At 34.0% G+C, this 70,938-nt stretch overlaps 7 protein-coding genes across 16 annotated transcripts; 3 read left to right on the top strand and 4 right to left on the bottom strand.

Annotated features, from left to right (window-relative positions):
• Positions 1–4,651: 4,651 nt before the first annotated feature.
• On the top strand, positions 4,652–6,269 carry LOC137807238 (putative xyloglucan endotransglucosylase/hydrolase protein 23). The gene is made up of 3 exons (XM_068607749.2): positions 4,652–5,135; positions 5,338–5,531; positions 5,666–6,269. The coding sequence occupies exons 1-3, from the start codon at positions 4,875–4,877 to the stop codon at positions 6,060–6,062; spliced, it is 852 nt and encodes a 283-aa protein (XP_068463850.1). The 5' UTR covers positions 4,652–4,874; the 3' UTR covers positions 6,063–6,269.
• Positions 6,270–14,095: 7,826 nt separating this feature from the next.
• Positions 14,096–16,024, bottom strand: LOC137807237 (ribosomal RNA processing-like protein). The gene has a single exon (XM_068607747.2). It carries the CDS (start codon positions 15,885–15,887, stop codon positions 14,247–14,249), a length of 1,641 nt encoding a protein of 546 aa, XP_068463848.1. The 5' UTR covers positions 15,888–16,024; the 3' UTR covers positions 14,096–14,246.
• A 5,412-nt stretch (positions 16,025–21,436) lies between these two features.
• LOC137807236 (uncharacterized) lies at positions 21,437–24,100 on the bottom strand. 8 transcript variants are annotated; one of them, XR_016519730.1, is made up of 8 exons: positions 23,869–24,097; positions 23,512–23,773; positions 23,355–23,419; positions 23,187–23,288; positions 22,866–22,952; positions 22,666–22,796; positions 22,049–22,154; positions 21,437–21,959 (listed from the first exon to the last, which is right to left on the bottom strand). XR_016519730.1 is itself a non-coding variant. In XM_068607746.2 (8 exons), exons 1-8 carry the CDS (start codon positions 24,084–24,086, stop codon positions 21,796–21,798), a joined length of 1,092 nt encoding a protein of 363 aa, XP_068463847.1. In that variant the 5' UTR covers positions 24,087–24,100; the 3' UTR covers positions 21,437–21,795. The 8 variants fall into 8 exon arrangements, 6 of the variants coding, with proteins under 6 accessions (XP_068463847.1, XP_068463846.1, XP_090156859.1 ...); XM_068607746.2 differs by having other exon boundaries at positions 23,224–23,288; positions 23,518–23,773; positions 23,869–24,100; XM_068607745.2 differs by having other exon boundaries at positions 23,224–23,288; positions 23,869–24,091.
• Positions 24,101–26,826: 2,726 nt separating this feature from the next.
• Positions 26,827–27,506, top strand: LOC137805881 (uncharacterized). The gene is made up of 2 exons (XM_090300446.1): positions 26,827–27,079; positions 27,163–27,506. The coding sequence occupies exons 1-2, from the start codon at positions 27,010–27,012 to the stop codon at positions 27,396–27,398; spliced, it is 306 nt and encodes a 101-aa protein (XP_090156572.1). The 5' UTR covers positions 26,827–27,009; the 3' UTR covers positions 27,399–27,506.
• Positions 27,507–28,864: 1,358 nt separating this feature from the next.
• EER5 (proteasome family protein) lies at positions 28,865–34,395 on the top strand. 3 transcript variants are annotated; one of them, XR_011080487.2, is made up of 13 exons: positions 28,871–29,649; positions 29,761–29,854; positions 29,942–30,031; positions 30,739–30,804; positions 31,033–31,122; positions 31,372–31,428; positions 31,939–32,000; positions 32,399–32,486; positions 33,336–33,412; positions 33,499–33,573; positions 33,693–33,798; positions 33,908–34,127; positions 34,265–34,395. XR_011080487.2 is itself a non-coding variant. In XM_068607744.2 (12 exons), exons 1-12 carry the CDS (start codon positions 29,345–29,347, stop codon positions 34,037–34,039), a joined length of 1,242 nt encoding a protein of 413 aa, XP_068463845.1. In that variant the 5' UTR covers positions 28,865–29,344; the 3' UTR covers positions 34,040–34,395. The 3 variants fall into 3 exon arrangements, 1 of the variants encoding a protein (XP_068463845.1); XM_068607744.2 differs by having other exon boundaries at positions 28,865–29,649; positions 33,908–34,395; XR_016519729.1 differs by having other exon boundaries at positions 31,939–32,011; positions 33,908–34,395.
• A 24,326-nt stretch (positions 34,396–58,721) lies between these two features.
• Positions 58,722–61,465, bottom strand: LOC150028817 (uncharacterized). Its single transcript, XM_090300732.1, has 2 exons — positions 61,152–61,465; positions 58,722–59,469 (listed from the first exon to the last, which is right to left on the bottom strand). Exons 1-2 carry the CDS (start codon positions 61,255–61,257, stop codon positions 59,135–59,137), a joined length of 441 nt encoding a protein of 146 aa, XP_090156858.1. The 5' UTR covers positions 61,258–61,465; the 3' UTR covers positions 58,722–59,134.
• A 2,171-nt stretch (positions 61,466–63,636) lies between these two features.
• Positions 63,637–65,537, bottom strand: GNC (GATA type zinc finger transcription factor family protein). The gene is made up of 3 exons (XM_068607743.1): positions 65,038–65,537; positions 64,544–64,918; positions 63,637–64,315 (listed from the first exon to the last, which is right to left on the bottom strand). Exons 1-3 carry the CDS (start codon positions 65,245–65,247, stop codon positions 63,971–63,973), a joined length of 930 nt encoding a protein of 309 aa, XP_068463844.1. The 5' UTR covers positions 65,248–65,537; the 3' UTR covers positions 63,637–63,970.
• Positions 65,538–70,938: the final 5,401 nt, after the last annotated feature.

Raw genomic sequence — 70,938 nt, 5'->3', positions numbered from 1 at the left:
TAAAAAAATTAATCTGGATACAAGAAAAAATTATTCAAATTTAAAAGACTAAAAATGTATTTAAGCTAAAAATAAAAATAAAAAAGATTTTTGGTTAAACTATAAATTAATTGGAGATTTCTAAAATCTTAAATTAAAATTTACTTGTACAATAATACTGGTGTAATTTTTTAAAAGTCACTATTTGAGTCTCTTCTCATTGTTCATTTAACATTTCGTTATCTAGAATGTTTCACCAATAATAATACAACAAAAAATACTAGCGTTCAAATAATTGGTCTTACGCATTTTGAGAATCTTATATACTTTGGATATTGACTTAAAATTGTTAGATTAATGGATTGAATTAAAATTGTATCATCTAAATAAATAAATTTTTATTCTTTCAACTTTAAGGACATTTCTATTACATAATCATAACATAAAATTTTAAATTTTTTTAAATCATATTATGTGATATTACTTTTAAGATCTCATATGTATTATTTTTCTTTTCATGCAAGAGTATTATAAGACTTGGTTTAATAATATATTATTTACATTTTAACATAACAATATTTATTGTTATAACATATTTATTTGAAACAAAAGTTGTTTTTAATATAAAATACTTTTTTATTCTTATAACTTAAATTTAAATTTACTCTAATATAAGAGTCTTGTTTGACTCAAATCTTAAACTTAATTATAATTCTAGATACTCATACAATAGAAAAATACTCTTATTTAAGTTTGAATTTGGAGATCAATGTACTAATAATACTGTGAAAGAACCTGAATCATACATGCCCTCCATATCTTAATACTCCTAGCACCTATATCAAGTGATACTTAAGTTAGTAATCCAATGATTATAGAATAATCAGGTATTAAGATTTGTTTTGGCACACAACCAAATTTAAGAGAATTTAATAAAATATTATAAATAGAAAAAGATATTAAAGTATGCATTAATAACCTCACGTACATCCATCTACCTTCGGCATCATGATAACTTCAGAAACACTCGTTGATCAGAAAAATGTGTACACAAGAAGATAAACTCAAGTTCTTAGGAAGGAGATATCTAAATTATGAAAACAGAGAATTCTCACTCTTAAATATTTATTATATCACATATATCACGTATTTTAAATTAGGAATTAAGTATTTATTACCTCAATAATCTCTTCTTATTTTTTTAATGGGCCAGTTTATTCTTTGTCCCAAAAATATTTGAAAATTATAATCTTAAATATTGATTTTAAAAATTAAAATTTGAAATATAGTTTATATTAGCGTATGGAACTCTGAGAAATGTGGTACGGTACCGGAATCATTAGAAAGATAGTTATAAGAGATTATGAGATGTGAAAAAGGCTGAAAGAGGCAAATGATGATGCAAGAGAAAGGAGTAAATGAAAAGCAAAACAAATTAGGCACTTTGCAAAATGATTGGTATTTACAATAATAAGTTGGGAGCAGGGATGAAGAAGGAAACCAGCTTTGAGAAGCATGAAGAATGTGGTGCATAAGATTATAATGGAACAACTGTTTCCTTGTGGTCCTCTATTCTCCATAGTCCATGCCATTAGTGTCCCAAAACCTAATATTGTCCATTTTTTCTCTGAATATATTCTATGCATATGAAATTACCCACCAATATTTTGTATAATATATTCGATGCATTTAAAATCATAACACCAATCTCTTTTTATGTGAGATTCACGTGCACTAAACTAATATATATATATATATATATATATATATATATATATATATATATATTATAATATAAAAATAGTATAAATTTTATTTGATGAATTGTTTTATAAGATTTAGTTAAAATTTAAATTTATAAATTTATTGAAGTTAAAGTTTGTTGAGTTTATTAGATCACAAATAATATGTTGGAGAATTCATATAGATAAAAGTTTTCATATTACTTGGTTGAATTATAGTTTTATATTATCATAATATTTATGTCCAAATTTATTAAAATTGAATAATTACAAATTAATTAATTGGTTTATATTTGATCTTATTATAAACTACTTAAAAATAATTATAAAGTTCACTTAATCGTTATTGAGATATTATTGGTTTTAAATTTATTTTTTATATATAAGTAACATGTGGGTTTACAAAAGAATTATTGCATTTATTCATAATTTTTTTTTAGAAAAGAGAATGTGTGTGTTGATAAGTTGAGTAATTTATGATTTATTCATAAAGAATCATTTTATTGGTATAATAGTCTTTCATCTAGTCTGTTGTTAAAATTCTTTATGAATAGATATAGTCTAACCATGTATTGTTTTTGTTAATATATGAGTTTTAGTTTAGTTTTTCAATATTTTTATTTTTTATTTTATTTTATTTTTTTAATAATATTTTTTTCATGACAGATTGTTATTACTTGAGGTGAGGTATCAGTGTTAAGTTTTATAATAATACCTAAAAATATTATAATTTAATCAAATTTAATAATATTATATTACATGATCAACTAAATATCAAGTAATGAATAACCCCTAACAAAACACCTAAATATCAAGTAATGGATAAACAAGAAAAATAAGAGAGAGGAATCCTTCACTATAAATATTATTAATTAATTAGTATTTTTTAAATATTATAATAAAAAACTTTGAAGGCCTTATTCATTTGAAGGTATAATTTCTCCCTGGATCGGCCCTTACATTATCTTATTTATTACTATAGATTTATTGTTGAAGAAATTAGTTTTGGTATACTGTAAGGGTAAATTTAATATGATGGTTTACAATTTTTTCCTTAAAATTTAAATATAACTTTTAAAGTAATTATTTCAAAATTAGCAATCTTATTATATATAATAATTCATAATTATTTAAAAAAAAAACCTTTTTAACATAAAAAGACCAATCTCGCTTCAAAGTAGATTTTATAAATATTAAGATACAGTACAAGACAAATATCTAAATTACAAGATAACTTTTTGAGAAGGTTTGTTTGTTCTATTTTTTAATAAACTAAGTAAATTTATGTTTTTTTGTTTGTTTATCTAATATATTTATTTTAAAAATAAGGTTTTTGTTTTTGTTTTTAAAGAAGTAAATCTCGGGTGGATTTGTTTGTACTTAATTCTAAAAAAAACTATTTTTAACAAACATAAGTGGATTTATGTTTTTTTAATGTGTTTGTCTGATTTGTTTATTTTATTTAAAATAATTATTTTTTTTATTTTAGTAAAAATCTTTTGTTTTTTAAATAATTTTTTATTTTGAGTTTAAACAAATGAATCTCTTATTGGCTTCTTAAATAAGTGTTTTTTAATTGTTTATTTTAAAAAAAAGTAACTATACATAAATATTCATTAATCAAACCTAACATGTTTTCAATTTCTCTTCACATCACATTATATCATCTATCTATCTGTAATATCTATATATATGCTCTAAGTGTCATCTAGCATTTTCGGTGTTTATTACAATTTTTTTAAAATATTGTTTTAAATTTAAAAAAACTTTATTTTGTTTCTATACATTATATGATTGATATTTTAAAACAAAAATAATATAATAAATTTATTAGAATTTTTAATTTTAATCATGTCAATATAATTTATGTTAATTATTTTAATGATGGTAATAAGAATAAGATAAATGATAATGAAATGAGTATGAGCATTTTTTAAACAAGTTTTCTTGATTGGCATGGCAAAAGAAAAGGGAAAACAGAACCTTGATTAAGTCACAATTTGACAAGAGCATTGGGGAGGAAGGAAATGGTCTTTGTCTAAGAAAGTGTATGCCATATTCCACTTCTCATAAATACATATTACTGCCTTCATAACCAGCTTAGCATGAAAGCAACATTTGACCCAAGAAAGATCCATTTTTGGCAGAAAGCTTGCATGATTAAACAAGTTACAACTCATCTCTCTACCTTCTCCAGCCTCTTAAATAATATTAACTCCAAAGTCCATAATACACCAGTGATTCCTTTTATACCCTAATCAATATCCACCACTCAACAACTCTCTCCATCCAAAAAAATAACCCTCTTCACACTTCCCATAATTTCAAACTTTCCCATATCACCACTTATTCTAAAACTTTATCACATCATGTAAATAACAACCTTCAAAATCCATTGTTTTCTTAGTTACCTACCTGTGAAATCTTAGCTAGTGGCCTAACTATTCCATTCTAAATTTCACTTTGATTAATTGACAATAACAGCAAAATCATCTCCCAAAAGCTTTGTGTATCTCAAATCATGTATGTTCCGGTTTTAGGATAAAGTTATTAGTCTCACCAAATCCAAACAAATTTGATATGTTGGATAAAAAGGTGTTAATTAAGGCAGCACCACTTCTTCCAACTGGCAGAAAAGGAACCATTATTTAATATGAGCACCAAGTAATTAGTAGATTCTGTGGAACTATTACTAAAACACTACTTGCACCATAACCTAGACAGCTGCCATTTGATTTGATGTTTGAAAACCAAAGTTTTCAAGTGCAATTATGTATACATTTAATTAATAGTTGTAATAAAAAGAACTGTGGGTTTAGAACTCACATATTTGGAGAACATTTGGATATACATGTCACCCCTTATTAGCTGTCATGGTCCCACACGAAGCTAGCCCCCATAAAAGATAAGTCAACCCTATTGCACTCCACACGTTTGTAATTTTCTCCCAACCACTTCCACCACCTCCAAAACCCAATTACCCTGTATATTCATTATTGCCTCTTCATAAAGCAGTCCCTATATATAGTTTCAAAACTTTGCATGCACTACCACCCTCACCAAATACTTCTATTGGCGTTTAGTGCCCCTTTCTCTTGCTCAATATTTTCCAACCAAATTAATTAAAACCAAACTTAGGCACCACTTCTTGGAATGGCAAGTAAGATATTTCTTGCCCTTCTTTTCGTAAGCTATGTGATTGCGGTCTCTGCTGGTAACTTGAACCAAGACTTTGAGATAACATGGGGTGATGGTCGTGCCAAAATCCTCAACAATGGAGAACTTCTCACTTTGTCCCTAGACAAGGCCTCTGGCTCTGGATTTCGTTCTAGAAATGAATACTTGTTTGGAAAAATTGACATGCAGCTAAAGCTCGTGCCTGGTAACTCTGCAGGCACAGTCACAGCTTATTATGTAAGTGTCTTACCCTTCATGTTGTTCTTCACCAATTAATATAACTCTTTATTGGTTTTGCCACATCAAATGTTTTAACAAGAAAAGTTAATCAAATAATGTTAGTTACATATTTTGAATACTTTGCATGAGATCAATACAAACTAGGTAATATACATACAAAGAAAGATATTAACTATACAATTTCTTGTAATTGCTGCAGCTATCTTCTCTTGGAAATGTTCATGATGAAATTGATTTTGAATTTCTGGGCAACTTGAGTGGTGATCCTTATATTCTTCATACAAACATATTCACACAAGGGAAAGGTAACAGGGAACAACAGTTCTATCTGTGGTTCGACCCCACCAAGGACTTCCACACATATTCCATTCTTTGGAATCCTCAGAGCATCATGTAAATACATGCATACCTCTTTTCTCTCTTTATGCCTGCTTCATTAAAGCTTAATTGAGAAGCTAAATAAACAATGGAAAAAAGATGTCTGTATCAACTTTATGATTAACCTTTTCTTCTTATTCTTATCTTAGATTCTCTGTGGATGGGACACCCATAAGGGAGTTCAAGAATCTTGAATCAAAAGGGGTTTCTTTTCCCAAAAACCAAGCCATGAGGATATATTCAAGCCTTTGGAATGCTGATGACTGGGCCACAAGGGGAGGCCTAGTGAAGACTGATTGGAGCCAAGCTCCATTCACAGCCTCTTACAGGAATTTCAATGCTCAAGCATGTGTTTGGACTCCTTCTTCAGGCTCATCTTGTTCATCTAACAATCCATCATCAAACCAATCATGGATGAAGCAATCAATGGATGCAACAGGGCAAGCCAGAATTCAGTGGGTGCAAAAGAACTACATGATATACAACTACTGCACTGATACTAAGCGTTTTCCACAAGGCCTTCCTCCTGAATGCACAATCGCATGAAAACAAAACTATTTCATATTATAAACCTCTCACACCTAGCGAGTTGATTTTTTTTCACCTCTTGTGTAAATTAGTGTCCTCTGGTCTATACTTTAATGCATTCTATTGTCTGTTGAATAGTGTGCAAATGAGAATCATTGTAATTTTGGTTACAATAAATTTGTTGGAGAGTTATACAATAAACAATAAATTAAGGTTGCGTTTTCATCATCTTGTTCCTCCAATGGTCAGAGGTCAAATAAAAATCTAAGAGAAACCAGAATGTTCCATAGAATGATATAAAAGAATAATAAAACTCGGATGAATTCAAATAGAAAAGCTATCTTCACTTGGTCATACTTTAAAAAATGAGAATAAATTTTATGTTTGTTTTGGGTCAATAAAAATCTAGATTAATGTTGATTTAGTAAAAGCCTTCCCTGGTGGGTTTTCTTTTCTCGGCCCTCCTTGTTTGGTTTTTTAACCATACATATTACCAATTTAGTAAATGTTATAAACATAGATCATTGGAGATTTTGATTTCATAAAATTAACTTTGAATGAAAATGCATTTGAAATTATGTAATTATAATAGAAATAGTTTTGTATCTATGTTGATGGAAAAAAAAAACTTTTAAATGTGTAAGTGTCCATAAAATATGTAAAAGAATATGAAATAAATAATAAATGTGCTGAATAATGTAAAGTGGAAAAACATACTGGTTTAAAAAGGTTAATAAAATAAGTATGTTTATATTAATCTTCTATTGACCAGCTTCTTCATTAAGTCATGTTCCTTTTGGTACCATAGATACTTGTACATTGTATTTGATTGGACATTTTGATTTTATAATTTTTTCGTGTGTCCCTTAAAAATTACGAAATGAATCTATTATAATATAATAATAATTTTAATTAAAAAATAAATTAAATATAATTAAAATATTAATTTATTGGATTATTCATCATCGTATCAACTTATTATCATCGTAAAAGTTATTATTTTTTCTTTTCTTAAAAGAGTGTTGATATATTAACAAATTAATATTATATTATAATTAAAAAAGTATTTTACTGAAATATAGATTTTATGTAAAGAAAGTGAATAATTTTAAAATTACATTATCTTACATCAAAATTATCAAAAGGAATGTGTCTTTTAGTATAAATATAAAGTGTCAAAAGTAACATTTTTTTCTTAAAATTATATTGCTCCAATAGTTTGGTTGAATGAGATTTTGAGAGGGAGTAGATTGAAGCTGCTAGCGATATTGCAGCAAAACATGAATATCTATAAATTAAATTTTAATTATTTATCATTAGAATTTAAAAGTAGTAAAAAATTTATTCTGCTGTGAGAGTCACAATTATGAATTTAACATACGAGTCTTATTGGACATCTTGTAAACGAAATGTAAATAAGATATAACTAAAAGACTCGCATAAAATATACATTTTATATACAAATTTAAGGACAAGATAAATTCAAATTTAACTATTTTTTCTGACTGTATCAAAAGCTCATGTTAAAATATAATTTAGTTTCATTAAAATACATCTTATACAAATTTAAATCAACTCCATGATTTACATATAAATGCGACCATATTTTAATGAAGAGAAAAAACCTGAGATAAGATAAGATAAGATAGTTTTGTAAGTAAAATTATGTAATTTAATTTGTATTATTGTTAATGTAAATGTTTATTTGATTGATGTGAGATGGTTTGCTTTTCTTCATGGGAGGGTCTTGTTCTCAATGAAATTTTGGATGAGATGAAAAAAAAAGAAGAAAATGTATGTTTTCTTCAGAGTCTATTTTCAGAAGGTGATTGATTCTGTAAGATGGTATGAAGCTCAGACATTTCTCTTAAATGGCGTGTCGGTGTCGGATACTCATATCGGACACCGACACTCCTATGACACGTATCTGTGAAGTGTCAAATTCAAAAAGTATTTGTTAGATTTCTGATAATTCTAGTATGATTCTAACACAATTTTAAAAAGAAAAAATACATTAGTTTTCTAAAAACTCAAACTTATTGTATAAATTTTTATTATGATTATAAAAATAAGAAACAAATCATTTTGAACCAGTCATGAAGAACATTTTTCTCCTCAAAAAAATAAATTGGAACATACTTGTGCACATAAACCTTTATTATCAATTTATATAATTCATAATTATATAATATATAGATCCGTGTCCCCGTATCCTACATTTTAGATATTATACGTATCTTCGTGTCTGTGTCGTATCAGTGTCCGTGTCAGTGTCTGTGCTACATAGGATGGGAGTTTATTTATTATATGTTAGAAATGGTTGGTTTTTGCGACAAATGGATTTGCTAGATAAAGGGATGTTTAGAGTCATCCTTTGTGTCATTTTTTGTGAACGGTAGCCCGACTAAGGAGTTCTTACCAAAGAGAGGACTTCGACAGGGCGACCCACTAAGTCCGTTTTTGTTTCTCATTACAACGGAAAGTTTGGCGGGAGTGTCTAGGATGACAGTCGAGAAGAACCTGATTGATAGTTTGGAGATTGATAGGGAGAAAGTGAAGTTAAACATGTTGCAGTATGTTGATGATACTTTATTTTTTTGTGAAGCAAATGTCAAAAGTGTTTTCAATATAAAGGCGGCTTTGAATTGCTTTAAACTCTCTTCCGGGCTCAAGGTGAACTTCATGAAGAGCAAGTTAGGTGGTTTGAGGGTTGAGCAGATAATGATCCAACGCTCACGGCGATTCTTAATTGCGAAGTGATGGTGACTCATTTTCTATATTTGGGTTTATTGGTAGGAGGGTGCCATAAGAGAAGTGATGGAAGAGGGTCAAGCATCACTACAAAGGAGAGCCAAACACCATGTCACATTGGGCCAATCACAAGGGCCATGGCTAGAAGACTAGAAGAGGATTGGAACACTGCTACTGATGGCAGATAGACTTATCTCTACATGCTCCAAGATGTCCACATTCAAGCGTAGTATAGCTTTTAATTCTTTTGTATTTGTGTTGAAACATGCAAAGTGGCACTTAGAAGGCTAACCTAAGTTTAATTAGAATTTCCTACTTCTAATTAAACTAAGGTCCAGCCCACATCTAGACCTAAATGAGCGTAAGTTCTAGACCATTTAACATATGGAAGGATTCTAGAACCTACCTCACATGTGCTGAAAATAGGCGCCACTTTCACATGTGCAAGCACTTTGAATTTCCCTCTTTTTTCCTCTTTGTAATCCGGCCTCCAAGTGTTATATAAGGAGTGCCTTGGCTCTTGGTTTCAAAAGATTAATACATGAGTGAATTGCTGCCAAAATTGTGTCAATATCACTCTTTGCCCAAAACCTCATAGAGGCTCTTAATCTTCCTAAACCGTCCCCTTCCAAGTAGAGTTGGCCTCACCACTCTCAAATCCTACCTATCATGCACCTTCAAGGTCACCACCATTCCTAGGAGGACCTTGTTTCATCTCCAATCCATGAAGCTTCCGCAAATCACCTTCAAAACCGAAAAGAGGAGGACACAAATCCATCAAGAAGGGCGTTTTGGGATGGAGTGGTGGTTAGAATGAAGAAAATATTAAGTAGGTGGAAAGTAGATTTTTGTTTTTAGCAAGGAGGATTTGCTTGATAAAGTCAGTGTTGTCTTCTATCCCATTGTTTTATCTATCTTTATTCAAAATGTCTAAGGCGGTGGCAAACGAGCTCGTGAAAATCCAAAGAAATTTTCTATGGGTGGGGTTCCGATGGAAGAAAGGTCGTTTGGGCCTCCTAGAAAAAGGTGTATGAAGTTAGCGAGGATGGTGGTCTTGGGATTATCGACTTAAGGACTTTTAATTTGGCGTTACTTGGTAAGTGGGTATGGTGTTTTGGGTCAGACTAGGGTGGTTTGTGGAAGGAGATTATTGATTCCAAGTACGAGGGGTGGAGAAGCCTGAGAGAGGGAGGGAAAGACAGTAAGGAATCTTTGTGGTGGAAAGATTTGAGGGAGGTTTGGAGTTTGGAGGGTTGAGGTCGGAACTTCGAAGAAGTGAAGGAAGTTTTGTCCTGGGAAGATAATTGGGTAGGGAGTGAGGCTTTGAAGATTGTCTTCCCGAGGTTGTTTTCCCTAAGTCTGTCAAAAGCTTCTGCGGTGGTAGCATTTGGTGGATGGAACCCTGAAAGTGGGATTGGAATTTTGTCTGAAGAAGGAATCTATTTGAATGGAAGAAGTAATTAGTGGGTCTACTTTCTCAGGTTGTCCAAGGTGTGAGTTTCGACCTGGATAAGGAGGATAGGTGGGTGTGGAAGGAAGGAGAGGAGTTCAGGTATACGGTTAAATTGGTTTACCTCCGTCTATGTGGGGACGGAGAATGGGATGGTGTTTAAAAAGTTTTGGATGGGAAAAGTTGTACCTACTGAACTAGTTACGGCTTAAAGGGTGTTGGAAAACAAGTTAGTTACTAAGGCTAACCTGGTAAGGCACGGGATTACATGTAGCCTTTGCAGGGTGGAGAGGAGACTAGTACCCATTTGTTCTTCGAGTGCAAATTTGCTTGGTTATTGTGGAACCATTGTTGTGTATGGTTGGCTGTGCAGGATGTGTTTCATAACTTCCCATTGCTAAACTTCTCCCAGTTTAGAATGAGCAACACGTCAGCTTCGGTGAATGAGGTTTGGGGAGGGATTTGAATCGCAATAGTTAACGAGGTTTGGAAGAACAAAAATATGGTAATCTTTAAAGGGGAAGTAGTAGACATACTGGAAGTTTTTGCTTTGGTCCAATTAAAGACTTGGTCTTGAGTTACATCCAAGTCACAGTCTGCGTATTTCTCCTTTTATGATTGGTGCATAGACCCGATGGTTTGTTTGTGGATGATCACATAATGTATTCATTTAAGACGTATGATTGTTTGTCTCAGGTGACTTTTTCTGGGTTAAACTATGAGTGTTTTGTATAGGCATACATGAGGGTATATCTATTGGGAGAGGTTAAGGTTGTGATTATGTATAAAAGTTGAAATACCTCTAAAGTTGTTCATATTTATTCATTTTTTATTGCTGATAAAAAAATGTAAATATTTATTATTAATGTTCAATTATTAAAAACATTATAAATGAGTATTAAATGATTATTAAAAATTATATACTAACTTATGATTGAAAGAGAATAAAAATATATAGTATTGACAACCTTTTATTAGGTACTATTAAATGTTCGGAAAATGACTCCAGTTTAATGTCAATTTGCTTGCGTCATTATCACTCATTTTCTGCACCGTAACAAAATCCATGAAACCACTTTGAGCTGTCATCAGAATCACTGGTCCAACCTTAAAACTGTAGGAAGTTTAATCAACCCTTAAGCATAATTGGAGAGGAATAGAGAGCGAAAACTAGTAAAGAAATAGAAAAACCAAGGAATATTACGTTTTCATTCCTCTCAAAAGTTTCAAAGATTCTTCTTCCAGCTATGGTGGTGCTCTGTTGTCGTCGTCAGCAGTGGTGGTGGTATGTGGTTGTCGGCGGTGGTATGTTCTTTAACCCAGGTACATAGTGAACTTTCAAGATTGATTTTCACACTCAAGAATCGATTCTGATTTTTATTAGATAATTGATGTTCCAATTATACAATAATCCGTTTTAGATTTTTTTTTGGGATAATAATTATCCGCATGCAAGTAATTTGTGTATTTTGTATTTTTAATATATGTTGTGATTTGATTTATGTATATATATATAATATTTTTATTTATTTATATATATATATATATATATAATATTTTTATTTATTTATGTATATATGAAATATTTTTAAATAGTTTAGAATTTTTTATTTATTTCTTATTTTTTAAAATATAATATTAAATAATTTAGAATTTGTATTTATTAATGATTTTAAATAATTTAAAAATTTATTTATTTTATATTTTTATTTAAATAGTACATTAAATAATTTAAATTTAAATTTATTTAAAAATAATAATAATTTATGAATTATATTTATTTTAGATTTTTATTTATATAGGACATAAATGATTTAAAATTTGTATTTATTTGTGATTTTGAATAGTATAGATATTTTATTCATTTCAGATTTTTATTTAAATATATATTAAATAATTTAGATTTGTATTTATTTTGAATTTTCAATAATTTAGGAATTTTATTATTTCAGATTTTTTTTAAATATGATATTAAATAATTTAGGATTTTTATTTATCTATAATTTTAAATCATTTAAATTTTTTTAATTTTTTTATATTTTTATTTAAATAAGACATTAAATAATTTAGATTTGTATTTATTTAAGATTTTAAATAATTTATATTTTTTCAAATTTTTATCAAAAAAGAACATTAAAAATTTAAGATTTGTATTTATTTATAATTTTGAATAATTTAGAAATTTTATTTATTTCATATTTTTATTTAAATAACACATTAAATTATTTAAGATTTGTAATTATTCATGATTTTAAATAATTTAAAATTTTTATTTATTTCAGATTTTTATTTAAATATGATATTAAATAATTTAAGATTTGTATTTATAATTGTTAATAATTTAGAATTTTTATTTATTTCAATTTTTTTAAATACGAAATTAACTAATTTAGATTTATATTTATATAAGATTTTAAATAATTTAAGAAATTTATTTCTTTTATATTTTATTTAAATATTGATATTAAATAATTTAGATTTGTATTTATATAAGATTTAAATACTTTTTAAAATTTTGAATAAGAATTTTGTTTATTATGTTTTTAATTTAGTATGATATTTAATAATTTATGATTTATATTTATTAAAAAAATTAATAATTTAAGAATTTATTTTTGCAAATATGTCAAAAAATTTAAAATAATTTAACATAAATTTTAATTTATTTATACATAAACAATTTAATCACATTTTATTTTAATATAGTTTTAACTACAATATTAAATTTATAATCTTACACTTTTATTTATTTTAAAAAAATAAACTCACTTACCCCACAAATCTACTCCCTCAAATTTATTTTTAAATCTATTTTCAAATAAAAAGAAAGCATTAACACAAATGCAATAGCTCATGAAAACATAACCTTAAGAAATCATATGTTTCGAAGGTGAACTGTATATTCGTTAGACCGTTAAATTAAATCGCAAACAAAATCAACAATCTTCACGGGAATGTAAAAGAATGGTTTCCTAGAGAACATATCCATACTCTTCGACGATGAAATCAAATATCATGCTTCAATAAAATGCAACTCTTCAAGAGGCCATACACCATAATCAAAATTACTAGTTTTATAAAAACGTAATCCTATGTTCATCCACCATAAAACCAACACAACGAACTTTAGGAGCAGTAAAGGGATTATTGAGTTCAAGATTGAGAATTTGATATAAAACAACTGCCCTAGAACAAGGAATCGAAAGTAATTAGTATAAGCTTTTCTTGGGTAAAAAAACTTCATTTTCTATTGCACCGAGAACCCAAAAGGCCCAAAAATTCTTCTTCCCCTATTTTCTTAACACATCATGCCAGGTGTGATCATCATCATGGCACCAGCGCACCGCCAATGTCAAAGAACCTATAGACTTGCCTGTTAATCACCAGAAGTGGGGTATCACTACCAACACAGTGCAAAGCAATGAATCATCGTACTCAATTTCTTATCCGCCTTAAAATATCAGCAAGTACAGCTACTGCTGATACAACTCACAAGCCTTGTTTCCATCCAAAGAAAGGCAAATCCTCTACTTGCTACCAATATCTCTTACAAATTGGCAGCAACAAAGCTTGAGTTCGAAAAGAAGCTTTGGGGATTCATCCCCAATAATTCATTGTGATGGTTTGAAAATGAATAAACCTATCACCCTTCTCGAATATACAGTGATATCTAAGTATTAGTTGAAAACTACTATGAAGACAGTCCGACAGGTCAAGTACGAGGAATTTGAGGAAATGTTTAAATCAAATCCTCTGTATTATCGTTTTCAGCCACTCTAAAGGCAATCATCAAGCATTTAAAAGTTGTTTCATCACATCATAGCAAGGAGGTGTGGATAAATATAGTCACTTAAGCTACAAATCAAAATGCTTTTCAATTGGCGCAGCAGAAATGAATTATCACAATAAACTTTGAAATTTTTCATAACAATAACTAAAACTGTATGACAAACAAGACATGGAAACCCAACACCCTAACAAGGTTCAGAAAATCAAATCATTCATGCAGCACGCAGTTTTAATTTCTTCAGGCGTTTGACAGATGGAGAAACACCTTTAATTGCCTTCCTGACCTTCTTCATTTTTTGCTTTTTGGTAGGAAGTGGCATCTCCCTGACGGGACCCGGAGGCACACCCTTTTTGAGTGCACTTCCTCTGGGTGTTGCAGAGGGAGGCAACCTCAAACTCTGAGGAGGTAAAGGACTGTGTGGCTTCCACACCAAGTTATTTTTCATCGAAAATCTTACCTTTTTTGCACTCTTATCCCCACTCTTTGCCCCGGCACTCTCCTTACCGACAAGGCCATTCAAATCAGCAGAATCCTGAGAGGCCTTCCCTTTCAAACTCTTTGTCCTCTTCCTCTTCTTAGACACGGTTTCTCCGGTAGCAGAGGCAACCTCGGGCGAATCAGACACACCCGCAGATTCTTCAACCAAACCCGTCTCCTCAGCAACCTTCTCAAACTGCCTCTGCAGGTTAGCAATCACAGTCTCACTGAACACCACAGCGCTTCCATCATTAGCATTCTCGCCATTATCACTAGCCACATTCTCCTTGCCACTCTGGGCAGCACTAGCCAGATCAGAGGCATCACCCTTCTTCTTCTTCCTCCTCCTCTTCGTGCTCTCGCCACCATTAACAGTCACCTCCTTGTCCTTCTCGCACTTCTTTAACACCTCACCATTACCAGCAACCTCTGCAGGCCCCAGTGGAACCAATTCCGGCACCTCCTCTTCATCAATAACATCAGGAATCAGGATCTCAACCCCCGAATTCACAGCCCCCTTCTCCAACTTCAAAAACTCAGAATGCAGCGCAAACAGCACCTTCCTATTTCCCTGCCAGCACTCAGCAGAAGAACCCATTTCATAAAACCTCCCGGAAAACCCCATCACCAAGGCAACAGTTCCAAGAACGACAACCTCGTCACCAGAATCAACATCCTCATCCCCTCTCTTCTTAACCTCCAACAACGCCTTCCCATTCTTAAGCAACAAATGAAACACCCCAGTCCTAATCTTCCCCACCAACACCTTATCGTGGACCCTCCCCATAGCAGAAATAAACGGCTTCAACAGCACTTCCAGAACCTGCTGTTTAAGCGGTAGAAAAGGGCGAAGCTCCTCAAGAAAAACAGTGGCAATGTGGTAATTAACACCGTTCCCGTGGGCCTTATTTTCCTGAGCGGAGAAAGTCCCCTCGTCGAAAATACCCATTAATCTCTGCACAAGTTGGAGATCCCAGGAATTGGTTTTCATGAGAGAGAAGAACTTGGAGACGAACCTGCGAATGAGAAGGTAGAACTTGTCGAGTCGCAGGGCATCTATTCCGGACCACTCGCGGCGCATGGTTAGGAGGAAGATGGAGAAGTACTGGATGGAGAGAGGGAGGTGGAGGGACAGGAGAAGAGATGACAAGCGATCGACGAGGTCGGATTGGACGAGGGGCTTGTCTGAGTGCCACATGCAGTAGAAAAGACCCTTCCAGAGCTTCTTGGCATCGTCGTCGGAGAGGGGTTGGGACTGCGAGGGAAGCCACGATTTGAGGAGGAGGCGAAGGGTTTTCTCTCTGGTGGTTTTGTTGCAGCACGCCAGCTGCTTGATCAGAGACCGACCCACCTGGGACGCCTGCTCCTCCTCCATTCCCAAACACAAACCCTAGTTGCTGCCGCGTTCACCGTCGTAACGCCTTTGGAGTTCTTTTAACAAAACCCTAATAGGTACGGTGGTACCAGCCCACTGCGGGTTTTAACAATCTCAATGTGGGACGCAATTCTTCGTTTTTAGAATATTTTCCTTAAATATTTTTTTTAAATTAAATAACTTACCTTATTAAACTCAAATCTACTTTATTTACAGCAGTAAACGGGGTTAAAATTCGGTTTATTATATCCCTATTCCCCAAACACAGGTAGAAATCCAGTTATCTTCCAACCGAATTCTGACCTGATTTTCTTTTTCCAAGAGTTTTATAAATAATTAATAAAAGATAAAAAAATATCTTAAAATTTTAAAATAATGAATTAGATTCAAAAACTTAAATAATTTAATATAAATGAATATTCATTTAAGTTATTTAATTCAATTTTTAATATAATTGTTATTATTGATAATGATTGATATAAACTTTGAATAAATATATATATGACATTTTAATTATTCATCGTAAAAGTTAAAAATATTTAAAAAATCATTAGAAGTACAAATATTTTTAAAAGTTAAAGCAATAGTTTCAAAATATATTAATTATAATTAATTTATTTATTAAGTAATTAGAAAATACATTTTTCAATCAAACTTGGAAAATTGTTATTGTAAGAGTAAAGTAAAAAATGTAGTTGGAAAAAATCATTTAAAATATTAAAAAAATTACATTTATCAAATAAATTAGATTTATAATTAATATAAATTTAATCGACGTAAATGATTTATTTAACGTAAATTTTTATTATATATTTATTAAAGTATAATAGATTGAAGTAATTATATTAAAATTTTAATTTAAAATATACCAAAAATTATTTAATGATGAATATTTAAATCTAGAAAAAATAAAAAAATTATATAACAGTAATTGATTTTTTCAAGTTAAAGGTATACCAAGTAGATTAAAGGTATTGAAATAAATATAATTATATATATATATTGATAGAAAATTAAAAAATATAATTGAGATTAATTTTTGTTATCGATGAAATATGAACCATTTTATATTGTCATTATTGTTGTGTAAGTTATGCATTATTTTTCTGAAGTGTTATTGTATATAAATTTATGATTTGAACAAAGAATTCAATATTCTCTTTTACATAGTGAGTAGAGTTTAAAAAAAAATGAATGTTTGATTTTTTTGTCATGTAAATATTAATTTTTTATTTTTATTAATTTGTGACAATCTTTTATTCACAATTTAACTTGAAAGATAATAATTAATTTTCATAAATTATTTATTATCATTATAATTTAATATTTTGGTGAGTTATCAAAGAACTAACTTGATACAAATTGTGTCGGAGTACCACTTTTCCAATGTTATAAAATATAATGCATATTCTATCCTTCAAATTATACAAAGAACACGAGATTCTAAAATAATTTAAAAGAAACACATTAAAAGACATCTTTATCCATTATATAATGTTGAAGATCCCACATCGACTAGAGATTAGAGTCTTTCATTATATATAAGTGGGTGCAAACCTCAACTCTATGAACCGGTTTTATAGGTTTGAGTTAAGCTTAAAATTCACTTTGTAATATATAATTTGATTATTTATAACACAACTACAAAATAAGATATTAAAATAATTCTCGTTATCTATAATTTGAAGTTGATTAAACAATATTATGCAGACAAGGATGAATTTATTTATAGAGAGGAAAAGTAATGGATTTTGATGCAATGATTTCAATTATTGATCTTTGTACCTTCTTAAAACAACGAGAATGGAAATTGTTAATGAAAAAACAAAAACTTAGATCAGTGTGCAATTGTTCATTATCAAATAATATTGCGTTATTTTGTTGCTTCATTCCATAAATGTGTACTTGTTTTTTAAAATGAAACTAAAGATGTTTGTCGCACACAAACTTGAAAATATTTTAAAAATATTTTTAAGGTTATTATTTCAAAGATATTATGCAAACAATATTGAATAGTTTTAAAAGTATTTTTACAAATTTCATAATATTAAGTTAAAAAAGTAAAATTGTTTCGCATTTATAAATTTAAATTTATTCTTAAAATATTTGCATAATATAAAATTTGTATTTTTAGTTAATAGTGATTGAAATACGAAATAATAATTATATGAAAGATATAAATGAAAATTTGTGAATAAGACTGATGTGGAGAGGTACATGGAAGAAAAATATTTTAAAACATTTGAAGTTAATATTATGAGCATAATTTTATTCACACTTAATAGTTTTATTTATACATTATTAGATTATAATAATAAATAATTTTATTGTGTTTAATTAATATTTCTATAATTGGATTTATTTGCACTTTAATTGTTATTTTTGTGTTTTAAGAGTAAATTGTCTAAAGGAAGTATCTACAATGAGTCAAATATACAAAAATTCAAGTTGTTTATTTGAATCAAAATAGAAAACAAAATCTGAGGAGAAAAATGAGAAAATAAAATCTACAATATATTAGAAACAAATCATAAGCAAATCTTTTGCAAAATACAAAAAACAAGGAAACAAAATCTAGATTATTCTAAAAACACAAAAATAATATCTAGATTATTCTAAAAACACAAAAATAATAGTTAAAACCCATATAAACTCAATTATATAAATATTAATTAAAATAATGAATTTATTTATTATTACAGTTCAATAAGTTACGAGTAAAACTATTAAGTATGAATAAAATTATGCTCATCAATATTAAAATAATGTCGGGATATGATTTTTTAGTGTAACCATGTGTGTGTTGGTAGGAACGTTTATTAAGAACAATTTTGTTTTTCCTAATGTCCATTTTGGTTTTGATGAGTGAATAAATAATGAGATTCTTAATTAGTTATAAATAAATAAAAATGCTTACATATTAGAATTCACTTTGAATGTAAAATTTTAGAATTTAGAAACTTACTTTCATTTTTTTCACTTGTTAAAAAAGGTACAAATAATAAGTTTTATATATGGACTTGTTAAACTCAATAATGTCATGGAGTGTCAATTTCAAAAAACAAGGAAACAAGTAGTAATTTGTAGTCAACAAAGCTTAATTAAAGCTCACATCATTCTCGAACAAACACAAGGAGAAGAAGACATGGAAAACATGTAACTAAAGATGCAAGAGATGCATGAAGCAAGTATGGTAAACATAACTAGAATTCGGCAAACCTCTTTGATGTCTATCTTTGTTTTTTAAATTTTGAAATTCAAATTTCCCTCCTTATATTAGTTTAAATGTTTTGTCATTAGATTAGGTATTATAGATTTGAATTTGCATTTGATTACAAGGCACATTTAAGTTGCATTTAAACCTAAAATTTTGGACTGAAAGGTTATAAATATGTCAATTTTTTTTGTAAAATTTTTTGACTATTAAATGAAATGATAGAGTTTTTAAAGTTATTTTGTGTGTGAGAGAGAGACTTTTCTTCTTCTTGATTGACTATTATTTTACATCATTGAATCAAGTAACCAATACATATCAACAAATATCTTGAAGTTTTTCCAAGTAGCATGACGACCTTCATTCTCTTATTAGTTATTTCTTTTTATTTTTTAATTATTTTTACATATTATTGAATTTATCTTATTCCTTATTTTGAGTTTGTCTTACTTTGTTTTTGTTTATCATACTTTCTTAAAGCAAACCTTCACACTTATATAATCCTCTTAAATAAAATTCATGCTAAGTGAGAAATTTTCTAAAGTTATTTTTTTATTTTTTCCTTTCTCTTGTTTTTGTTCTTATCTTATATTCATGTTCTTGTTCTTATCTTATATTCATGTTCTTGTTTTACTCTTTGATTCAAACTTTCACCTATATAATCTTATAGATCAAATTAGTGTTTAGTAGTTAATATCTTAAGTTTTTTTGTCTTTCTTAATTCTTAAAAGATAGAACCAGACAATTTCTTCAATTGTTAAATCTAATCATTGGATGATTCTCGAGGTTTTATTCTATTTTGGCTACCCCTTAGTTCTTTCCATTTGTGGATTTGGGCACAAAATTGACCCCGTGTAAGTTGGTTTGGCCAATAATCTTCATGTTTAGGTTCTCTAACTAGCTTTCCATGGACCTTAAATACTTATTTTAAAGTATAAGCATGAGCCATGTACATCGTGAAATTGTTATGTGTATTTGCATGTAGCAAGCATATACGAATATGACTAGTAAAGTTTTTTAAATTTGTGATAATCACACCACAATTCATCTAGCCTCGTTGAATTACTTTGTTGGTTGTACCTCCATCTAACTTTCTATCTCCTCCATAAGAAATTTTGTGTTCATTTTATCAAAGTTAACTAATTGAGTTTTGTTGTAGAGTTTGTAGGATAAATAACTCAATTATGACATTTGTATTATACATTCTTTTTAAATTAGTAAATTGTACCAGACTTGGAAATTTGGATAATTCATCTTGTAAGGTTATAAATTGATTGTTCAACAAGAACTTCACAGTCAACTCTTCGTATCTCTCTTTTTCATAGTTTTTTTAGCAAGTCTTTAATATCGGTTAAAAGTTCATTTAAGTGATTATTCTCCATTATGACTTAATGAAAGTAACAAATGTAAATGTAATGAATGATGAAAATATAATTTTATATAAACTCTGTAATATATGTTATTATTAAAGGATTTTCTTACAATGAAAGTAATGACTATTAACAAGATAACAAATTAAGAAATAAAATGCAGAAAAATTACTAAGGACATGTTTGTTTTTGTGAATGTACGGTTCACAGGTAAAGAAGTGAGAGGATATCTGTCATTTGAATATAGGGTTTTGTGGGGAAGAGAATTATAGGATATACCTGTGAACAATAAATATCCTCTCCGTGCAAAATGAAGAGATGTAAAGGGAAAATCACGTCAGCATGTATTATTTCCGAATTTACCCTTATTTATTCTACTGTTATAGTATTTTTTTTATTTTCCATTACTGCAAGGATTTTTAATATTAAAAAATAGTATTTTTTTTATATAAGATGTGATTTATTTTCCTCTTAATATTTTAAAAAAAGACTTGATGTTCTATTTTTATTTAATTTGTTGTTGTGTTTATATTAATATATTTTTGTGTATAATTATTATGTTTATAAGTTATAATTTATTTGATAATAATTTGTTATGAAATTCTTTTCTATTGTTAATTACATTTTATTTTTGTTGTTCTAGTATTTTTTTATTTTTAATTATAACATTGTTTTTAATATTAAAAAATAATATTTTTTTATTTATATAAGATCTGATTTATTTTTCAATTTTATAGTACATGTTTAATATTTTAATAAATTACTTAAATTTTTGTTTTTATTTAATTTATTGAATATATATTTTTTTAATTATAATTTTTAAATCTACGAATATGTGAAAGTTGTTTATTTTTTAAAAAATAACTCATTTTATTATTAATTTTTTTTAATAGACAAGAGTAAATTTGTAAACTAACATTTTACACTTTAAAAAAATTTAAAATTTTTTCACACCACTCATAAACTTTTCTCAAACATAACTGAATCGAAACAATCTATTTTTTTCAAATTTTAGTCACACATCCGCTATTTAAATAAGTGACATCGGCTCTTTAAATAAAATAAAATAAGTGACTAAAAGTATCCACGATTGAAAAATTAGAGAGATGATTAGAAGAACCATTCCTTCCTTGCATTCTCTCTCTTAGAATGAACTTTAATATTACTTGCCACACCAATTGTACTCCCTCAACCTCATGTTTGTTATTTTGGGTCTTGAGTTGTTTTCCTCCTTTCCCAATGCATTAGATCAACACCCATTTGTCCTTCTCCACTTTTCTAAATTTTCGCCTCATTTACCCTGCTTTGCATGTCTTCAATAACCTTACTTCCATATAAGATTGACATACTCAGGATGATCAATAAAAGGATTCCGATTATGCTGATAAAATTTGCAGATCCTCTCATTTCTTAGTTTTTCTTCCCTTGAAGGTGGATCAACCTCATTCCATTTTAATAAAATGGAAAGGAGTCCCATCTCCCTATTTTCTGTACATAATATTATTTTCATCAAGTTCTCATCATTTTTACCTTAAATAATATTAATGAAAGGACTAAAGTGTTCAAGTTCAACATACCAATGTTAGGGGTATCTGAGAGTCGAAGACTTGGACTTTGCCCTGGTTGCTGGAACCCATAACAGACTGCCATGTACATTAATGCCCTTGCTATATCCCCTCTAACCTGAGATTAGGTTAACTTCAACAAATTTTATCACTAACAATTGTCCAAATCAAGAAGCACAATATAAAGACTTTCTTCATCTATCTTGTTCCTTTAACTGTTGTTATTAGTTTGCAACATACAAGTTAGTTGTAAAAATTAGTGTATTTATACAACTTTCTTTTTAATTTAGAATTTAAAATATTTTATGAGAAAATATAATGTTTAGATAAAAATTTCAAGTTTGTTTCTAGATAAAAGAAGTAAGAATTTTAATAGCTACCCTTAATTGCTAATTCTAAAATTTAGACAGGTATCATACTCACAAGTCATAACCACTGAAGCAACACCTATCCTGAATTTCAAGTTCATAAAATAACTCATGGGAAACTTAGAATAACTTTTAAGAACTACTCTAGATTGGCCTCTCTAAGAACTACCGAGCATCATATTCATCAAATTTCAAGCAAGACATGGTATCAACTATAAAGGTTTGAAAATGATAATTTACAAAGATGACAGAAAATATGACCTGCATAGGTGGTGCCCACTTCTGCTTGTCTGTTTCAGTGTCGAAAGCAGCTTCTTTGTTAGCTGGCCTCAAACATTTGGTTGAGCTAGTAACACATTCACCATAGTACTTGTTCCCCCTTGATGCATTGACTGAGAGATACTTGGCACATCAGCAAGTGAAATTGACTAGTAAGTATATGGAGCAGTGACTTTCCTTACCATTTACATCAGCAGGGCGAATGTTATGTAAGTCAGTCAAAGATGGACCTTTAGTCAGCCCATAAGAACGAGGCCATAGATGTTCCCCTGTCAAACAAAATTATATAAATAAGTTTCTTATATTTGTATCATGACACATTGCATCTTTGCTGCTTGATTAATGGCCTAACTAGGAGTATCATGACAAAAAATACATGTATCTTTCCGTATTTAAACACATTGCATTTCACCCTTTATATACAAATATATGACCATGTTAGAAACTAGCAAAAAATCAAATGTAACAAAGTACATGATACTAAATGATAGCGAGAAACTAACATCATGGTAAGTCTAACAAATTGATTAGTTGACTCACTATTCCATCCCTCTGGTTTTCCTGATAACCGTTTTGGGACAACTCTCAAGGAGTAAATTTCAACTCTGCACATCTTGATAATTAGTTACATAAAAAGAAGCTAAGGATTCAAAGCCAAGACAAGTCCATACATTTCGGATGAAGCTTCTGGGTTATTAACATCAGCAGCATCAAGAACCTTAAGGGCATCCCACACCTGTTAGCTACACAAACATTTCTGTTCAGGAAAGGATACAAGTTACACAAGATTTGAATAAAAATAGACAAAGCATGTATATTTAAACCCACAGTGACCTCTCGGTAGGACAAGGAATGGTGTGGGGCAATGATGCTATTCAATTGTCTCTTCAGTGCTTCACCCGTCAATCCTAAATTCTTCACGGGAGTATAGTAATTGCTAATGTCCTCACAGGGATAAGAAGAGGGAGTTGGATAATCAGACGCTGCAGCAGCAGCGAGATTGAGAGATAGCAAGTATAAGGAGACAAATCTAGAAAGCCATTTCCACAAGATATCAAAACGTGTTGGCCAAATTCCTCTCCTTAAGGCCCTGAAGAAAAGGAAGTGCTACTTAGCTTCACAGATCACAACCATGACAACATGGACCATTAGCCGGCACTTTAAAACGTACACACAGACACACACCTCTCGATGACGCTGCTATAAATTGGAGTCGGCGGTTTCTGACGGCTTGAATAGACGACCCAATTACGGCGGCGGCGGCGCGACGTTGGTCCGGCGGGTATGTGAAGTTGAAGTGTTGGGAAGTGGCGGCGGCATGAAAAGAATGGGGTTGGGATCGGCTCCGTTGTGCCTAGCCTCATATTTGAATTGAGTGAATAAACTACACTACTACAATGCATTATCTATCCACATCACTGTAGATATGATATCAAATTTCTTTTTTAAGGGTGGAAATGAATGGAAAAATTAAGTAATTTTTATTATTATTTATATAGATAAGTCATGTTCACCCTTTTGAAATTATATGATTTATTTGATACGATTTTACTTAATCTAACATAACATATTTTTGTTATGTTAATTGAAGTCGTGTAAGTGTAAATAATGTTTGTTGTGGATGGTTATATTGAAATGGTGATACTATTATACCACTTCAATTTATCAAAATAAAGAAGTTGTTTCGAGATAGGATGTTTTACACAATGTCTATTTTGACACATTTCAACACATTAGGAATTTGGTGTAGTAGTTAAGAAGGTGGTTTAAATAAAAAATGTGTCTTCACAACACATGAATACGAATAGGTTGGAACCTTCTTTGAATCATTTGACTTAAACCAGTTAAACTAAGACACGAATATCCTTCGCAGCGCCCTGCCAATCAAGACCATTCATCAAATGTTGTGCTTGTACGACATCCAGCCCAACCTTTCCTCTGTACAATCTGGGGATAAAAGAAAAGAACTCTTAAAAAATATGAATCCAACATATGTTACTGCACAATACACAAAGATAAATAAATTTTAGGTGACAATAATTATCTTACTCTATAATAAGAGCTTTGAATCCCCGACCGAGTTGAGAAATCATCACAACATGAATTTTAATATTTTTAATTTTGAAATCTACATCCCACCACTCCTGAAACACAATGATTCTATATCATTGTTTTTTCCCAACAACACATGGATAAAATGCCTAATCATTGAAAACAGAAATTAAATAGCATACAACTTACAGGTAACAAATATAAAAATCTACATAGAAAATGACATAAAAAATCTATAATCGTCTTATGTTAGAATGATTTTTTCACTTTGGTAAATTGAAATCGTGTCATGACTTTGGTGTAACCATATACTTACCCTTAATACAACGTAAATTAATATTAAAAATAATTTTTTATTATACTAAGCAAAGTTGTGTAGGTCTAGGACGATTTCATTTTGAAAAATAGTCGTATAATTTACTATTTACGAAGACGAAAACGAGAGAATATCTTTAGTTTGGATTCAATAATTTGTTAAGAAATGTGAACAAGTGTATACATGAGATTACAGTAACAATTTACAAATATTTAATTAACAATTACATATAATAAAAAACAATAAAAATTATTTAAAAAAATTTCAAAATTTATGTTCTAACAATATAAAGAACTCATGTTTTTTTAAATAATTATTTAACTGTACTAAAAATAATTTAAAAAAAATAATTAAATTAAATCTACATAACATACTTCATATTTCATTATTCATCTATTTTTAAAGGCAATATTAAATTTCTAAACTTACATTTTACACATTTAAAAATAAAATAAAATTTCTCACAACCATCCAATCACTCACAAACTTCAACCAACTTTACTCACATACCCATCCTAATATACCTTAATCTAAACACACTAACTTTTTTCACATTTTTATTGCAAATCCTCACACATCCACTCTCTCAAATCCCTACACATCCACTCTCTCAAATTCCTACACATCTTTTTTCTAAATCAGAAAATGATAGTTTGACAATTCTTAGAATTGTATACAACTTTTGATGTGATGAGTTTAAAAATAAATATATATAATAAAAGACAAGTTTAGAATTAAATAATATGAAAAATATATTAAAATAATAATATTAAAAATTGTAATAGAATTGTATAAAAAATATGGGTCCTAATTTAAGCACACCCTAAATAAAATTGTATGAGCATCTGATAATTTTTTTAGAAGGGTGAACATCAACACCACTCATCTATATATGTAATAAAACAATATTTTACCCATTTCAATAATAAATCTGGTAGAATTACAGCTCTCACATAAATTTTCCAAAAATAAATTCTCCATAATATTAAAGAGACAAATAACTATTTAACTTTTTTAACTTTGTCGAAAAGTATCAAATATAGTATATGAAAATGATTAACCATGCGAACAAGTACATAAAATAGTTAAAATTTGATGAAAAAAAAAATTATGGTTTGAATTAGAAGAGTCATTGTTTTTGCGTGAGTCTGATAAGTCAAACCGTTTATAAATTTATAAGTTGTTACTTTTTACCGAATAATAATTATACTTAAAATAATATTTTTAAAAGAAATTACGTTTATATTTTCGAAAAGTAGTGACTTTATTTTTATTACGTAACACTCTGTGCAATTCATTTTTTAAGGTGACCTAATTAATATATTTGTTAAAAACATGTACACGTTGATTTCCAAGCAATATAATGTAAATAAAGAATCATAAAGAATGTTGACTAACACATTATTCCAACTTAACTGATTGATTTGAATTGAATAGGCGATAATTTCATTAATGCTATTTATAATTTATTAAGTTAAAATAAAATGAATTTTAAATACAATAGACTCTAAAAAGTAAAAAAATAAAGTGAGTAACTGCAATTAGACAGTAACTGGTTCAATAATTTGTAAAGTATTAAATAAGAAATTATTATTATTAAGGGGGGAAGAGTAAATAGAGAAGAAGAGGGTGGGGAGTGGTGAGAATGAATGAGTGAAAGTGACAAGAGGAGCCTAAGTGGAAGCATTATTAATATTTGGTAAAAAGAAAAGGAGAGGTAAATCCAGAACAAAACATACAAAACCAAACAAACCACATCATACATACGAACATAGTACTTCAAGTGTTATAGCAGCAACACCAGACGCTTGGCATTCCATCAACCAACGTGTTATGGGTTTCGGTGCCTTTCTCTTTTCAAATTAAATAAACCCCTTTTCTTCATATATATCCCTCTCTCTTACCTATTCTCTCAAATTAACCTTATTCTATGCCTTATTTCTCTGTTCACTTCTCACATGGGTTGGTGGCATAAGATCACAAAAACTTGGATTGCACTCTCTGCTCGTATCAAGCTTCGCAAATCAAGTGGGTCCTTTCTATCCTTCTATCTCTCTGTTTTAAATATTCATTATTGCTACTTGTAATCATGGGTGGGTTTACCTTAACAGGGATTTCTGGTGGCCGAGTTGGTGGAACCGGTGAATACTCCAATGATTGTGGGAGAATGAGTGGGGGGTTGTTGAAGCTTCGTGATGATGTGCGAATGTGTGGGTACAGAGATGTTGAGGTGATGTGGAACATGTTGAACATAAGTCTTCAGCATGACCAAATGGAAAGGGTGGGTGCAAGCAAAGATCTATTTCCAGGGTTTTGTTCTGGACTGGCCGTTCATAAAATTGAATGATCAAGTTTTGGGAAGGAATCAATTTCAATGTACTGTACATGCCAATGAATGAAACCTTATTTCATAATTATGTAAATAATAAAACAAGTTTGTGTTACTGATGATAAATGGGTGTCACAATTTTGAAGTATTTGATGGTGGTTTTCACTGATTTTTGTGAAGTGCGTGTTGTAGAAGTGGTTTGAGTAGCAGTGATTAGGAAAGCAGAGGGAATATATAGAGATTGCAGAGGTGGATTTAGAAGAAGTATTTTGCGGCTTTTCTTTAGAGTTGCCATAATAATTGAATCACAACTTAGCATAGTTGCACGCATTGCGGATCTAGCTAAAAGTAATCGGTTTCCTTTTGTCTGCATGTACGGAAGAAATTACAGATAGTGTGGTTGGAAATCCGTAGGACCACAAACACCAATAAATCTTAGGCTATAAAAACTATAATTATTAGATTCTTAATTTAGATGTGAAGTCAAACACGCTACCTATATTTTAGACTTATGTTTCAGTTAATTTACATCATTTCTTTTACCAGTTCACAAAATTTATCAGCTACTGTTCACAGATTGGCTGAATTCATCTATGATTATTTATATCCACATGGGAAGTACTCTACTAAAATGAGTACATCTACAATTCATCTTTCAAAAATTATTACGTTAGAGTAATCTCTGCCCGACCGACAGTTTGGAACCCGGTCATCACGGTTAGATAATGTATTTTTAAATGTGATTAAACTTTATAATCCGATCCAATAAAAAATACTCATCAAAATAATATAAATATCACAAATTCTAAGAATCAGATGCTTCATTACACAATACTCAAAATATCGAGTGCCGAATACTAAATCTGATTTCATCACCAAAGTGAATTCTGCAGGTACCATCCGAGTCTGTATACACGAAGATGATCGAAGAGTAAAGTGAGTAGAGAAAAGAAATGAGCTATTTTGAAGAGAAACAAAAATGCAAACTAACCAATCGGCTAGAGAGGTAGAAGAACAATTCTTATAATTCTCTTAGTCTCAAAACCCGTTTGAAAACAATTACCATTGTTCTAAGTAACCATGAATATGTTTATGGATTTTATATCTGTTTTTAACCAAAACATAACAATCAATTATTTACAAGGCCTTGTTTCTTCTATTATATATCAAAACGTATTAAGTGCAATTTCAAATTACTCTTTAAAAACAATTTAAATACATTTTCTTCGTTGAATTAATACTTTTTACACTACTATTAAATGGTATAATTTTAAATTTATTGAATTCAATAGCATTTTTTTTAAGTGATATCTAATATTATTTTTAATGAGTTGATAAAGTAAAATATTTACACTAATATAAACAACACAACTTTCAGATTATTTGAAAATTGTAGATGAAGGAGAACTTTTTGAAACATATAGTTAATGGCACCTAATAAGTAGGTAGTTTATAAACAATTATAAGCAGAACAAGAGTTTCTTAAAATCATTATTCAAACTACAATTAGGGTGTGTTTCTTCATGTACCTCATCAAAGTTCTTCCTGCAATCCATCAATATTCGAAAATACAATTACCTCTTATAAGTGTATTATGGAAAACGTTTTACAGAAATTCCAGAAAGTATTTTCCAGAAATGATTTCCCAAACGTGTATTATACGTTACAAAATTTGTTTTTTGGAATAAATTTTCTAAACTGTATTCCAAAAAGAAATTTATGGTCTTTTTACCCATTTGATGGAGTGCAGGAAGAACTTTGTAGGGTTGCAGGGAGAAACACCCCTGCAGTTAAGCTTAGTTTAATTTCTGGGGTCGTGGGCCGATCCGGAAATGGGCCAAATGAGTAAGGGAAAAGCCCAAAACTGGTTTGCCATGAAAGCATTTTTCAGTAACAGTTGGGAGCAAGTGTTGTAATTTGGAGGTGGAGGAAGAGTGTTGGGAAGCAAGTAGTAGCAAATAGCAATGGCGTACATGAGCATGGGGGAAGCTCACAGAAGGATCACAGAGTATCTGAATCGCTTTTCCGACGCCGTTTCGTCGCAAGATGGAGCTTCGTTCAAGTCTCTCTTCGCTCTCTCCTCCAATTCCCCTTACCTTCTCTCTCTCGCCGACGCTCTCAACCTCTTCCAAGATGCCAATAGACTCATCAAACAATCCGACAACTATTCTCAGTTCGCCGACATCCTCGTCCCCCTCTTCCGATCCTTCCAAAACTACCGCCAGAACAACTTGCTCGAAGCCTATAACGCTTTCGAAAAAACCGCCAAGTAACTTTGCTTTCCCCCTTTTTTCCTCTACTTCTTCTTCTTATTGTTATTTGAATTGTTTCAATTGTGTTTAATTCTTTCGTGTGTTTAAATTGGAACGTTGGAGTTCAGTGCGTTTATCCAGGAGTTTCGCAATTGGGAATCCGCGTGGGCTCTTGATGCTTTGTACGTCATTGTTTACGATATTAGGGTTCTTGCAGAGAAGGTGTTGTTTATACTTCGCCATGATATTTTCTCTTTTTTTGGAAGCATGGTTGGGTTGTGTCATATTTTTTTTTTTTTTTAATTTTAGGCTGATAAAGAATTGGCTTCCAGTGGGAAGTCTCCTGAGAAGTTGAAAGGCGCTGGTTCCGTCCTTATGAAAGTTTTTGGCACCCTTGCGGTATGTGATTGTTTCCGTTAACTCATTATCATTTGAAATCAAGTTATGTTTTCAAATTTATTTTGGTATCGCTAATTTGAAATCCAATTTTGTTATCATTCATCCCCCTATCAAACGCGCGCAAACGATTATTGTAGCTAGGATAAGTGTTCTACTCTCTCTCATTTAATTTGTTTATTAATGCTATTGATTTTATATCTTCCGGAAACTTAGATATAGAAGATAAACACTAACCATAGCCAATTTGTGTTTTCCTAAAAAAAATTAGTATGCTTGTGGCTGTTAATTTGTCATAATTCAGTTTCTTGTCCTTTAGAACTAGATGGAAGAGGAGATAATGGGATTAACACTCATCAAAGACGTGATGTTTAGCCGTTGAAGACATCCAAATTAAACATAAAAAATGTATATTATAATTTTCCCACTTTATTATAGTTTTATATCTGGCCATCGTAGAACCTAATTGTTCGTGTAGCACTCACAAAACGAATTGTTTCTTCTGTGTCTGCATATTCTTGTATTCTTCTACATACTTTGGAAGAAAGCAAAATTTCTACTTATATAAATTCCTTCCAAGGAAAAAAGTTTCCATGCTTTGTGTTTTCGTTGTGCAATACTTCAATGCTGATTGCTGACTGCTTCAAGTGATTGTATGGAATTTTGCTTTCAGAGGTAATATACTAAATCCTAACTCAATTGCATTCCAGGGAAAAGGCTCTAAGCGCGTTGGAGCGTTATATGTAACTTGTCAATTATTCAAGATTTACTTTAAGGTATTTGTTGCTGCTTTTTCTTCCGTTTTTAGTGGTTCATATTCTTTCGTAGTTTATGATCTATTTGTTGATATGCAATGGCACTAATCTGAACTTGTATATTGGCATAATATTATGTGTAACATGTCCAACGGGATCAGGGAAGGTTGGCTAGGACAGGGATGACATGACATTTGTGGTTGAAAATTTAAATTAGAGTTTGATTTTTATTCTGTGAATGTCTTGCAGCTTGGCACAGTTCACCTTTGCCGCAGCGTAATAAGAAGCATTGAAACTGCACGTATATTTGATTTTGAGGAATTTCCCAAAAGAGACAAGGTTAGAAATGGATTAATTTGTATGAGTTTAATTTTTATGCACTGTTAGTGTAAATTTTTTTATACTACCAACCAATTAAAAATTATTTTTAGGTACAAAATTTAAAATAATTGTGTAAAAGTCAAGTCAATAACTCTACCAAACACGACAACCTATGATTGGATGACATTATACAATGTTAGTGTATTTTGATTAAATTCAATTTGCATTTACACATAATTTCTATATTATCTTTGTGATGTATTTCAGGTTACTTACATGTACTATACAGGTCGTCTTGAAGTTTTCAATGAAAATTTTTCTGCAGTAAGTGATCTATATTTCTTTTAATTCAATTTATGACCTGCTTGTGTACTGTGTTTGGACACATTCAGTAATGTGTGCTCTGTAATTTTGGGTAATAGTTTGTTTATTGTATTAAGCTTAATATCATTACTATTATTTTGAAGGATATTACTCTAGTCTAGTATCAGCCATTTAAAGAAAAAAAAGGGGATAAAATAGTAAAGTAACCACCACAATGTCACTATTTTCAAATTATTAACTTTTGGAAAACTGAAAGTAACTCTTTAGGTAATTAAATAAAAAAGTTCAAGATCTAAGCACTATAATAAACACATTTTCTTTCATAAACAAAATTAGAAGTAAATGTGACTTGCTTGTATGCCGATTGTTGTTGTTATTCTCTGACGGTGTTTCATATCCAATTTTACCTGAATTGTTTTTATCCGACTGTGCAACAGCAAAGAACAATGAAGATATAACCTTTGATATTTTATTAAATCATTTATACAGTTTATATTTCTAATTTGACAGGCTGATTATAAATTATCGTATGCCTTGAAGTATTGCAATCCTCAAAGTACAGCCAATATAAGGTTTGGTTCAGGTGTGCCAATTGTGTACATTGCATTTGCATGGGATGGTTTATGAGTTGGTTGTATGTATATATTTTGATTGCAGTTATACTTATACATGCACTATAAATATGTGTACTTTTGTGGATGCGTCTAAGACCAAGCTTTAAAATTGCTTGTGCATTCTCTTAGAAATAGTTTATTTACTCAAACTTTTTGTATCTGTTAAATGATGTTGTTTTTACTAAGCCAATAAAAGAAATATCTAAGTTAAATGCATAGGTACCTGTCAGAGGTTGAATAGCTTTGGTCGGTAAAAAATTTCATCTTATAGTTAAAGGAATGTAATAAAAAAAAGCCATATATAAACTATCTTTTTGAGTATAAGGTGTGTGACTTAATGTTTTTGTTGGGCATAGGATGATACTTAAACATCTAATTCCGGTGAAGCTTTCGATAGGCATATTGCCTAAAAGCAGTCTCTTGGAGAAGTACAATTTACTTGAGGTATGTCTGGTGCTTTCTTGAGGATTTTTACTTTTCATCTTTCTCACCCTGTGTTACTATAAAACTTTGAATAAAACTTTTTCATAAACACTTGTAGTAGAAGAAAATAAGAAAGAAAAATGAAAATATTTTCTCCACAAGTTAAAATTAGTTTATACATAAATTAATTTGTAGTAGAAACTTTCTTATTTTAACTTTTCCAAAAGTTGTTTTTTAACTTATCCATAACCTAATTTGAGCTTATAGATTTTTTTTTCTTCATTTTCCTTATATTCTTTTATCTGTGCTTCTCGAGAAATTTATTCAAATAGACATTTAGTTTACTTAATGTAGTGACTAGCCTAGCTTGCTCAGACAAGTCAGAATGAAATAAATAAAACTGATTATGATTCAAGTCTAAGTTTGGTGGCCTTACACCCCTTCAAGTTCCTGATGGGAACTCATCTTTTATAGGATTTTTTTTAATAAACATGCTTTATAATAGAATAATTATATTCAAAATGTGATCATCCTGGTACAGATGATGGTTATCATGTTTATGCTTATGCCACAATCCGGAATGATATTGCAGTAAATACCCGATTGTCAGAATTTATGAATCATGACACCTATTTTCAGAATGGGTATTTTTCTAGCAAATTTGGTCATTTCATTCAAAGGGCTTTTTTTTAAAAACATTTCGTTATCATCTAGCACTGGGAGAAATGTATAGTGCCGTTTATATTGCAGAATAATTTTCCTGAGAAAACATGCATCAGCGTTATTGCATTTGGTAGTTGACATTTACAGTATTTACATCTTTATGTGCCTTGAAATGTTAATTTTAGTATTCCTTTTTACTTTGGGCAGTATATTAATATTGTACAAGCTCTAAGAAGGGGGGATCTTCGACTTCTTCGACGTGCACTCCAAGATCATGAAGACCGGTATAATTGCCCATCATTCTTTCATGAATAGGATCCGTTGTTCTATGTTTTAATCAAGAGAGCATAATAGAATGCACTTCTTGTAGGTTCTTGAGATCAGGTGTATATCTTGTCTTGGAGAAGTTAGAACTTCAAGTTTACCAGAGATTAGTAAAGAAGATGTAAGTATCCAGTATCACCTTTGCACCCTCTTATTCCGAAGTATATTTGGATTGATAAATGACTTGGCTATTTACTGAAATCACTCTTTTCATTTTACTGCTGGGTTGTAACATGGCAGTTACATCATTCAAAAGCAGAAGGACCCAATCAGAGCTCATCAGGTGAAGTTAGAAGTTATTGTTAAAGCATTGAAATGGCTTGAAATTGATATGGACGTGGATGAGGTAATTTTTTAAAATTTCCTCCTTTCTTTCTACTACTTACAGTTCTTTCAAAAATAAATGAAGATATGTTTTTAATGTATTTTGGTCATGATGTATGATACTTTTGCAGGTAGAGTGTATAATGGCCATACTGATATTTAAGAATCTTATGAAAGGTTACTTTGCCCACAAAAGCAAAGTCGTTGTATTGAGCAAGCAAGACCCTTTCCCTAAATTCAATGGAAAACCCGTCAATTCTTAGGGACAATGTCATTCATGACACTGAAATTCAGAGGGGTGGGGGAGGGAGCATGGTAATGAAAGGGTGACTTTGTGACAGTTTTTCAACCGTAAGTCATTGTACTGAATGTTTGAGAATTCTCCCAAACGTGTGGGGCATCAAAAATATCACAGCGGTGCTTCAGTTTTAAAAAAATTCATCATTATTTTGTTTAGACAATGCTAACTCCCACAAATTGGATTGTAGTTTAGCTTCCACTTGTATGCTGCAGAGATGTTATCGGTGGAAATAAACTGTAGAAGATACTGAGCTCATTGCAATAACCTAAATTTTTGGCCTGGGGCTATGGATCCTATGTCTATGCTGGACGTACAAAATTGTGATGTATCATGTGTTTTTGCTTTCTACTCTGCCAAATCACCACTAGTAATTCTTCGTTAGAGCTGCTGGCCCTTTTTATTTGTTTAAATCTCCCAATTTCTTCTCTCTTTTGTTAAAAGATGTTCCGGAGATATTTTTCTCAACTTGTCCTTTTCTTTCATCTCTAAAGGACATTCAGTATCCAGGTGTTGCAGTTGTATGTGTTGGATGATATTCCAAGTCATTATTCTTGTGATCCAATAAGATATTACTCTCATTATTTTTGGCAGTAACCATGTGAGTTGTTTTGTTTCGTTTTGGTTCACATTTCACTTACGGGTTAATAAATTTAATTTGATTTTGCGTAACTATGGGTTTGTGGGGCTGTAGGTGGTCCACATGAATTTAAAAAAAAATCAATATTTTTTTTGGAAGTTTTTAGTTTAAATTTAAGTATCTTATAAAAATAAGGATTTACTAGAAATTAAATAATTAAACAAAATATTTAAAGATTAATTATTTAATCTTTATTGTAAGTAAATAAGAAAGAATATAATGAAAGAAATAGGGCTAAGTAATAAAATCTAGACTAAATATATAAATATTAATGAAATGTTAAATCATTTTTTAAAAAGAAATTACATGACGGAAGAATCTGCATTATGATTCGTTCGAACTCAATAAGTTGAAGGTTGACTTTAGACTATCGATTAGTTCTTAATACTTCTTCACATGTTAAAATTTATGTTAATATTAAATTTAAAATTTGCTTTCTAAATAGTATTTCAATTTATTTTACTGAGATTTTTTGAATTTTGTATTGACTATAACCAAATTATAATATATAAATATAAATTATTTTAATTGTAAGATTGAATTATATAAATTATTTTAATTGTAAGATTGAATTAGATTTACTTTTTTAAGACAATGGGTTAACTTCAAATATAAATTATTTTATAAATGTTTACAGGCCTAATATTTTTTGCATGCGCAATTTTGATTTGAATTAAATTAATATTTTGTTAAATATAGTTAAGCTATATTATTAACTTGTTTGCAAAATAAAAACATTTTAAGAGTATAAAACACTTGAATGGGTCACTTTATTTGAATTTTAACTAAATTTAAGTTTTTTTTTTATACAATTTCATTCAAAATTATTTTTTTAAATAACTTTATGATGATTGCGCTCTACCGATAATAAAATGATGTTTTCCTTTTAAAGTTTAAGTAAAAAGTGATGAGTTGAGTTCACTTTTTTACGTGGAACTCCAGTAGAAACCGAGAGGGCAAAGAAAAGGAAAAAATAATAAAAAGTTTTCCCAAGCAACTTCCGGCCGCCACAGACATTTTGTTCAACGTTGGATCGGGCTGAAATTTTGTCAGCAGGTTCATACTTTGTGTGACTTCAATTTGACCGTCTGGATCGTTGTTTGAGCAGAGAGAAGTTCATCTCACATTGTTGCAGCGTTTTCAACATTTCTATTGAGGACAAATATTTTCGAATTGCTACTACCGCTTCGTCTATCGTTGGATCGGGCTGAAATTTTGTCAGTAGGTTCATACCTTGTGGTGCTTTAATTGGACTGTTCGGATTGTTCAAAAGTCACAGGAACAATGACATATAGGCCACGTACGGTAGCTGCATGTGAATTTTTCAGGTTTCTTGTTCTCTGTTTCATCTCTGTTGTATTGCTATTTAACTGGTTATTGAGCACAATTTGTGCTATGATTTGAGGACTCTCTTGTAACCATAACTTTGATCATAGTGGAGTTTGATTGACTGGCTTGTGCCCGTGGTTTTTACTTCTCACATTGAGAAGGTTTTCTATGTTAAAATTTTTGTGTCTTCCTGAAGTATGTTTTTGTTGCTGCCATTATTTGTTATTACTCCTCACAGATTCTTGCAAGTTGGAGAAATTATTATCCGCTGCTTATTGCTCTTGTTAAGATATTATTTTTATTGTGTTGAATTTTCCATCGGAGTAGTATCAGAGCTCCTTGGTTAGAGCTATTTGACTGCTTGAATGATGAAGGCAAATACAAATAAGATGGTCTGTTGAACGAAATTAACTATCACTTATGGAAGGGAAAAATGAAGGATATGTTATTTGTGAAGAAATTGCATCTTCTTGTGTTTGCTACTGAAGAAAAAACTGGTGAGGAATGGAAGTTTGAGCATCAACAGGTTTGTGGTTTTATTTGTCAGCATGTTGAAGACAATGTTTATAATCACATTGCTAATGAGGAAGATGCAAAATCATTATGGAAGCAGATCGAGACTTTGTATGCTTCTAGTACAGGAAACAATAAATTATATTTGTTGAATTCCCTGATGAATTTGAGGTAAAATGAGGAGATTTCTATTTTAGATCACTTAAATGATTTTCAGGGACTCTGAGATCATTTGTCACAAACGGACATCAAATTTGATGATGAAGTGTTGAGATTATGGCTACTAAATACTCTACCAAGTTCTTGGGAAACATTTTGGGTTTCAATTACAAACTCATCTCCTGATGGTGTTGTCTCCTTGGAAAATGTTAAGAGTAGTTCTTAATAAGGAGATGAGAAGGAATGCTCATGGTACTTCATCTCATTTCGAGGTACTTGTCACTGAAAATAGGGGGAGAAGTCAGAAAAAGGAACCGAAAGGGAGTAAACAATACAACAGAAGTAAGTCCAAGTCTAGAGAAACATGGTTCATTATTGTCACAAAACATGGCACATTCAGAGAAACTGTTTTCTTTGGAAAAAGGAGAACAAGGATAAGAAAAGGAAGCAGAAGGAGAAACATCATGACAATGATGATCGCGTTACTACTACTATTTGTGATGATGATCTTATTATTCTCCGTGACCATGATTCAGTTAATCTTGTATCAGATGAGAGCATGTGGATAATTGACAGTGGTGCTACATTGCGTGTTACACCAAGGAAGAAGTTCTTCACATCTTACACTTATGGTGATTTTGGAGTGTTGAAGATGGGTAATCATGGTATGTCTAAGGTAGTTGGTATTGGTGACGTTTGTTTGTAAACCAATATGGTAATGCAGTTGTTGCTTAGAGGAGTCAAACATGCTCCAAATATCCGCTTTAATTTGATCTGTGTGCAGATGCTTGATGATAATGGTTATGAAAATTACTTTGGTTCAGGAAAGTGAAAACTCTCCAGAGGTAATCTAATAGTGGCCAAAGGGGAGAGAATTAGTAAACTGTATTGGACAAAAGCATTGGTTGCTAATGACAGTGTGAACGCCATGGATATGAATGCTTCTTTGTGGCACTGAAGGCTTAGTCATATCAGTGAGAAGGGGCTGAATTGTTTAGCTAAAAAGGATGTGCTTCCGGGATTGAAGAGTGTAGAGTTGGAGAAATGTTCTCATTGCATGGCTGGTAAGCAGACCAGAGTATCCTTCAAGAAACATCCTCCCTCACAGAAGTCGGAGTTGCTTGAATTGGTGCTACTCATTTTAAATTGAGTGCAAAACAAAGTCCTTCTAATGAAACTGAAAAATCAGATATGCAACGGGTTCCTTATGCATATGTTGTGGGTAGTTTGATGCATGCAATGGTGTGTACAAGACCAGATATTGCACATGTTGTTAATACTGTTAGTAGATTTTTGTCTAATCTAGGTAGAGAGCATTGGAATGTTGTGAAATGGATTTTAAGGTATCTTCGTGGTACTACTTGTTTGAAGATTTGTTTTGGAGGTGATAAGCCTACCCTAGTGGGCTATACTGATTCTAATATGGGTGGAGACATAGATTCTAGAAGGTCTACCTCAGGCTACGTGATTAAATTTGCAAGGGGAGTTGTGGAAAGGCAATCTAGATTGTAGAAGTGTGTTGTGTTGTGCACTACTGAGACAAAGTTCATTACCATTACAAAAGCATGCAAGGAGTTGCTTTGGGTGAAGAAATTCCTGCAAGAGCTTAGCTTTGTTCAAGACAAGTACTTGCTATTTTGCTATAGTCAGAGTGTCATTCATCTTGGTAAGAATTCAACTTTCCACTCTAGGTCCAAGCATATTGATGTGAGGTATCATTGGATACATGATGGTTTGGAAGCTAGGTTACTGGAGTTGGAAAAAGTTCATATAAATGATAATTGTGCTGATATGATGACTAAGACGCTACTGAGAAGCAAGTTTGAAACTTGTTGTGAGATTGTCGATCATCTCCACATAGTTGTGAGAGGGAGATTTGTTGGGTTGGGCTCACTTCCTATGTGGAGGCCCAGTTCAATATTAACCTTTAGGTTTTTCCAAACAGAGTGACAATCGTCAGTAGAAACAAAGAGAGAAAAGAAAAGGAGAAATGAGTAAAGATAAAAAGTTTCTCCCGACAACTTCCGACCGCCACCGACGCTTTGTTCACCATTGGATCAGGCTGAAATTTTGTCAGCAGGTTCATACTTTGTTGACTTCGATTTGATCGTTCGGATCTTGCAGAAGTTGTTTGATCAGAGAGAAATTCATCTTACATTGCAGTAACGTTTTCAACGTTTCTATTGAGGACAAAAATTTTTGGATTGTTGCTTCTGTTTCGTTCACCGTTGCATCAGGCTGAAATTTTTTCAGCAGGTTCATACCTTGTGGTGCTTCAATTGGACCATTCGGATTGTTCAAAATTCACCGAAAAAGATACATACAGGCCACGTACGGTAGCTGGAGTTTTGTGAATTTTTCAGGTTTCTTGTTCTCGGTTTCATCTCTGTTGTATTGCTATTTGACTGATTATTGAGCACAATTTGTGCTGTGATTTGAGACTCTCTTGTAACCATAACTTTGATCATAGTGGAGTTTGATTGACTGACTTGTGCTCGTGATTTTTACTTCTCACATGGAGAAGGTTTTCCACGTTAAAAATTTTGTGTATTCCTGAAGTGTGTTTTTGTTGCTGCCATTATTTGTTATTGCTCCTCACAGATTCTTGCAAGTTGGGGAAAGTATTATCCGCTGCTTATTGCTCTTGTTGAGATATTATTTTTATTGTGTTGAATTTTCCATAAAAAGAAATATGAGATTATTTTTCTTAAAAAATTGCATTAGAAATTTAATCTCTTATGTTCTCGCATAAGGGTTGGGGCCTGGAGAACTATTGAGAGGATTTGCCTTCTGCCTTCCTGTCGGTCGGTCGTACTGTTCTTCAACCTCCTTTGCTCGTTCCTCACCTTTCCTTCGTAGTCTCGGTTCTCGATCTTCTCGTAAGCACTGAATGGGGGACACCTACAGAAGGCACTCCAACGTTCAAGTCAACAAAAGGGTTCGACGCTCAGCTATCGAAGTACTGTAGATAATGACGTACCTGTTTCTTGGAATATGTGCTATTTATATTACCTGTGGTGGACTTTCCTTATTGGGTCAAGTTAAGGGGTTGGATTGTATTTAGGGCTAAATTACCTAACTCCTAATTACGGATTAGCTTTGTTGACATTCATTGAGCGTAATTGGACTTGAGTTATCGGTCGGTCCGACAGACGTGTGTCTCGACTACATTCGGTCGACCCGACATTGGGGTCCGAGACGTTATATCGGTTGTGCAGCTCTCACCGGTACACTTGCCCCCAGGCTCGATGATGGTTAATTCAAAGAGGCTTACGAGGGTGATGTGTCGATCGGGCTTCTGGGTTTTGAATGACGATTGGAGTTCTTGATGTTTTATGTGACGTCAGGTGGCGGTTGACATGACCCGCAATGATGAGGGGTTTTTTGGGTGAGAGCTGACGAGGACTGTTGGATTGAAAAAATATAACGATTGAGATGGTGGCGACGCTTCGCCTCTCGAGGCCCTCGGGGGTTATAAATAGTGGTCCCAACAAGGTCGAGACATTGCACTATTATTCAGACATTTGCTCTAAGACTCGAACGATTTGGCTTTCATAAGGTTAGTCATATCTTTCCTATCTCGGCCTACCTCTTTATCTTCTTCGACTTCTCGTCCCCCTCGTCCTACGCGTCCTTCGTGTTATCCTCATCTTCGTCTACTTCTTCTTCTTCCTTTGAATCCTCCACAACCAAGCCTATATCGGTCGGGGTGATCCAAGAGTTACCCCTTGTGGAGGTGGTTAGGGATGACAGCCCGGGCGATGTTGTTGACCGGTCGGGCTCCCTCGAGCAGGTCGTCTCCCCACTGGAGATAGACTGGGCGGACCCTAGGGTAATAAGGATCACCTTCATCTTCACGAACGAGACCTTTGTTGATGAATTTTTGGAAAAGTTTCTGATTCTGAAGGCGGATGCCAGTCGTGATTTCTCAGGGTTGAGCCGTGCTCGGCGACCGAGACCATCTTTCTCATTCGATCTCCTACCAAGTTGCTTTTTTTCTATATGTATGCATGTCTTTTTTCATACTTGCATGTTTCCTTACCGTTTGACAACTTCACGATGGACGTCCTTAAGGCGCTCAATGTAGCTCCTACCCAACTTCATCCCAATACTTGGGCGTCCATTCATGCCTTCCACCCGTCCAAGCCTGTTATGTGGCGTTCACTGATCAGTCAGTCGGGCAATATACTTTTAAGCCCCTTCACCGCCTCGTACAAAAGATTTAAAGAGCAATTTTTCAAAGTTTTTGTTTGCCCGAGTGTCATGCCGTACTTCTTCGACGAAATCGGTCAGTCGAGGTTTCTGATGTCCTGGACTATGAAGCCTCTGAAGTTCAAGGAGTGGCCTCGACCGGCCAAGAGTGCTGAGGAGTTAGAGATTCTCCCTCTCTTCGATGGGCTCCCGAGGAAACTTCCATTCCCACGTGGAAGCTCATAATCGTGTACTAAGAAACAACGACCTTTAATGGTATGATGGTTTTTTTATAGCTTCGACCAGTAACTTTTTTGTCAAATTAACTTTGCTTTTTTCGTTGCAGAAATCATGATTCAAGATGATATGAAGCGAAAGGATTACTGGATGCCTTCAAGGAGAGGGCCGCTCAACGCAAAGGCCGACCAAGTATTGAGTCCCTTGCGGTTGGGAGGGGATCAGCCGACGCTAGTCCCTTGGGAAAAAGCAAGAAGAGGCCAAGGGAGGAGGACAATATAACCACTTCAACTCGCTCGCCTAGGGCGATGCTGACACCGTCCCCTACTCGTCGATCGTCGATCAACATTGACTTGCCACCGACTGATGACTTCAACCAGTCGACCCCCCCTCCTGCTCCCGAGCGCACTGTGGAGGTTCGCATGTCCCCCCTATCAGTGTTAGGGGGTGACTTACAACTCTCGAGGGGGTCAAGATTAGCCTCCCAAAGCCAACCCGAGAGCTCATCCGGGAAGTTCCTGTTGAATCAAGTGTGTTCAAGCTTTGAAGAAACCAAACCCTTTGAGTTTGATGGAAGGTTGGAGGTGCTTGTTGTTGCTGATGTGTATTAGAATAGGATCTGGGGTAGATTATTTGTGTTAATCCACTCTTGATTGAATCCAAAGCTTAAGCATTCTCAAACCTTTTTAATTGAAAGTGTTTTTCAAACTAAGTGAAAAACAACCTGTTGTTTTGTCGAAACAACCGATTGTTTTATACTTAGGTGTTTTGAGAAATGTTGAAAACTATTTTTGATGCTTGACTTGCTGTCAAACCAAAACAACCGATTGATTCGAGCATTCAACCGATTGTTTGTTTTGAGACCATAACAAAAAACAGTTTTGTGCTTTGACTGAACTTTAAATGATTTTATAACTGAATACGCTTCAGTTTTAAATGCTTTGACCAGTCTTTGTAAGCAATAAATAGTTTGTTAAGCTTTTGTAACAAACAACAAAGATGAAATCATAGAAAAATAGATTTGAGTTTTTCACTGATTTTTGCTTTTGAAGAGTTGAAAGATTGCTTTGATCAAGAGAGTGTGGAATAGGATTTTCATCTTATATTGATTTCAGATCATTCTGTAACAAGTGTAATCCTTCTATACTTTGTGTAAACTCTCTTGTGTAAGGATGAGAAGTGTTGTGTGTTCTTGAGGTTGTCAAGATCAACATTCTTAGTGGTGTATGTGCTGAGTCAAAGGAAGTGTGTGTCTTGAGGGGATCAATGTCACTTCTTTGGTGGTGTTTGTAAGTAATCTAGGTTTGATTGCTTAGTGGATTCCCCAGTGGTTTCTGGGAAGACTGGATGTAGCTCCTGGTTTAAGAGTGAACCAGTATAAACTGTGTGTGCAATCTCTCCATCCCTTGAACTCTTTAATTTCAGTTTGTATTTTTCAACTGGTATAACAACCGATTGTTTCTGCGAAACAATCGATTGTTTTTCTGGTGTAGTATTAAATTGTTTTGTGTTTTTGGCAAAACTGAATTTTGAATCAAGTTTTCTCAAAGGAATTTCATTCTAGACTAAAAAGTTTGCGAAAACCCTCTTTAAACCATTCACCCCCTCTAGTTTGCCATACATTCTAATAATTGGTATTAGAGCTTGGTTCTTGAAATTTATTCAAGTGTGATCCTAAAACTGTTTTTAAATGGCTGATAGATTACCTTTTGGGGAAGGTGCTTCAATCAACAGACCACCTCTGTTTTGTGGTTTGAACTACCAATTTTGGAAAGTTAGAATGAAAATCTTTGTGGAATCACTTGACAAAGGTATTTGGGATGCAATTGAAAATGGCCCCTTTGTTCCAAAATTTGAAAAAGATGGATCTTCCATTGAAAAACCTTGGTCTCAATGGACTGATTCTGAAAGCAAGAAGGCAAAATTTGATTGCATTACTAAAAACATAATAAATTCTGCCTTGAACTCAGTTGAATTTTTCAGGGTGTCTCAATGCAAATCAGCAAAGGAAATGTGGGACACCTTGGAGGTAACTCATGAAGGTACCAATGAGGTTAAAAGAGCCAGAAAGCATACTCTAATTCAAGAGTATGAAATGTTCAGAATGCTTAAGGGTGAGATAATTGCTGAAGTTCAGAAGAGGTTCACTCACATCATCAACCACCTCATGAGCCTTGAGAAAACCTTTGAAAAAGAAGAGCTAAACATCAAGATCCTCAAATGTCTTGATAGGTCTTGGCAACCTAAGGTAACTGCTATCTCTGAATTTAAAGATCTAACATTATTGAGTATGACTTCTTTGTTTGGCAAGCTTAGGGAACATGAGTTAGAGATGAATAGACTCAATGTTCAAGAAAGTGAAGACAAGCATGTAAGGAGTATTGCCTTAAAAGATGTCAAGCACAAAAGCAAACAAGAATCCAGTGATGAAAGTGATGAAGAGAACCTTAGTTTGCTATCAAGAAAGTTTAGCAAATTCTTGGAAAGGAACCGCAACAAAGACACCAACAAAGAAAGGTATGGAAACAAAAAATCCAATGATTTTAATTCCAATAACTATACTTGTTTTGGTTGTGGTGAGCAAGGGCACATAAAGGCAGATTGCCCAAATAAAGAAGGCAAGGAGAAGAAGTCAAGCTACAAAGAAAAGAAGGGAAAGTCAAAAAAGGCCTACATAGCTTGGGATGAGAATGAAGTCTCCTCATCAAGCTCATCATCAAGTAAAGAAGAAAAGGCAAACATATGCTTGATTGCAGAAGGAGATGATGAGTCATACAGCTCAAGTGATGTAAGTTCATGTGTTTCTCTAAATGTTGAAAATTATAGTGAATTGCTTGAAGCTTTTCAAGAAACACATGATGAAGCTAATAGATTGGTTCTTTCAAACAACAGATTAAAAGAGCTTAACAGATGGCTTGAAAAGAGAGTTAAGGCACTTGAAGAAGAGCTGAAAAAATCAAAAAGTGATTTTGAAAATCTAAAAACTCATTGCAAAAACTCTTATTGTGAGTGTGACACTCTCATTTGTGAAAATTGTGAAAATCTTGAAAAGAAAGTGCATTATCTTGTTAGTACTGTGGATAAACTTTCAAAAGGAAAATCCAACTTTTAGAATGTCTTGGCATCTCAAAACTGCGTTTTTGGAAGAGCTGGATTAGGTTTTAATCCACAAAACAAGCAAAATAAGTTTTCAAAGAATTTTTCAAAATAGCCAGTAAAGCAACCTATTGTTAAGTCGAAACAACCGGTTGTTACATGCTTTTATTGCATGAAGAAAGACTATTCTGTTAGATTCTGCAAAATAAGGAAATATTCAGTTCCCAGAGGTTTTATGAAATGGATTCCCAAAGGTTGTGAGGTTTCAAATGATAAATATAAACCAAATGGACCCACATTTGTAAGGGGACCAAACCTTGTTGCTTGAATTCATGTTTATGCAGCGAATCTAGAAGAACATGAGTCATTGAGTTATCTGATCATGTTCTTGGAAGGAAAAGATTAAAACATGGAAGCTGAATCAATGTTATGTATCAGTCCAAGGTTCTCAAATAGTCAAAAGAGGCTTCTTGATCACAAACCAATGACTCATTGAAAGAACTTCATAAAGGATACGACATTCCTTATCTCTATCATTAATTCTTTTTAAAATTCATTTTCATGCTTAATATCTCTGGTTAAATGCTCAATTTCATCTACATTGAATCTTATATGCTCATTCTTAAAAATTCAAAATCTGCTTTTACTGTTGCAGAAAAACAACCGATTGTTTCCATGAAACAACCAATTGTTTTCTCTCTGACAGCACTGTGAAATAATGGATTTAATTTTATTTTTGAATTCTGTTTGTTGCAGATCTCAATTATGAAAGAATCCTTAGTCAATAAAGCAGTGTTGAAAGCTGATCACGTTCTGGAGGAAGTTACAACATGTCATAAAAGAATTTATTCCAAAATCTTGAAAATTTAAGAGCCTTTATGACTAGTCAAAGATCACATGTGATGACCATGTGATTTTCTTCTTTTTATGACGTTTTCTATGCAGGTCTTGGTCAAGTCTTTTCTCTTTGAAGACTGAAACCCACTCCCATCAATTGAATGCAGTTTGGTTATGCTTTTCTTTAAATTTTGGTACATTTGTTCTCTCTCACAAGAACAATCAATTGAGCCATCTCTTGCAACATCTCTTGCTCTCTTTGTGTGAGTCTTCTTTGCCTCTTTTTCTGCCATCATGGAATCAACTCCTCCTACATCAAAGAGGATCAAAACCAGAGCTGTGAGGTCTGGAGGGAGACTAGAGGGCTGGTTTTCTGGAGACAATGAACTCATTGATAAGTATCGTTTTGAAACTAACACAAAGGTGATCAACAACCCCAAAGTTGTTTCCTTTGATTGGTTGAAAAGCCAAAAGCTAGACAATGTGAGGAAGCTACTCAAGGACCAGCTGCTGAGAAGGTTCTTGGAGATGAAGGGAAACATATACCCTGATTTGATCCGAGTGTTCTACATCAATCTCAAGTTTGAGGGAAACAATTTTGTTTCTCATGTGAAGGGAGTTGACATGGAGATCACTCATGATGTGTGGACTGTTGTAGCTGGCCTGAAATATGCTAGTCTAAGAATCAACAAGGGAAATCTTGGAGTAGTGGAGGATTTTAACAAAGTCCAATACTACAAGAGTTGCTTGAAGAATCAAAATGCCTAAGTAAGAACTTGTTCGGTTGGAGGCCTAAAGCTAGAAGAAAGGGTGCTTGCTCTTATTGTAACTTAGATTCTTACCCCAAGGGGAAGCAACCATTTTGTCCTAACAGAAGAAGACCTTGTATACATCTATTGCATCATGAAGAAGATCAAGATCAACTGGATCCACATCATTAAAGAACACATGCAAAAAGCCGTGAGGTTAAATGATTACCACTATCCATATGTTGTTTTAATATCTAAATTCTTGCTCTATTTTGAAGTGAATCTTGAAGATGAGTCATCTGAGCTGGTTAAGTCAACACAAGAGATGAACAATGGCTCTCTTAGCAAGATGGGATTCACCAAACTAAATGGGAAATGGGTGAGCAAAGAAGGTGATCATGGTGCTTCATCAAGTGCTGCAGCTGTTGATTTTGATGAAGAAGATCAAGCTACTGACATGGATTTTCACCATGAAGAACAACCTGAAACCAATCTAGGTGCTGGAACCAGTGCAGGGAATCAAGGAGATGAAATGTCATCCATGTCTTTTTTTGAAAGATACATGGTGAATAGACTTGATGGTTTTGCCAAGAATCAAAGGAATCTTCATGATTTGTGTGTGAGCAACTTCCAGAGTATAGACAACAAATTCAACAACATGGATACATGGTTTATGACCTTGGATGAACAGATATAAGCTCTTCAGAATCAGATTTTTGAACTCCAGTATGGCAAGGATGAATAAAGGAAAAACAACCGGTTGAATTCACAAAACAACCGATTGTTTTTTTGCCTTATATCAGTTTAAGCGCTTTTGTTTAAAATCTTTGTATAATCTAGAACAATTATCTTTTTATCTCTTCTTATTGTATATTTGTGAAGACAAATAGGGGGAGATTTTATGTTGTGTTGTCTTTCATTATCTTTTATTTTTCTGCAAACTCTATAGTAAGCCTTATTTCTGCTGGTTTTTCTTTCTACTGCTGATCTGTTGTTTTTTTTATCTAACCTTCTATCAGAGATATTGTGCTTTGCTTAAACTTTGTTTTGCAGGAACTGCTTCAGATTCAATCAATTCCAACACAAGCAACCAGGAATTTGTCTTCATCAAATAGGGGGAGATTGTTGAATCAAGTGTGTTCAAGCTTTGAAGAATCCAAACCCATTGAGTTTGATGGAAGGCTGGAGGTGCTTGTTGTTGCTGATGTGTATTAGAATATGATCTGGGGTAGATTATTTGTGTTAATCCACTCTTGATTGAATCCAAAGCTTAAGCATTCTCAAACCTTTTTAATTGAAAGTGTTTTTCAAACTAAGTAAAAAACAACCTGTTGTTTTGTCGAAACAACCGATTGTTTTATACTTAGGTGTTTTGAGAAACGTTGAAAACTGTTTTTGATGGTTGACTTGTTGTCAAACCAAAACAACCGTTCTCATCTTGTATTGATTTCAGATCATTCTGTAACAAGTGTAATCCTTTTATACTTTGTGTAAACTCTTTTGTGTAAGGATGAAAAGTGTTGTGTGTTCTTGAGGTTGTCAAGATCAACATTCTTAGTGGTGTATGTGCTGAGTCAAAGGAAGTGTGTGTCTTGAGGGGATCAATGTCACTTCTTTGGTGGTGTTTGTAAGTAATCTAGGTTTGATTGCTTAGTGGATTCCCCAGTGGTTTCTGGGAAGACTGGATGTAGCTCCTGGTTTAAGAGTGAACCAGTATAAACTGTGTGTGCAATCTCTCCATCCCTTGAACTCTTTAATTTCAGTTTGTATTTTTCAACTGGTATAACAACCGATTGTTTTTCTGGTGTAGTATTAAATTGTTTTGTGTTTTTGGCAAAACTGAATTTTGAATCAAGTTTTCTCAAAGGAATTTCATTCTAGACTAAAAAGTTTGCGAAAACCCTCTTTAAACCATTCACCCCCTCTAGTTTGCCATACATTCTAATAATTGGTATTAGAGCTTGGTTCTTGAAATTTATTCAAGTGTGATCCTAAAACTGTTTTTATATGGCTGATAGATTACCTTTTGGGGAAGGTGCTTCAATCAACAGACTACCTCTGTTTTGTGGTTTGAACTACCAATTTTGGAAAGTCAGAATGAAAATCTTTGTGGAATCACTTGACAAAGGTATTTGAGATGCAATTGAAAATGGCCCCTTTGTTCCAAAATTTGAAAAAGATGGATCTTCCATTGAAAAACCTTGGTCTCAATGGACTGATTCTGAAAGCAAGAAGGCAAAATTTGATTGCATTACTAAAAACATAATAAATTCTGCCTTGAATTCAGATGAATTTTTCAGGGTTTGATAGCTGTCGTTTTGCTGTCAAATTAATATGATTCTAGCGTAGACTTGTGTAACACTAAAGAGATGATAGTATAATTATGGACAAATGTCCCCAAGTCGTCTCCCAACGAATCCAATAGTAAAATCAGTTGATCAGGGTTTAAAATCTATCTGCAAGCAATAAAAGTTAGCAATAACAATAAAGATAAAAAAGGGGGTTTGAGATAGTTGTGCAGAAAATATAAAAGAGATTAAAATAGCAAATAAAAAGCGGTTGATCACAAGTTCTTCCACCATTGAATTCTTCACAGGTTCTCTAAAGATTAATCTTTTCTCAATCCTCCAACAGATCTAAACCAGATTGAACATGCGCGGATCTGATTCAACTGAAACTCACCAGTAAAGCATGCGTCTACTAGTTTAATCAATACCCACTTTGTTCCATGCGTATACTCCATGGGAATGCTTACCTCCTCTCTCTTGAATCATGCGCCCAAGAAATTAATTAGAACGATGCAAACTAACTAAGAAACCAAAGTTTAAGACAAGGAAGACTCTCAATCATGCATTCAAGTACAACCTCTCACAAAAACTAGTTTTCCAGGAGATTATACAATAAAAACAACTGCTATAGAGACTTAAAAATCGAAACTTTTATAGAATAAAACCTCAGAACTCAATGGGAAATTACAAAGGAATCAACTAAAAAGGTTTAGCCTTCCATGCGGAAGCAAAACAAAAGAATTACTAAGAAGAAAATAAACTAAGAAAACCCTATGAAGCTCTCTCTTTTCTCCTTGATGCTTGTGTCCTTTTATAGGGCTTTTCTGCTCCAAGGATCTTGGGAAAATATTGAAGTTTAGATTTTGTAAACAGTTTCCACTTTCCATAATTCTTTTTATTTTGCAGAAGATTTGCTTCCAATTCTGTTTCTGGAATCTTGTAGCTTTTATTTTCTCTTTCTTCTCCTCAGAATATTTTTTCTGTTTTGGTTCAAGAAGCAACTTGGACTTTTACATATTTGGCCCATTCACAAAAGTAGATGCTTCCTCTGGATAATTTACTCTAAAAACACAAAATTAACAATAATAATAGTTAAGGCCCAAATAAACCCAATTATAAGAATATTAATTAAAACAATGGATTTACTTATTATTATAGTCCAATAATCTATGAATAAGGCTAGTGAGTGTGAATAAATATATGCTCATCAGTGTCTCAATGCAAATCAGCAAAGGAAATGTGGGACACCTTGGAGGTAACTCATGAAGTTACCAATGAGGTGAAAAGAGCCAGAAAGCATACTCTAATCCAAGAGTATGAAATGTTCAGAATGCTTAAGGGTGAGATAATTGTTGAAGTTCAGAAGAGGTTCACTCACATCATCAACCACCTCATGAGCCTTGAGAAAACCTTTGAAAAAGAAGAGCTAAACTTTTGTGTAAGGCTGAGAAGTGTTGTGTGTTCTTGAGGTTGTCAAGATCAACATTCTTAGTGGTGTATGTGCTGAGCCAAAGGAAGTGTGTGTCTTGAGGGGATCAATGTCACTTCTTTGGTGGTGTTTGTAAGTAATCTAGGTTTGATTGTTTAGTGGATTCCCCTAGTGGTTTCTGGGAAGACTGGATGTAGCTCTTGGTTTAAGAGTGAACCAGTATAAACTGTGTGTGCAATCTCTCTATCCTTTGAACTCTTTAATTTCAGTTTGTATTTTTCAACTGGTATAAGCAACTGATTGTTTCTGCAAAACAACCGATTGTTTTTCTGGTGCAGTATGGAATTGCTTTGTGTTTTTGGCAAAATTGAATTCTGAATCAAGTTTTCTCAAAGGAATTTCATTCTAGACTAAAAAGTTTGCGAAAACCCTCTTTAAACCATTCACCCCCTCTCCAGTTTAAAGTCATACATTCTAACAGTTCCCTCGGAGGACCTGCTGCACAGTAGCATCGAGATGATGTATCGTGTGCTTGCCCTAACCTGCCTGGGTTCTAAAGACCGGAGCCACCATGCCGAGAAAATCTATTGGTTGGAGCATGAGCTCTTAGAAGCTTCGAGCAACCTGAAGCAGTCTCTCGTGGCCAACACTGAGTACGTGGAGAGACTTGCTCGAGCAGAAGTCGAGCGAGTGATTGCGAAGGGTCGGGCAATCGAGCTTGAGCGGCAAGTCGCTAAGCTGGCAGCTGAGATGGCTCGCATGAAGAAGGCTCTGTTGGAGGCCACAAGAACTCGGTGCTGCATGCCGAAAATCCAAACCTGAAAGCCAAAAAGGGAGTGGTGGAGGTGGAGTCGGATAGGAATATAGATGAAACTATGGAGCTGCTCAACCAGAGTTTCTTCCAGGCTGTCCAACAGGCTCACGTCCTCTACAACAGATAGGAATATTGACGTCCACTACTGTCCGGTGTGTTCGACCCCGAAGGTGAAGTGTTTAAGCGTCGTATCTTGTTGAGGGCTGAGGTGATGGCCTTAAAGAGTGCAACTCAACCTGCAGCGATCGAAGGTAATGAAGGCAAAGCTTAATAGGTCTTAGGCTTTTAGTATTTTATTTCCTTCGATCGAGATTTGGCCTTTTATCACTTTTCCTCCAATGTCGGGGTGTGACCTCCTCTACCTTTCTTTCATGAATACAATGGTCGCTTTTTTGCATATTGTGGCTTTTTTTTATTAAGTTGAGTAGTCAGTCAGAGAGCTTATTTGAACAAGTTAATACGCCGATTTAGGTTTCGTCCTGACCGAACTTTGTATTTGGGGTGTCGGTAGGGTATGCTAGTTGAAGCTTCATCCTTGACATCACCGTGTCATTGGGTATCGGCAGGGTATGCCTATTAAGGCTTCATCTAGATCGAGCCAACCTTCGTGTGGTATCGACAGGGTATGCCTATTAAGGCTTCATCCAGATCGAGCCAAGCTTCGTGTGGTATCGACAGGGTATGCCGGTTAAGGTTACGTATAAACCGATCCAAGTTTGTGGTATCGACAGGGTATACAGATTAAGGCTACATCCAGACTGGACCAAGTTTGTGGGGTATCGGCAGGGTATGCCGATTAAGGCTACGTCCAGACCGAACCAAGTTTGTGAGGTATCGGCAGGGTATGCCGACTAAGACTACATCCAGGCCGAACCGAGACTTGAAAGATGCGCGAACTTAGATTACCAGTAACTGAAGAGAACCACCTCGTTAAAACCTTTCCGACTGAAAACCCTCCTTAGGGAAAAACAGTCGAATGAGGAGAGAGTGCATAAATTTTATTAATCAACTATAATAAAATTTTTAGGTGCGTGACATTCCACGTCTTCGGTACAATTCTACCCGACAACCATTTTAGGTTATATGCCCACCCAATTGCAACTTCTCGAACCCGAAAGGGTCCTTCCTAATTAGAGAAGAACTTTCCTTCATTATTCCTTGCATTGCTCTTCATTCTCCATATGAGATCTCCTTTCTGAAAACTCCTCGGTCGAACCTTCGTGTTGTAACGTCTTGTTACCCGAAGTTTGCACGTTGCCTCTCGAATCTTGCTCTTGTCACGGAGCTCATTAACCAAATCTGGGTTAACTGAGAGACTTTCTTCATTCTGGGTCAGATCAAACATTTGCCTCCGGACGGTAGGCTCGCCTACTTCGACCGGGATCATTGCTTCAGTGTCGTACCTTAGGCTAAATGACATCTCTTGGATGGACGAATGAGGGATGCAGCGGTACGCCCACAAAACCTCTAATAGTTCTTCAATCCATCGACCTTTTGCTTTGTCGAGCCGCTTCTTGAACTCGTTCAAGATAACCTTGTTAGCAACCTCGGCCTACCCGTTGGTCTAAGGGTGCTCGACCGAGGTTGTTATGGATTTGATGTCGAGGTCATCGTAGAAGGATTGGAGTACTCGGTAGATAAATTGTCGGTCATTGTTGGTTATTATTGTGTGCGACACTTCGAATCGACAGAGAATACTTTGCCATACAAAATTTTCCACGTTTTGACGGAGATGGACGCGAGTGGTTAGTCTCGATCCATTTGATGAAGTAGTCAACTCCGACCAGGAAGAACTTTGTTTATCCCTTTCCTTGGGAAAAGGGTCCAATGATGTCCATCCCCCAAATAGCGAACAACCATGAGGATGTCATGTTGTGCAGTGCTTTCGATTTAAGGTGATGTAGGGTGCCGAAGTCCTGACACTTGGTGCATTTCTTCACATATTCTGCGCAATCTCCCTAGAGGGTCGGCCAGTAAAAATCAGCCTTGAGGACTTTGGCAGCCATTGTCCGAGCGCCCGAATGGTTGTCGCATACCCCTTCGTGGATCTTTTTCAGGTCGTATTCGGCCTGATCCTTAGTGATGCACTTCAATAGCGGTGTCGAGTAGCCTCTTCGGTACAGATCTTCGTTGTTCATGGTGTACCTTGAACACTACTGTTTTATGGCTTTCTCGTCCTCTTGCTTACACGCATTGTGTTCAAGGTATTGCACGTTCGGGGTCATCCATGTCTCGATCTTGTCGTTGGTGACCGCTAGGCATTTGGCTTTTACCACACTAGGTTGTCTTAGCCAAATCTGTATGGCCGACCTATGGTGGCTCTTTTTCTTCATTGTAGATAGCCGAGAGAGTGCATCAGCATGCTTGTTCTCCTGTCGACGTATGTGCTCTAATGTTGCCTTCTGGAATCGAGCCATATTGTTGCAGACTGTGTGATAATACCTTTGTAGCAAAGGCTCTTTAACTTCAAATTCACCCTTAACTTGCTCGATCATGAATTGGGAGTCGCTCATGCAAACCACATCGTGGGCTCCCATTTCGTATGCCAAATTCAGCCCGACCAGGAGAGCTTCGTACTCAACCTGGTTGTTGGTGGCCTTGAATCTGAAGTGGAAGGTTGCTCCAAGAGGAGATCACCAGTCCCCTCCAAGATGACCCCTGCTTCACATGCAGTCCTGTTTGAGGAGTCGTCTACATACGACATTCATCCAACCGAGAGGTTAGAGAGAGGTATGAGCTCGGCGAAGAAGTCGGTCAAGCATTGGGATTTTATGGTGCCTCCGGGCTGATACCAGATGTCGAACTCTGAAAGCTCAACGACCACTCTATCATTCGTCCTGCAAGGTCGGGCTTACATAAAATTTTAAAGATGGGGTAGTCAGTTCTTACCGTGATGGAGTGGTTCTAGAATGGGCGCATCCGCCTGGCTGTCAGGACTAAGGCGAAAAGGCCACCTTCTCAATCATATGGTACCTTGTCTCGACTGCATGGAGTGTCCGACTGACGAAGTATACTGGTCGTTCTTCATTCTCCACCTCTTGAACGAGCGTTGCACAGATTGCCTCCTCAGAGACTATCAGGTACACCACAATGGGTTGGTCAGGTCTTGGCTTCTGTATGACCGCTGGAGATGACAAGAAGTTCTTCAATTGGTGGAAAATCTCTTCATAGTTCTCGTCCCAACTGAACTTGGAAGCCTTGCGGAGTAGTTGAACCATCGGTTTGGTCCTCTCAGCCAACCGAGGGACGAACCTCGAGAGGGCGGTGAGACACCTATCAGTTGTTGGACCTCCTTTATTTTTTGGGAACTTCGCATCTCGACAATCGTTCGACACTTGTCCGGGTTGGCCTCAATCCCCTGGTAGATTAGCATGAAACCTAGAAATTTTCCTCCCTCGACCCCGAACGTGTATTTCTCAGGGTTGAGCCTCATGTCCATACGCCCGAGGGCTTCAAAGAGTTCTTCCAGGTCTTTGACATGCTGCTCGAAAGAGTCAGACTTCACCACCATGTTGTCCACATATACCTCTACGCATCGGTCGATAAGACCCTTGAAAATCTTATCCATGAGTCGTTGGTAGGTCGCTCCAGTATTTTTTAGTCTGAACGGCATTACCCTGTAGTAGTAGTTGGCATCATCCGTCACAAAAGCGGTTTTCTCCTTGACCCAAAGGTGTATGCTGACCTGGTTGTATCCAGAGTAAGCATCCAAGAAATTGAGGATTTTGTGGCCGGATGCTCCATCTACCAACCGGTCAATGTTTGGGAGTGGATACAAGTCCTTCGAGAAGGCTTTGTTAATGTTCGTGTAATCCACACACATTCTCTATTTGTCGTTCGATTTGGTGACCATTACTACGTTGGCCAACCATGTCATGTATCGGACTTCATAAATAAAGCTGACCGCGAGGGCTTGTCGGTCTCTTCCTTGGTTGCGAGTCTCTTCTCGTCACCATGGTTTCTCTTCTTCTGCGCAACCGAGCGCGCTTCCTTTAATACAGAAAGCTTGTGGGACATGATATCCGGGCTCACCCCCGGCATATCGAAAATCGTCCATGCGGAAAGGTCTACATTCTTCTTCAGTGTGGCGTGCATCAACTCGGCCTCGATAGCTGCTATGGTCGTGCCGACAATGTATTATGCTCTTCGTCCAGAAGGGGCACTCGGCTCAACTCCTCCCTGGCCTCCAGCCTGTCTTCAGTCGTTCGGGGATCAAGGTCCACCATGGCAACCGTATGCTCCGTGGGTGCAAGTTGGTCTTCCTAGCAAGGAGATTTTTGTCCTCGAGGGGTTTTGCGCTTAGAGGACCATTATTTGCGTAACGGCTCGACCCTAAGACTCTCGACATAGCATTCTTGAGCAACCTTTTGATCTACATGCACCGTGAGAATGTCCCCTGATACTGAAGCGAACTTCATTGCAAGGTGGAGTGTTGAGACGATCGCCATTAGCCGGTTGATGGATGATCGTCCGAGGAGAATGTTGTACGAGGTGTTGGCGTCGATCACCAAGTATTTGATCCTGATAGTCTTGTTGTTCTTCCCCTCGCTGAAGGTGGTAGAAAGCTCGATGTAGCCTTTAGTACCGACCTTCTCACCCGCGAAGCCGACAACGTGGTCATCGTACGGTACCATCTCTGCCTGAGGTATCCTTATGGCTTTGAAGGTTTTCCAGTAGAGAATGTCGATTGAACTTCCTTGGTCCACCATCATGAAAATGATGGTGAATTTATCTATATCGACCGATATTACCATCGAGTTGTCCTGCCGATAATCGACACCCTTGAAATCATCATTGGTGAAGGTGATGGGTGGCATTCTCGGTCGGAATGACACCGCATTCACCTAGTGCCCGGCTCTGAGGTGCTTCTTCCGGACACTGTTGGAGCTTCCACCGTCGACGAATCCTCCAACGATGGTGTTGATGACTTCCTTGCGGTCTCTTCTTTCGCTTTCCCGAGTGAGGTCATCCCTGCGCCGACGGTCGTCCCTTCTTGGTCGATGCTCTGGTCGGTGGTTGTCTTTGGTCCTCTGAGGGGAGTAGTTCATTCGCTTTGTGGGCTCGTCCGGCCTAGGAGACCGCCTCGAGCGCCCTGGACGAAACGCTGCATATGTCCAACCTAGTTAAGCACTTCAATCTTATCCTTGAGGGCCTAGCATTCCTCAGTGGAATGCCCACTGTTTTAGTGGTACCAACACCACTTCCTCCAGTCGGCATTTTCGGGGCTTGATGCCTTCCTCAGTGGAGGGATCAACTTAGCGTTGAGATCCTCGTCCAGGATCCTTCCCCTCTCAGTCGTTAGGGGGTATACCTTGAGAACCGGCTGCTTCGGTTGTCCATCCTCCTATCTCCCCGGTTGGTTGATCAGCCTTGACACTCCTTCTCATCCTTCCCCTTCTCTTAGTCGGCCTCCGCACGGGCTTTATTGCAGAACTCCATTAGTTCCTCCAACTGCATGTACTTGGTAGCCCTCTTCCTGAGCTCATTCAAGCTTCCGGTCGGTTGCATGCAGAGGCTGTCAGCAAACGGTCGTGGTCGTAGAGCTGTCAACATATGGTGCTTGGCTACGTCCAAACTGAGGTTCAGAATGTTCATCACTACCTTGTTGAACCTGTTAACGAAGGTTCTCAAAGAATCCCCCTTCTCCTGGCGAATACCAACTAGGGCGATGGAGGTCAGGTGGTGCGGGTGGCTTTTGGCGAACTACGTCTCAAACTTGGACATCAGCGTCGTGAAGCTATCGATGGAGAAGGGAGGGAGCTTTTTGAACCAGCTGAAGGCTCCTCCCTTAAGGGATGTGGGAAACACTCGGCACATGACCGCATCGTCAGCAGTATACAGGCTCAAGTGTGTGGTGTACGCATTAATGTGCTCATCTAGGTCGGTCATGTCGTCGTAGTGGTCCTTGTTGAAGCCCTTCTACCTATCTGGCAATGGAACCCAGACAATGGAATTGGTGAACAGGTGTCGACGCACAGAATCCACTGTACCGATCGTGCAGCCGGACTTGTTGGGACAAGACTTGCCATCCATCTCAAGAGTGGGGGCCCTGTCCTTAGTCTCCTCAACCGCCTTTGGGTTAGGAGGGGAGGTGACTGACTTACCGACAAGATTGGTCGGCACGATGGACGGTCCTCCCTCGACCAACTTCTTTTTCATGTATTCGTTCTCCCTGCAGAGAGCTTCAATCTCTTGTTCGTTCTTCCTACTCACCTCTTCGTTCCTCCTTCTTAGCTCAGCCATTTCTCTCTGCAGAGACAGCAACAACGTGGCCTGGTCAGCTTCAGAAACCCTCTCACTTGTCGCATTTCATGTTGATACCATCTACTAGTGTTTGAAACTCGATTTTCTCTCAGCCCCACGGTGGGTGCCAATTGTTCTCGCGTAAGGGTTAGGGCCTAGAGAACTATTGAGAGGATTCGCCTTCTTCCTTCTTGTTAGTCAGTTGTATTGTTCTTCAACCTCCTTTGCCCATTCCTCACCTTTCCTTCGTAGCCTCGGTTCTTGGTCTTCTCATAAGCACTGAATGGAGGGGTACCTGCAAAAGGCACTCTGACACTCAAATCAGCAAAAGGACTTGACGCTCGGCTGTCAGAGTACTGTAGATAATGATGTACCTGTTTCTTGGAATATGCACTATTTATATTACCTGTAGTGTGCTTTCCTTATTGGGTCAAGTTAAGGAGTTGGACCGTGATTTACCGAACTCCTAATCACGGATTAGCTTTGTTGACCTTGATTGAGAGTAATTGGACTTGAGCTATCGGTCGGTCCGACGGACGTATGTCTCGACTACATTCGATCAGTCTGACATTGGGGTCTGAGATGTTATATCGATCGTGCGACCCTCACCGACACACCTTAATTATTAATATGAATGTAGAGTAGGTACACACTTTAAGATAGTTTTACATTACATAATCCCATCACTATTGCATTTCTTGCAGTGATTTATTTGAAGGTCATTGGGGTGGTCAGTTTGGAAAAATTGTAGTAAGATAATCTAGAGGAACAGCAGTACTCCATTGCCTGTCCTATTAGGAAAATGTAATTTTTCTTTGCCGTGTAACCAGACAACAGAGCGATCTGATTGTAACCTTGAAATTGTTGTAATCAAATATCACAAAACAAGATAGAATCCAATTTTTTGAGTGTAATAATTTAATAGCACTAAAGTCAGAACCTATAACTTTTTACATACTATTCTCATCTTCCTTCACTAGACCATCCTAGTGGGTTCAGGTACAATTCATAGTTAAACTTTTAAAAAAAATGTTTTCCTTTGGAAAAACTGCATGAATTTAGCACCTTAGTTTTGTTACAATTGACATTTTATGGTCATGCAGCTGGGGAAGAAGGGGTAAATTCAAAAGATCCAAGTATTGTTGGACTAATGTATGAACAGAAGAAAAACCATGTGGTGACTGACAGGTTTGATACTTGAATTACTGCTACATGACAATTAGTACGTAAGATCAAGATGGTCCAGGCACTGCAGAGAGAAAATTCAATAAGACAAGAACTGTATATGGGGGCCAAAACAGAGCAAAATGAGACAAACCCTCTTTTTCTAGATTCTGGTTTCGGATGAGGACTCAAGCAAAAACTAGCATAATGCAAAGTCCTGTGTACCGTTGGCCAAACAGCACCTTAGCAGTATGGATTTCGAACCCAATTGCTAAATAAAGAAGGAAAAACGAACCGAGGGTGGCTTTTACGTAACTAAACATGAATTTAATCCCATAACAGTTTAACATGCCTTCCACAATTCATCTTAGTCCTTCACTTATTTTTGACCAATCCAACATTCACGAAGCCAAGTATGACCAATTCGGGTAAATTTAGCAAATGGCCAGGTCAAGGGGCACCAATTAATTCTACCATCGTAGCTACCATGAAGGTGTCATGCTGTGTCATAAGCATGTATGTTTATTTTCAACACGATATCTCTAATAGCAGTTCATGGTCAGTTAACAACCGCAAGTGGCGACCATAAAAATAATTGTTACATAAAAAATTGATCACTCGTTCAGCACTAAGAACGTGCATCATCAACGACTGGCTATAAACCGAAGTAGCAGCAGTGCAATTGGAGATCATAATAGCAACCTGAAGCAAGTAGCCCCAAAACGACACTACATTGATTATGCACAGTCCCACTTGAAGGATATCAATGACTTAACATTTTCATGTGACAAGTTTGTCATACAAGCAACATAAACGGAGTACATGGCCATATGTATAGTTACAATCTGCTGCTCATATCACTATCATCTCTTATGTCCTCTCTTGCATATGCTCTTTGCGTTCCCCACATTTCATAAATTTATTCATTGGGTATAACTGGCAATAGCTCTTTCATATAGGTCCATATCATAACCATTAGAGATATCACATTTAAGAGAATGAATACAATTGACAAGTAGAGACCCGGTAGTAGGGTACAACAGTTCCCCTTTTTCAATGAAAATTGTTGATGTACCAACTCAATAATATTCTTGCATAATATCCTTTGTTTGATGTAAACGGGACGAAAGATACAATTATCCCCAACCAACTGCTCAGCTGCCATGCATACATGACATCCATTAGGTTCAGTTTGACAGGAAGCTTGTTTTTCTAAAACTCTAGGAAATGCAATGCTATTCACTTATTTCTATCCACCAAAAAAAATGGAATTGGGAAGGGATGAGTTTGTCAAATTCAAAATCCTATCAGTTGCATTGAAACTATTTAATCAGTCAGTGATGTGGTGATGTTAGAGCACGAGAGTGAAAGTTAAAAATTTGGTATTGACTTTGCTCGCAGGAACTGCTTAAGAATGGCCTTTTCTTCATCGATTTGTTTTTTCTCTACAGGGTCCTTAGGTTTCAGTTTTCTTTTCTCTTCCAGCATCCACTGGAAAATTTCACGTTGTAGTTCTTCAGGGATAGGAGCCTGCCTTTGCACAGGTGTTGTGACAGGCAAAAATAAATCATCATAATTTAAATCAATTGAGCTTGTGATGGGTTCAGGAGGAACTTCAACACTAGCTTTACCCTTGTGAGATTTTTGTGCTGTTCTTCTAGTAATCTGCACTGAATCTCTTCGTTTTGCACTTGCAAATAGAAAAGCTGCAATCAAATGTCATAGAGAAAAGAAGAGAAAAGAAGAAACAAATACTGATCAGTATATTTTAAATGATCCTCTAACTGAAAGCCAACAGGCGCATGCTAGGAATTGACTTTACTAAAGTGAGAGAATGCACTTAAGAGGATAAAGCCCAATTACAATTGTTCATTAGAAAATCAACAGTTTAAAATTTAGACAGCATAAAAATATATTTAATAAAATCTAAAGTTAATTATAACACTTTATCATTTAAAGGAGTTAAACTCCGAACGCTAAGGTATACATCCGATTTTTTCTTCTTAATATAAAATACAAACGATTTATTACCTATCATGCATCATCAAGTGACAAATACAAGGATAACCATGAATACTATCTGTCAAGCTGACTATTTTTCATATCATCCCTTTTAAATTGTAAAACACAATCTTACTGAAAAGAATGTCCTAAATACATAGAATATTTCATCAATGGATTAAATAATTAGTAATGACAAGTGTGCCTTCTCTTTGCAATTGACATAACTCAAGTGGAAAATGGCTTAGTATGGTAGGATTTTTTACCATATATATTTCACCAAACTGCAAAATACGAAGGTGCTATTTACAAAAGCTATCAATCACTAAACTGTCATTTTCTCACATTTCCATCAATGTAACCAAGAAACTAAAAGAAAAAAATTGATCAGTACCACTCAATTTTAGACATACATTCAATTAGTACAACCTCAACCACTGTGATTCTAATTTTACATTCTTTCTGAATAAGTTGTACCGTACTTACAGAAAAATCATGTTACACAAGTCCAAATAGTACCAGTTCTCCCATCACAACATGCAATTACGTAATAAAAGCGTTCATTTAGCAATAAAAGTGACTAAAATCCAAAACCCACCAGCAATGATAACCATTAAGACGCGCCAATTATTGCCCTTAAACCCTCCCTCCAATGCCCCCAAACATCCAAATAGACTCTAATTTCAACTTCATTAATTTTGGATTTAAGGAGCTCCTTTCTTAAATGCCATTCAAACACAAAAGAAACAACCCCGGTATTACACCCACACATTAATATCAGTGATAACACCAAAGACAATCAGTAGCATTCCAAGTACAGCCATCCATCATAACCAATAAGAACAAAATTGTAACAAACCAAAGCAAACATACACAAGTATTTCAGCATAGTAGTCTATCATGAATGTCGTTATCCCTATATGAACAATACACTCAAATTGATATCTACAGCAATCAAGCCAGTCAACAAAAACACCTTAATCAAATTGGTCTTTCGTACTGTTTCAATATTATTTATTACCCTATACTTTCCTATGGATCTTTTTTTTCTTTTTCGCTAAAGAACACAAAATCCTCCACTGCAGATAATTCTGCTTGAGTCAGGTATATTACAGGTGAAAAAACATTCCCTTTCGAGTATCAGTAAAGCATAGAATTCAATGAAGTGAAGCACGTGCAAGTGCACGACGAATGAAGGAATCTTGTTTGAAAGAGAAAAAAGAAAGCAAGTTAGTCGTGTTAAGCAATGTGTCGAACACCTGAAAGGCAAACACCGAAGAGGGCAGTGTAACCGACTATAAGAATAACAGGCAATAACCCATTATTGATACTAAATAAGGGAAGGAAGGAAGCATAATGATGGATGCAGAAAGGGACAAAAAGGGACCTCCAAGAGCAAGGTTAGAGAGCAGCAGAAGGCGCCAAATGAACTTGCACCGCTTCATGAGCAACCCAGTTGGAGGTGCAGGTGGGGGAGTCTCACTCATTGTCATTTCTTCAAACAGTATGATGATCACTCTGCACTGTGATGTGCTACAGAACAAACCTGAGATGTTCACGTTCTTGATCTTCACACATCACGAGTCATTGCTACGCCATTTTCCCTTGTCTCTTCCTTTGTTCGCTTTTCCCAAAACTATCTCATGCTGCATTTTGACCTTTTTATTTAGGGCCCATTCTCTTACATTAGGAAACATTGATTGCCCAAAATGGGCCATCATACGGCCCAATCATCAATCGTCCCGATTCCCAATCTTACCGGAATCTATCGTTTGTTACCCTTTTTTAGAGAGAGAGAGGAAAATATCGTCATCATCACTGCTTGAGTTAGATAAATTAATACAAACGATTTTTTTAAAATATTTTCCCAAACCATCATTTTCGATAACATTAAATGTTATATTTTTAAATAAATAAATGAACTCTTTTATTTATTTTGGGTGCATCAATCGTATCTTAAAGATTTAGGTTCATAAGAATTTTCCATATTTATTTATTTATTATTTGTGGATGAAAAAAAAACAAGACATGACAAAGATTCTTAGTCATTGTAGCAAACATAAAATGCATGCTCCTTTCCAAATTGGATATGAACATACTTGAAAAGGCAAGTCTCTATTCAACAAATCACAATAAGCTATATTAAGATCGTAAGTGATTATAAAATGCATAAAATTAAAGAAACAAAAATTCCTGTTAAAACTAGAATAAACCCTTTGAGCACATACTCTGTGCTAAAATTAGAAATAAAGGAAAATTGTTTATTGTTTGCTTGTGTGGTTACGATCTTATTTTCATTGCAAATTACAATATGTTTTAGTACTTCAAGAAATCTATAAATGATTAATCTTCATTTGATGCATTAATTATGAGCATAGAAGGATTCATTCAGCTAATGGAACTTTTATTCGTCAAAAGAAATATGTGGGAGATGTTGATAGGTTTCAAAAGAAATAATGCAGTAGCACTGCATTAAAATTTGAGTTGTTTTATAAAAAAGTGTGAAAAATCTAATTTATTGGAATTTACAGATATGAATATTGAATAAATGAATTTTAAAGAATGAGATACAACCACAGTATATTCTATAATATTAATTCAACTATTATATTTTATAAGAAACGGAAGAGACAAAAATACAGATGGAAGTATTAGTTTTTTAAAGAAATGCAACAATGGTGACATCATTGATATGCTGTAGTGCAGGATTTAAGACTCAAAAGGTGGTATATTCACAATCTCTTATCCTTTTATAAAATTTAAAGAATTTAATGAAATCGATGGAATTTACACTTTGAATGATGTTAAAGTTTTTATTGCATGAAGGACTTCTTCAGTTTCAACTTAAGGGGAGATGGTTAAAAAAATAAATGATTTTTTATTTTATTAAGTTGTTTAGGAAGTCTTAGAAACAATTTTACTTCTACTCCAAATAACTTAACTATTCATTGTTTCCTAAATTTTAAAAAAGTAATTATAATTTTCAGATTAAGAATAGTATTATTCATAATTTAGTGAGTTAATGGACACGAGATTATTCTTTTTTTTAATCCATATAAACACATTTTCACATTCTTGCTGTTTTACTTTATACTTGTGTACCTTTGTGTTTACAACAAGTGTTGATATTACTCTTGAAAATGTTTTTGAAAATTCTTTCAACAGGTTGAATATGATATTTTGGGAAAACACTAACTATATAGCCTGTGTTTTTCTTGGGAAGATAAAAAAGAACAGTAGTTTCTAATCTGATAAGACTTGCATACAGCACATGCATTGCAACTATACAAAAAGAGCAACTTAACTTAATCATACATGGCTTCCTTTTCTGATGCAAAAGATGGCACTGTTGTTTGCATGCTCTGAAGAGTGAGGGCAAGTTCCTCATAAGTTAAAATTTGATGAAGCAGACAAAGTCCAAATCAAGAGCACAACCCACAAAGAGGTCTCCAAGACACACAAAAAGCTGCATCCCAGACATGAATCATCACTGTCATGATTGAGAAGCTCGTCAGGTCAATGTGGAATAATGAATAGCTTTTTAAGACAGAGGCTCCATAAAGGTCCCCAACCAACGTGGGAAAGAAAGAAAATAAAGTAGTTCTGTTGCTTTCTCATCTGGAACCACGTATATCCAAATGGCTACGTCCATAACATTCTGCTTAACTTCCCTCTAAATAATGGAACTTCCAATTCATCTCATCACACTCATTATTGTGTATCTATAGTGACTATACCAGATAGCCAAATTAAGAGCATGCACATTCAAAATTATCAATACAATTAACAAGCTCACTAAATTAGTTCAGTAATTAATAAAAGTTATTTAGATTAGTACAAAAGTAAGCTATTGATGACATGTTCGTCCAAAATATATGAAACCCTTGTAAATTTTATTGAATTTGTTGAGATAAAAGGAGACGTACTTCAAGAAGAGACCCACACTTTTTGGTCGTCAACTTGCTCAAATCAAACATTATATAATGAAGTACATAAGATCGCCCACAACCATGTAATTTTATTATCCCTCCCATTTCTTAACTAACTCACTGCATTACATCCTCTTCTCGCACATATAACGCAAACCATTGATCTCACACAATAATAAAAAAACTAGCTAGTCATAAGACAGGATTACAAGAAACCTAATTGATTAATTAACTATTAACGTTCTGAAATGAAGCGATGGAAATTAGTTATTGAAGTTCATCCATGAACAAGGCCATATGATAAAGCCATGAGAAGGATTGCAGCCTCCTTCTCGTCCTGAGGGAAGACTTGATGCATAGCCAAGCTCTTTCTTAGGCGCAATGTCAAATCCTCAAAACCAAACTTGTTTCTGCTTTGAGATGGCTTTGCTCCAACCCCATGATTGCGCTTCTTTTTCATCTGTGGTGCACCCTGAGTTCTTGTCTTCTTCTCTTTCTTCTGCAACTTGTTTCCCTTCACAGATTTCTGAGTTTCCAAAATCACTGTTCCATTTCCCGATGCCGCAGCTGCCATGGCTCGTCTCGCCTTCCTTTGTCGAATTCCACAGGCGTTGCATAGTGACTGTCAGGAAAAAAAAAAAACTAATTTCAACATAATAATAACAATATTCTAGTTAATTCTACTTAATGAGTTTGGACAAGCCTTAAAAGTAAAAAGCTGAATTGATTTGTTGTGTAGTGGTGTCTGATTAAACTAAAAATTGATGACGAGGGTAGAGATTATTTAGTACGAAATTAGTTAAGTACGGATCCAATATTGGGATTTGTGTTTTATTAAGATAAGGTGTACCTTGGGGCCTCTTGGTCCACTCCTCCAGAGAGGAGTCTTAGTGGTGTGGCAATCAGCACAAACCCTAACAGTATTATTACTGTGGTTTGAATAGTTGTTGCTGCTGCTGCTGTTATCAGTTCCAAGAGGTGACAATGGTTGCTTCTGATCTTCAAACTTGTGCATAGTTCTGTCTTCTATATATGCACCAGTTTGATCCGGCACCATCGTCTTCCGCATCATTCTCATCTTTAAAGACATCAAGTTCACCGAACCATCCTCAGCAGCTGCCTCATGATCTTCACTCCTCTCTTTATTCTTCCAAACTGCCACCTTGAGCTCGCTTTCTGTCACCGAGTGATCCCATGATCCCCTGGTAGGGTTAATCTTCTCAGCCTAATAAAGATCGCATGATCAAAATTAACAAGGTGATATAAAAAAGATCGTTCTGATCATAAAGATTATAAGGGGTGTATAAATATATATGAATCTCAATTAGTAAAAGTATGATTCACCTGTTCATAAGCTGGTAAGTGCTTTGTTGGTTCCCAGTAGTGTGATCCAGCTTCTTGTTCTGGAGGGTTGAAGAGAAGTGGATATGATGAAGATAGAGAAGAAAAAGAAGGGTAAGCATGATGAGTGGGAGTGAAGAGCTCATGGTTTTGATCTTCATTAAGATCCAGAGGAATAACAGAAGATACTGAGTGGCGATAGGCTGGAATCATGCTGGATGCTCACATATAAAAACACGCACACACAGACAAACCAAGCCACAAAGAAATCCAAGGGAGAGAGAGAGAGAGAGAGAAAAAAAGAGAAAGGGATCAGTGCAATCTACAAACTGAAACTGTTTTCCTTTTGGCCAATACAAAGGTGGAAGAGGATTTAGAGTGAGAGAAGATAGAGAGAAAGGAAATGGCGAACAGTTCCCAGCGCTACTCTTATAAGAACGGAAACGGCAGAGATAAGTTTATATCACATCATATACTACTACTTGATTGTATACCATATGATCTTTTATTCACCAAATTTTTGTTTTGTTTTATATTCCTAAATTAAATGGATACAATTCAATTATGTATTTGTATCTTTTTTATTATTATTTTAACTCCACTGATTCATAAAACTAATCTTTGGTATAATTATGGTTGACTCATTAAGTTGTCACAATCAGTAAAAAATAACATAATTTCTCGTTTTTGTTCTGCAAAATTTAAACTATTTTTGTAAATATACTTTTAGTTGCCTTGACATTTAATATATAATTAAAATATTAACGCCATATTGGTTTACAACCACTATGACTAGAGTCTTTGATTTTCGAGTGAGAATGAGATGTTTTTATTAGCTTCAATCCTTTGAGTTTAATATGTGAATAATCTTTATTCTGAAACTTAACCATACCTAAAGTTATTGCTCCCTTCCAAAAACTTTTTTAAATTAAATCAAACTTTAGTCCTTCTCACAATTTTATATATGTGTCAAATTGACACATTCATTGGATGCCATGACTGTTATGTCATCGTCCAAATTACACTCGTGTGAAACTTAACTACAGGATGGTCGAGATAATGAAAGAACCCTAAACTATAAAATTACACAATCAAAAACACATTTAAGTAATATATAGATATATGAAAATTTCTATTCCTAGATTTTCTGATATACTTTTCATAAGGAGAAATAACTCTATAGTTCTAAAGTACTATATATATAATCTTTATTAATTTGTAATGATACATAAGTAACAGTAGTTATTTTTATAATTGTAAAATTTAAATATATGGTGGATAAGTATGGTAATTGAAACTGGTGTTAAGTGGATGCAACTCCATAACTATGAGGTAAAAGGAAAAAGTAAAGTTATTAAGGGCTTAGTAAGAAATTAAAAGCAATCGCTATAAGAAGTTCACGTGACTTCTTGACAGCTAAAAGAGACAAAGTTAAAGAGACAAAAATAATGGAGTATGTGAAATGCTACATACGCTGACCCCATAGGTATGACAAAACCTTATCTGCAGAAAGGTTTTAGCAATAAGAAAGGGGTCCTTGGTGTATGTAGTTGGGTTACTACTATGTTACCTTGGGGGTATAGCTGAAACTTGAGCCTTTTTATTTTGTTTTTGATTGGAGGTAGAAGAAGGTGAAAGAAAAGAAAGATGATAGCATGAGAAGTGAGACACCTCTTTGCATGTGCATTGCCAAAAAACATTGAATGCTGGTGCAGGCAAATGGACAGGTCCCAACACAGAATGAGAATATTTTTGGGGAGGCACCACACCCAATTTCAACTTAATCTCTTCACTCTGTCTACCACCGTCTCCCAGTTCTTTCCTACAGATACCACTGTCTACATGCTCATCACTATACACAAAATATACATGCTTCCTTCCAAATAACTTACACAATCTTTTTCATGATCTAGGGAAAGGATCACAACTGAAAATTTTAAAACCAATGTGCTAAGTAAATGGTGCAGGATCATTCACGCAATGATGCACTTAGGGTTCTTTAAAATATCACGAGCTAACCTTGTAGAGGTACAAGCACACTTCAAGACTTTGATACTAATTTTGGTCGAAAACTTCAAATTTTATTATTACATACTAATTTAAAAATTATTTATTAATAATAAAAATTATTGTAGATATTAATATTTTTTTAGTTTCCAAAATAATATTTAATTTAATTAATTTTTATTTTTAAAATGATTTATATTTATTGGTTTTCTTGTAAACATATTTAAGTAAAAAGTATCTATCATCCCTAAATGAAGGTAAACTATTACTTTTTTTTTGGAAGAATAGTTTTAAAGTACAAGTAAGTAATATTTGATTTAAAAAATGCTAATAAAATGAATTTTTTATAGTATAGTTTGAGATCTAATAATTTAAAGTTATTCACTTAACTAAAATATATCATAATATAAAATTTTATAACTAATTAATAGACTAGAGCTTTAAAATATATAAAAAAAATAGTAATTAATTAATCAATGAGGAGGTTGCATGCTGATAAAAAAAATGGGAAGGCTGTATGTGATAAAGAAAAAGGAAGTACAGTGAAAAATATCTCTCCTTTAAAAGTTAAAATTAAAATATAATTTTAATATTATTATTCGGAGGACAAACTCATATAACATTTGAAATATTCAATTCAAAAAATATTTATTGAATTTTTTATAATTCTAATATGATTCATAATTTTAAAAAAAGAAATACATTAATTTTTTAAAAATTCAAACTTATAATATAAATTTTTAGTATGATTATAAAAATTATGAATAAATTCTTTTGAACCAAACATAAAAAAATATCTTTTTACTAAAAAAATTAAAACATAATTGTACACATAAATTTTATTATTAATTTTTAAAATTCATAATTATATAGATTTATACGGTATAAGGAATGTGAGTTTATATTGAGCTTACCCGAATTTAATACCTATTAGGTAGATTATATAATCTACGTATATAATATAATTCGTCTTCTTCTCGTATCTGTGACTGCTCGAAAAGTGTTTTCTCTCACAATTTCGTCTTCGTGGCTCTTCTTATATAAGTCTTACATTTCTATGTTTTTCTTTTGCTGGAACAGTAGAAGGGCCGAAACAAATAGAGACATAACGTTAAATATTTTATATAAACTAGTGATTTAACTAAAATAAAATATGTACAGAAATTTAAACTCTCATAATATCTTATAAGTTATTTAAAAAAAAATGTAATTAAATTGTAAAAATAATAATAATAATTAGGTTTGAATGATACAAAGGATTAGAATGAAAGAAGCCAAAGATGAATATGTTTTTGTGAAGAATTAAGAAAAGAAGAATATTTGGAGTGTGAATATTTACGATGAGGAAGTAGGCTACGTATGGGGGTTGTAAATCACTCCTGTAGAGGTTTGATGGTGGTGTGAATGACAGAGACTTCCTTACAAATTATCATCTATTTCCTGTCTGTAATACAAAGTAAGTCCAAAGTTATGGTACTTTTCAAAATTCCCAAAGGGGCCATCACACTCTCTTTCCTCTCTATGGCCCCCTCACACTCACGCTCTCTCCATCTCAATCTCTGTCTGTTATGCTACAATTTTCATGCCCACTGCTAAGAAGGCTACGTTTCAGATCACACTTTCAAGTTACAATTCAAAAATTATAAGGTTTTCATGGCTTGCGATGCTGAGTAGATTCTAACACAGTTTTGTGAGAGCAGTTGAAGGATTATGCCATGTTTCTGATGCCAGTGTACGGTTACAGTGATGAGTTCAGTTTCGTATGCTTAACTGTGTAAGCTAGATCGTCCTTGCACATAGTTGCAATTAGTTGGCTTTCAGTTCCAGCACTACTTCATGATGCCTTCTTGGACTCCAAATTATGTTTTTTTAACGTTTATATGTAACAAATAGGGGTTTTAGGTTGTGGTCATAGACCATGCCTGCAATTGCTACTCTAGCTTTGTACTTCCTAAAACATTTACTCAATTTTTAATTTCTATCAAATTTAATTTTTAAAATCTTTTGGTTGGATTCAAATTTATTGAATTTTAAATTTTTTTCATCAAATATTTTAATTACCACTAAATAACACTCACTACAAAAAAAAATCATCAAATAAAAATCAATTTTTATAAACCAAAATAATTATTTGTAATAGTAATTAAATTAGAGACATTTTAGAAACTTAAAAAAAAATATTTTCTAAATTAGTTTCTATGGTATCTAATTGGATACCAAGTTTTAACTACCAATTATTTAGATTCTAAATTTGGTAGCAAAAATCTTAGTTGTTGATTATATACCAATTTAGAAACCATTTAACAATAATAGAAACTAATTTAGAAACCAAAAATTTATTTAATCACTATAATAACTAATTACTTTTTGTCTCTAAAATTTGTTTCTATTTCATGATTTTTTTAGTGACTAATATTGTCAATAAAAAATAATTTCTATATATATACATTATAAGAGATAATCGCTATGAAATTTAATAAAAAAAACTACATAAGTGATATATGTTAAAAAATAATTCCACCAATGTTAAAAAGAAAAACTCTTACCCACATCAACTTAAAAAATAATCTTAATTTACTTTAGAACAATGTCAACTAGAATATAACTTCTATCAACTATCACTAAAGAAATCTTGACTTGCATTGCATATGTTGAAAAGTAGTTTCATTAGATAAAACATATTGGTTAACATTGGTCAAAAAATAATCATGTTAATATTAGTTGAATTTTTTTAATTAATGTTGATAAATAAATAATACTAACTCACATCTTAATCGATGTTGGTCGGAAAACAATGATGACAATATAATAAAAGAAAATTAAAGAAGAAAGACATAAATCCAAGATGAACAAATATTAAAAAAAACAATTTTTTTATATTTTAAGTAAAATTATGTATTTTAACTAATTAGATTACTGTTATAAATTTATAAATTTCAATCTGTTTTAAAAGAATTGATCTAAATAACATGTTTTATTATAAAATATTTTAAATTGTGTGTAATAATAAATTAATGTCTAAAAGTATTGGTGTTGAGAGTATTTGAAAGATTTTTGTTTGTTTATATTGTTTTGTTCGGGTGAATGGTTGACACGTAGATTGAATAAGTGAGATGGGTGACAAAAAAAAAGAAATGTTATGGTCCAGAATAAGAGTAACTTGATTCCGTGACCAATATTCACGAAAGGATCTTATTGGTTATTAGCAATTAGTTGTAGCATCAGTGCTTGGCTGTTGTGCCCCGCCACCTTCGGCGGCGACCACAAACATGACAGTGATAGAGATTGGGATGCCCATGCCCACAACACACCTAGGTTGGCCCATAATACAAAATCAAAGCCCTTTCCTAAACCCTATGAGACCCAAATCCAAAAACAAGGCCCAACTACTAGGCCCGTCTTCTGGGACCAGCTGTCGCATTTTGTTTGGTTAATCCGGTTCAGACAAAGTTTTGCACAACTCATTCAAATTCAGCATCACTCTAATAATTAGATTATTTATTGTTGAAGACAATTATTTGCAAAGTTTAGGTTTATGTTGAGATATTCCATTATCCATTATTGAGAAATGGAAAGTGGAAACAGCTTAGCTAGTTTAGAATTTGCACAATTCCAGTGGTTTGTGGGTTGGATTATGATTAATTTATGAATGAATCAGACCCATCAAATCGTAACACAAAACTTCATCCACCCACTATTTGGCAACTATACTTTTTCTGCTAACTTTCGTTTTAAATCATATATGTATCTTTACCATTACTCCATGCTCAAGTGGCAAAACAGGAACAACACTAGCTTGCAAATGAAATTACTTGCTCAGTTTAGAAAAGTCTATTCATAATTTGTATACATAAGACTTGCTGGAAATCACATTCATTAGGATTAAAAAAGAACTAT

Source organism: Phaseolus vulgaris, chromosome 3, assembly GCF_051622355.1.
Source record: "Phaseolus vulgaris cultivar YP4 chromosome 3, ASM5162235v1, whole genome shotgun sequence".
Taxonomy (NCBI): Eukaryota; Viridiplantae; Streptophyta; class Magnoliopsida; order Fabales; family Fabaceae; genus Phaseolus; species Phaseolus vulgaris.
Note: the sequence above shows the minus strand (reverse complement) of the source record. Positions and strands in the feature narration are given on the sequence as shown.

Coding starts and splice junctions, on each gene's coding strand:
- LOC137807238 (XM_068607749.2), top strand. CDS start 4,875: ATGGCAAGTAAGATATTTCTTGCCCTTCTTTTCGTAAGCTATGTGATT. Junction 5,136..5,337: donor GCACAGTCACAGCTTATTAT/GTAAGTGTCTTA, acceptor TAATTGCTGCAG/CTATCTTCTCTTGGAAATGT. Junction 5,532..5,665: donor TGGAATCCTCAGAGCATCAT/GTAAATACATGC, acceptor TTCTTATCTTAG/ATTCTCTGTGGATGGGACAC.
- LOC137807236 (XM_068607745.2), bottom strand. CDS start 24,086: ATGCATTGTAGTAGTGTAGTTTATTCACTCAATTCAAATATGAGGCTA. Junction 22,953..23,223: donor AAAACCAGAGGGATGGAATA/GTGAGTCAACTA, acceptor TTTGTTTGACAG/GGGAACATCTATGGCCTCGT. Junction 21,960..22,048: donor CTCAGATACCCCTAACATTG/GTATGTTGAACT, acceptor TATTATGTACAG/AAAATAGGGAGATGGGACTC.
- LOC137807237 (XM_068607747.2), bottom strand. CDS start 15,887: ATGGAGGAGGAGCAGGCGTCCCAGGTGGGTCGGTCTCTGATCAAGCAG.
- GNC (XM_068607743.1), bottom strand. CDS start 65,247: ATGATTCCAGCCTATCGCCACTCAGTATCTTCTGTTATTCCTCTGGAT. Junction 64,919..65,037: donor ACTTACCAGCTTATGAACAG/GTGAATCATACT, acceptor GATCTTTATTAG/GCTGAGAAGATTAACCCTAC. Junction 64,316..64,543: donor GTGGACCAAGAGGCCCCAAG/GTACACCTTATC, acceptor TTTTCCTGACAG/TCACTATGCAACGCCTGTGG.
- LOC150028817 (XM_090300732.1), bottom strand. CDS start 61,257: ATGACAATGAGTGAGACTCCCCCACCTGCACCTCCAACTGGGTTGCTC. Junction 59,470..61,151: donor CTCTAACCTTGCTCTTGGAG/GTCCCTTTTTGT, acceptor ATTTGATTGCAG/CTTTTCTATTTGCAAGTGCA.
- LOC137805881 (XM_090300446.1), top strand. CDS start 27,010: ATGGGTTGGTGGCATAAGATCACAAAAACTTGGATTGCACTCTCTGCT. Junction 27,080..27,162: donor TATCAAGCTTCGCAAATCAA/GTGGGTCCTTTC, acceptor TTACCTTAACAG/GGATTTCTGGTGGCCGAGTT.
- EER5 (XM_068607744.2), top strand. CDS start 29,345: ATGGCGTACATGAGCATGGGGGAAGCTCACAGAAGGATCACAGAGTAT. Junction 30,805..31,032: donor TATTCAAGATTTACTTTAAG/GTATTTGTTGCT, acceptor AATGTCTTGCAG/CTTGGCACAGTTCACCTTTG. Junction 33,413..33,498: donor CTCCAAGATCATGAAGACCG/GTATAATTGCCC, acceptor CACTTCTTGTAG/GTTCTTGAGATCAGGTGTAT.